The sequence below is a fragment of the Centrocercus urophasianus genome, unplaced genomic scaffold (assembly GCF_019232065.1).
Source record: "Centrocercus urophasianus isolate 14NV4802_14NV808 unplaced genomic scaffold, USGS_Curo_1.0 seq_31, whole genome shotgun sequence".
Lineage (NCBI taxonomy): Eukaryota > Metazoa > Chordata > Aves > Galliformes > Phasianidae > Centrocercus > Centrocercus urophasianus.
The window spans coordinates 6,322,314-6,394,097 of NW_024884878.1; the positions used below are offsets into that span (position 1 = coordinate 6,322,314).

Here is a 71,784-nt window from a genome sequence, read left to right on the forward strand (position 1 = left end):
GGTCACGGGGAGTAAAGGAGATGGAAATAGATTCTTTTCAATGGTGCCCTGAGACAGCATGAGATAGTGAACACAAAAAAACTCCAAACCTCCTACAGTTATCTAACTGTATGCAAAGCATTGTTAACAGTGAAGGTGGTCAAATCACAACAGGTTTCCCAGAAAGGTTGTGGTGTCTCCACTTCTGAAAGTACTCGAACCCAGCAGAAGAGGGTCCTGGGCAAGCTGCTCTAGTTGACCCTGCTTGAGGAGACTGGTCCCTCCCAAACTGAACTATGGCATGATTTTCTGAATTATCGACTCATGTTTCCTCAATTGAAAGGTACACTATGAACACCCTTTCTTCAAGTCTTCCATGACTTAATGCTGACTGCATAAACATAACTCTTTTCAACAGCAGCACCAGCAAGAAGGCTTGTAGGTCAGCACAGACAAGGATCAATTTCAAAGAAAAGTACTATGTAACTAAAATATTTGCATACACCTTGCAATACTTCTATTACTTCTGTATACTTCAATGTTTTTAAGTTCTTTCATATTCTCTTAGAAAAAGATTTCTGAAAGTCAAAGTAGCAAAGCCTAATTCGCAACAGATTTGTACCATAAGGGGTGGCTGCAAGCTCTAGGTTGAACTTTTTCCATTATTGGACAATTTTAAGAGCTCCAGTGTCTAATTGTTCTGGAGTTTAAATTGCTGAGACAGTCTACAAGACAGGAGGCAGCCTATGCAATAGCCTAAAACTACATTTGTTACACCTCAGTGGCCACTTCATATATGCTAATTAGGTAGCTTGTTACTGATGAATAAGAGGGCGCTGGCAAACTGCCAGTAAGTGAGGCCCCTCAGATTTATCCTCAAATTTTACGAGAGCTGTAAGAATAAAATTCCTAATTCATTTAGACAGAGAGCAACTGAGGAAATTCCTTTACTGAAGTCAGCTAAAGACCACATACTTCTTTTTCCTAAATATGAATGAAGGAGATTTAAATAAGAGAAAGCCACAAGACAGAACATCTTTTTGTAACAGCAAACATGCTTAGCAGTAATATGCTTATTTATTTGATTTTACTGAAAGGAAAGGGAGAAAGAAGTTATTTTAATGACATATCCAAGATTCTTCTTCGCTTTGGAGGTGCACTTTTCAGCATTAATGTTATTGAAAATTAGAACTTCAAAGACAAACGATTCCTACCAGAGTATGTTACCTTTATAATAAGGTATTTTATAAAGCAGTTTAAGAGTGCAGTTGCGTGAGTGGAACAAGTTGGTATGCACAGGGCAGACTTCCACCCTTGCCTTACATCTATATGTTCACCAATAACTTGTTCTTGCCTTTTATTTGCCCAGGATCGCAGCGATATCATTGTTAACAGAAACAGTTACAGTACACTGAGTTGGAAAGTGTACACCTGGAAATACTAACAAAGGCACACTACATGGTGTGAAATAACATTTCAGCAGATTTCATATACTGTATTAACTAGATTTGAGATGAAAAACCTGTTACACCATCTGAAGACGGGCAAGTAATTTTTTTTTTCTTTTCTTTTTTTTTTTTTGGTTTCCAAAGCTAATAGAAATGATGTTTTTCAACAGCAATTCTGATGGTTTATGAGGAATCTAAAATACATGGATGGGTAAAAGCTTACAGAGGCACAACAAGAAGGGAATGTTTTGTGGATTTTATTTTATTCTGCAGTCTTAGACCACAGCTTCACATACCACAGTTGTTCTGAAAGTGACCTACACACTTATCTTTGTTATCAGTACAAAATTACATATGAGCGCTTATATTTAACCATTTGCATTTGGAGCAACAGGTCTCATATCTACATATTGCACAGCCGTTCAGATGATCCTTAGGGAGGAGATTTCTGTTGAATTAATCTTTTTCAGTCTGAAATAAAGTTACACTCAAACACTGTTCAGTAAATTCATGAACACTTGACAAATTGATGAATGAATGAACCAGGAGCAGTAGTTCTGTAACACATGGGATGCTTTTTTTTCTTTTTTTCTTTTTTCTTTTTTCTTTTTTTCTTTAATTAGAACAGAGTGCATATTAGCATAAGTCAAGGCATTTGATTAGAACCGGAGGGTACAGCATGCCTCCAAGGCATGATGAGCCACTGCTGAGGAGGAGGCAGATCAGCACTAGCTGAAGAATGCTGCTCTTTGCAAATTGTCACAGTTTGTGCTAACAGAGGGCAGAGCAGGAGCTGGTATATTGCCACAGCTCCAGAAAGCCCCACGTTCCAGGAAACCATAACCTTAATGTCCTGCTCAACAGATCTGTGTTGTAGCTCTGGATAGAGCAGTTTTTCAGACCAAAGCCTTTAACCTACTTCACTTTCCTCTACCATACTCCCAAAGAACCACATGAAAGACTTCTGGAGATTCATATACTAAACCAGACATTGATTTCAGTGTCAAATACCTCAGCCTTCTTGGGGATTATTGTACTTTTCACCATAAGCTTCTCCCTATACAAGAAAGTGAGTGGGACATAACTGTCATTGGGGATGGCAGAAAGTCAAACTGCTAACCCGAAATTACTTCTGCCAGCTCTGCATTTTCCTGCAGAACACTGTGTGAGGCCAGCTCATTCACCAACATGCTTTGCTGGAGCACAGGTGTTGGTAGGAGGGCAAACAACTTTTATTCATTTTATTTATACTCAGGCAATTCCTAAACACATGCTACTGTTTACAGAATAAGCTGCAGCTTGTTTGCATGGAGGCGCTGACCCTAACAGCTATTGCAAAATAAGCAGATAGTCAACAGTCTCACAGGCAAAAAGCCTTACGCATAGCAAGCTTTAGTGCTTCAGCTATGTGGTCCAAAGCCAGAAAAAGGTTAATAAACTGTGATTATTTGCACAAGTGTTGAAGACTGGCCCTCAGCGTTCCCAATCCACCGTATTGTTGTATGTTAATGCAAGATGCTGCTTTGCATAGGTCATTTCTGCCTTGGAAGGCAAATGCGATAAATCAGATGAGGTTTTATTACATGTCGGCTCATAATTCTCACAATTTGTCCACACCGGCCCATCATTCTGTAGTGACAGCGTCAAAATTTGGTGCTAAGAGTCAATTCACAGCTTACAAACATACCTACAGGTGGCCTTAAATCAATATAAACGTGATGCTCAGGAACGAACAGCAAAATGAAAAACTGATAACCACCTTCAGTTACACGCGAAGTTAGGACGCAGCCCGCGGTAAGCGAATCCGAGAACTGAGGCACCGGCACTTCGTGCGAACACCCTCGGCCGGCGGTACCCCTTCAGAGGACGAACCGGGCATAGCCCACTGCCCGCCAGGCGCAGCACCTCACGCGGGCGCAGCACCTCACGCGGGCGCAGCACCCCGACCCGCACCCCGACCCGCCCGCCACAGCGCAGCCGGGCGCGGTGCAGCACGCAAATCACGGCCGGGGACGCCCCCAAGGTCGCGCAGGCGCGGGGCGGTGCCGTAACGGTCACAACCGCCCTCCGCCCCGCGGCAGGCGGGGCCTGCGCCTGGCAGAAAGGCGGGGGCAGGCCGGACCGCGCCGCGCTCCGTAGTGCGGCAGGCACGGTCGCTGCCGGGCCGGGGTGACGCGTCCCTCCGTTCCTCGTCCCTCCTCTCCTTTCGCGGCTCCGCAGCTGCCGCGCCTCGAGGATGGCGGTGCTGGCGCTGGCCCTGGAGGGACTCGCCATCTTCGGTCTGATCCTCTTTGTCGTGCTCTGGCTCATGCACTTCATGTCCATCATCTACACGTAAGCGCGCGGTTGCAGGGCTCGGGGCTCCGCCGTGCACCTGCGGGATGCGGCTGTGCGGGGAGGGCCGGGGCGCGCTGCGCTGCGGGAGGCGGCGTTCCGCCGTGCGTTGCCGCGGTGCTGCCGGCGCGGCGCGAAGCAGCCCGGTTAACAGCGCTGTGCGGGTCGCGGAGCGCGGGCTGCTTTTCTTTTCGGTGCACAACTCTGTGAAGGGATGACTTAATGCGAGGTGACAATACTAGTAAGAAAACAGCGTGCGCGCGTGTGTGTGCGTGTGTCAGGGGCTGCCTGAGGCACCGGCTGGTTGGGCGCTTTACCTTGCGCTGAGGGGTGTTCGCTCCAATGGCGGACACACAAAGCAGGTTTCTGTGTGCGCCCGCGGAGGGGCTGTCCGGGCTCTGTGGGAAGGGACTGGAACGTGCTCCTTTCTCCGGTAGGCCTTGGCTTTACTCTGTCGTCAATAGGAGGCCACTGTTGCACCACCATAGGTGTCAGAGAATACCCGGGTTTCTGTTTGCCTTCCTTTCTTGCTGTTGTATGCAGCAATAGGTACCTGTGATAAGTGCCTGCCCTTGTTGAAGACAGAGCTCCTCTTGCCTTCACACATGCTAGGCGTACCTCTGCTGTCCTTGGGTATGATTGTTCTGCTCTTCTTTTTCTCACAAAGAATCCCGTGAAATGTCTGATCATTTTTTCACACTGTGGTTGGGTTGCATCTGGGTCTTATATTTACTCAGGTGCCTAAATTTTTTTTCTTGAAAACGAGCATACAGGTTGTGCTGGGCATGAATAGCAGTGTTTCGGTACCATGTGTTGTAGGGCTGCCCTGGGAAGAGGCTGTGGGATACCAAAGGCACAGCTGGCTCTGGGCAGCTCTCAGGCAAACAGCCCCTTGTGTGCCAGAACTTCAGCTTCCCTGGTAAGTGCATGTGCTGCTTCTGCTGCTGATAAATATTTAAGAAAGAGTGGTGGCAGCTGTGAGGGACAGGAGGCCCAAATGGTGACATGGGAGAAGGCACGTGAGAGGATAAACAAGAGAGAATGAACAGAAGGCCATAGGGAAGGAGATGTTTTTGGCAGCTTGTGCTATACGCCCTAAGTACAGAGAGAGGGTGTGGAGCAGTGCAGGGACACCTCTAGATGGACTGAGGGTGTGCCGTGGGGAGCTGTGGCCAGCCCTGGTTGGGTGCGGACACCCTGAGCCTCTGCAATTCAGAGGGTTTGCAGCCGGTAGGTGAGTAACACCAAAGCAGGTGCACCTGCCAGAAGAATAGTTAAAGAGCTCCAAATATAAGTAAGGTGCGGCGGAAAATAATTATGCACTGATGTCCTACGTCATCTGAGTGTAAGATGCAGGGATACGAGGAGACTGGGGATGATCTTTATCTGTCTGAAGTAGAATGTGGGGAAGGGGGAAAAAAAAACTACCCTGGAAGTTTGGTTGCATTCTGCCTTACCTCAGTATCCAAATCAGCAACTTCCTGTTAACTGACAATAACTTCAAGTAGAATTGCTGAAATTGGGACTGTTGTCTCTTCCAGTAGCTGCTGGACAAGGCAGGCAGCAGGCACGCCTGGTGTAGCTTAAAACTGCTGTAAATGAAGTGGCAATGACATGTGAACAGAGCCGTAGGTTTTTGTTACTGAGAGTTTGTGGTGTGCCTGCGGTTTGCTTATAGGACAGCAGCGTGATAACAAGCTGGAAACTTGCCAGCGGGACAGATGATCCGTAAGAATGGAGGCAGACTCACTCCAGTTTGTGCTACCCCTAGAGGAGAATGTGCCTGCAGCAGGGTTCCTGAGACCAGCTCAGAAGATACAGAGATAGGAGCTGACCATCTCTGCCCATGAGGTGGGTCAGTAACATGGCTTTTTAGTGTTTGGTGCAGAAGGGTGGCCCTTGGTCAAGGCTGAACAGCTAGTAGCACTGAAGTAACCAAGCTACAAGCTGTGCCATGTTGCTGAGGCTGGGTGGAGGAGCTGCAGCAGTTATTGGATAGTTATATAGAAACAGGAGTGCTGCTCCCCAAAGGGTGACCACTCAGCTGTCCTTTACTTGTGCTGAAATTGGAGAAGTTCTGGGCACTTACAGCAGACATCCCAGGGAGGTATACTTGCAGTGCCTGTGGTGATGCTGGAGCTGCTAGGATGGATACAGCTGCTGGTGGATGTTTACAAGGGAAGGACCCCAAAAAACAATCATGACTAGTGCTGTGGCCTGGAAGTGCTGGTGGTTAAGCACAGTTACTCATGCCCCTCTGTTGTGTGTTGGATGTTTGTTACAGCATGCTGCACCCTTCCCAAGGTCACTGAGGTGTCAGGGGGTCTTCTCTGATACGTGGAAACTCCTTTTGATCACAGTGAAAGGATGTAACATGGCAATAGAATTCTGTCATGTTTACTGCATACTGAAAGCTACTTAAACTACGCCAACTACAGACAGCAAAGAAGAAAGATGAAACTAATTAGTCCTCCCATTTCTCATGTTGTGTGATAATGTTGGTTCAATGTTTGGTAAGTGATTGGACTAAGGACTGTTCTCAGCCTACTGCGTCTAGCAGCATTTAACTGGTGGGTTGCAGGGACTGAACTGTGCTGTTGGAATAAAACAATATTAAAACTTTTCCACAAAGCTTGCACCTTGTAATCCTCATCCTGTGGTTCTCTTTTGAAATTTTGGGTGTTTGATTTTAAAGTAATAATAGTGAGAACATGTGAATTAAGTAGATAGATGGGATTATACATGTTCGAGAAAGTAAACTTTTCTTGTTTTGAAACACTGTCAGCAATTGCAAGGTTAAAGAACATTTCAGTCGTGTTGGTTTGCATTATAATTGCTTTAAAAAGACGTAGGTTTTGGATATCTAAGTTTGAGAAATGCCAGTTCAGAAACTGTCTGCTGTGCATTCTCCTGTGTCGCATTTGCTAAAGCTTAATCTGCTTCTTTACACTTTTCTCCCCTACCACGTTTTCCCACTGTGAATGTTTTTGATTTATGAAAAATACAGTGTGTTTGGTAAATTTCACTTTCCTTCAAAATGAGCAGGTGGGTTAAACAAGGAGATTCAGACAGTCATACTGCTAAGTCAAAGGGCATTCTACAAATTGTCTGAAGTGCCTGATTTGAAACCAGTCTAAGTTTGTTGCTCTCTGTGTAATACCGAGTCAGTGAAGTAAAAGAAATTAACATAGGCCTAATGCATCTTTTTATTGCTAGTAATTAGGTAAAGGGCGGTTTGCATACATTTACTCTGTGTAATAAGGCAATGGTTTCTGACCTGTTTGTGTTGCTTTCCTTTATACCCTACACAAGTCTGTGAGCAAGGACCCTTGTGTGCATATAGCTGCTTGAATTGAATTTGAACATTGACTGATCCTGCAGGAGTTTAGTGTTGGATGTTGCTGGGTACACTAATTCTCAAACCATCTGAAGCTGTGTGATTGCATGGACAGCTAAAATGGACTTTCAGAACGAAAATAAAAGGGAAGGCAGTGTGAATGATGTGCAAATAAGGAAAGGATTTACAGCATTAGTCAGACTAAGGAGTAAGTTTTGATATTTTAGCATTCTGTTAATCTAAACTAATGTTAAACTAATAATTCCTAAATAACTTCTACTCTGAAGATATGCACAGAATGGAACAGATGCCTTCTTAAATCAGGGGGAAAAAGTAAACAACTAAAGCTGCTTTCTCAGGGCTAATGGCACTCTAATACATTGTGTTTCTGAACAACTGACTTTCAAATTCTATGGCAGTGGGTTTGCTGCTTTAACAGTATTTGAAAATAGATAGTTCTGGTTTAATAATGATAGGTGTTTTCTGAACATTCTATGTCCCTTCCTAAAATAAAGCTGGCAAACAAAGCCCACAGAAGCTAGAAAAAGCCTTACTTAAGTGTAATCTGATATGTTTACCTACTGAAGTCTTCTGACTTTAGTCTAAGAATGAAGGAAAGCCTGTGTTTTATACTTCTCTAGAAACTCAAATTGATTATTTCAGCTCGTATCCCACACAAGGGTGTACATAGCAAATACATTCTAGGTCTGAGGACAGAGGATAGGGTGTTGTAAGTTTGGGAAGTTGTGTTCTGCGTGGCATCTCTGAACTACATTGAAGTCTGCCAGTGTCAGAGAGTTCCTAATAAATGCTTGGTGAGTTTCTTAACGTGCTTGCAACTTCCTGCTGTGTTTTCCTGGTCCACAAAATGAGACTCTTGGAGTCGTGTTTCGGTTTTGAGTCTCCATTGTTCTTGTATCTGTTGCCAGTAACAATTGTAATTGCAGAGCTTTTTTTTCTTTTAAAGCGAGCCATAGCCAGCCAGTTGGTACTGATGTTGCTCATTGTCCTTGCTTGCTTCCCAGCTGTAAGTGGAAGGGTAGTGTCATACATGGAATTAATGACCATATCTCTGTTCCTAGTTTTTACAAATAATTTAAGTGTATGGACATTAAACAGTAGTCAATGAAAAATTAATTCTTTAATCGTTCTGCATCTAGATGTAATTAGACACAAATTACTGGCGTAATCCAAGACTTCCAGAAACTTACCAAAGAAAGAAAGCTCCTACATACAAGTGAAAACATATATAATACCATTAGCATAACGCGTAAGCATGCAAGGATGAAATTCAGTTTGCAAAGATTCAGAAAACTCAAGTTTACTGAAGAACTTATGCAACTTTGAAAAGCTTTCTAAAACATGGGTTCTAAACAGACACCAGCAAAGCTCTGTTTGACACCTGCTTTTTGAGTTGTTTTGATCTTTGGGGTAATAATATATTACTGTATAGCAGTTGTCACCTTTCCTTCTGAAGAAAAGGGTTTTTTTTTTGTCTGTGTTCTACTGTCTCAGTGCCTTCAGTTAGTCTGTCCCTTGCTGCTTGGTCTATGACTTGTGTCCAGTCTTACTCTGCTCTTCTCTGATATCTCTGCTTGTCTTTGATCTTGTTCTTCTGACTTTTTGCCTGTTGCTGTAGCTGTTTCTGTGTTTGGGCTGTCTTGTTTTTGCACTGCCGCTTTCTGGCAGTAGACTGACCAAATTTTCTGTTAAGGGCTGTAGTTACTCACTTTGCCATCTCGGGTGTGTGATTGCTTTGGTTTGTGAAATTGCTTCAGAGGCAGCTACCAAGGGAGGCAGTCTATGTGCTATCAAGTATTCTGGAGCATCAGTGAGCTAAGATGTAGATGAACTTCCATGGAGATGATTTCAATGCCTTTTTCTGAAGTTAGAGGTATCCTTCCCTCTTGATGACAATCAAAGCAGAGAACTGAGAAATGTGGTTGTACTGGAGCTTCTCCAGGAAATGGCTGAAAGACTTCTAGCAGATGCAGAATGCTCTGTCTGTTCTTGAGTTTGTTTTTCTTCATTCCTCGGTAAAGTCTTTACTGAACTTTTACTATCTAAGCTGAAATTTTTCATGCAAGTGAACAGTTTTTCCTGTTGCATAGCTGATGACAAACTTGATGTAAAACACTGAATTTAACATTGGGTTGTTATCTGTGATTTTATCTGTGTGGAAAAGGGAATAGAGCAAGCTTGCGACTTCTGCTAGGAATGTTTCAGCAATAATTTGTAGAGGATTAGAAACAAGCAAAAAAGGACTTGCATTTTTTGACTGCAAACTGGGATGCTAGAGGGGAATGAAAAGTTACCTGAGGCTTTTCTTTGATCTTGGTAACACTTCTGTCTTTCTGTTCTCTCAGCACCACCATCTCCTCTATCTCTGCATTGATGATGGACCCTACTTCATGCAGAATCCTGCAGATATTGACTGCAAGTACCACATCCTTATAAATTGTTGGATTGCTTTTTCTCAGTGAGTGACAGCATTGTGGCAGAGAGAAATTGAAGGGAGCAAAGCAAAGGTAGCAAGTCAAGTACAATTACTAGGGAGGAGTGGGAGAATCAAAAAGTATGGGCAAGCACAAATGTGTTGGATGCCAGAAAGCAAGCAGAAAACTTGGATGCCGAGTTGAGGGTCAGTTTTCAGCACAGAGTAGGAAGCTAGTGTTTTAGGCTGGAAATACCATTTGAAGGCTCTGTTCCAACCCTCTGCTCTAAGCAGGGCTAACCTAATGCTGATGGCTCTATGCACAGTGCATGGTTAGAGAAAACAATAGCTTCTTTTTGGGATAAAGCATGGGAACCACCAGGAATCTTCAGAACTGAGATGCAAAAAGTCAATGGTTTTTGACATCTTTATTAATGATTTATTCATGATACAGAGCTGGGAGGCTTGGCTGCCATACAGAGGAACCTGGACAGGCTGGAGAAGTGGGCTGACAGGAACCTCGTGAAGTCCAGCCAAGGAAAATGGCAAGGGATAGCTGCATGCATCTGCTCTGGCTGGGGACTGACCATTGGGAAAGCAGCTTTGCAGAAAAGGAGCTGGAGGTGCTGGAGGACAGCAGATTGACCCTGAGCAGTGATGCGCCTGTGGTAGCAAAGAAGGCTAACAGCATTCTGGGCTGCATTTCTGACCGGTTAAGAAACTTGATCCTTCCCCTCTACTCAATACCACTGAGTCTGTGTGCGGTGTGCAACGTACAGTTTTGGGCTGCTTTGATATGAGACATGGTGGAGTAAGTCTGGCTGAGAGCCAGAAGGATGCTGTCAGGGCTGTGCAGAATCTGATGTGCAAGGAGAGGCTGAGAGAGCTGGGACTGTACAGCCTGGATTAATCTTAGGGGGAATCTTATTAGTACATGTAAGTACCTGATCTGGAGAAGTTAAGAGTTAATTTTTGAGTTGTATGTAGTAAGACTGTGTTTGAATAACTTTTTGTGTTACAAGATTAACACTGAGGGAAAGCGAAACAGCTCAAAACCAGAAATCTGAGTGGTAATAATGTGAGAACAAAACATTTGTGTCGGAGGCAATGAGAAGGCTGGTTTTTGTTTTGTGTTTTCTTCTTTTCTTTTGTTGTGAGCCAGGAGGATAAGATACAGATGGCAAACATTGAGGGAGAGTGTGATATTACAGGCTCTTAACATGAGTAATTTGGTAGAGGCCCAGATTAAAAATGAGCTAGGATAAATCTAAAGGTAAAGAGTTGAGGATACCATTCTCAGATTGGACACGTTGTCTTGAGAGAGAATGGGAGATGGTGCAGTGAATGTGACAAGTAGGCTGTAAGAACAAACCATGCCTTCCTGATGAATAGCTTGTGCAGAAAGATGAAAGACTATAAGATTTGGAGCAGGTAAAGCAGAAGACTACACTGAAGGAAGCTCTTGAAGTGAAATAGATTGTGTTACTAGAAGTAGTGGAGATTTTCAAGCAAAGAGGCATTTCAGCCTTAAATGCTAGCTGCAGAGGAGGAAGCTGAGAAGTGAGATGAGGAAGAATGTGCTTTGTTTGTCTGCTTGTGTAATGGTTGAAGACTTCAATGAAGTTAAGAAGCTGAGGCTTTATGTAAACTAAATACTCCTGTAAACGTCTGGTTACTCTAGATTAGTGGAGATGTTTAGGTAGAGGGTGGTAGACAATGCTACGTGACTTTAGGAATGAATTTGTGGACTTTGTCAGAACTCGTATGTGGCATGCTAAGTATGTGACTAGTTTTACTGGTTTACTAAAGCACTCTTTAGTCCTCATATCATCCTTCCCTGGGAACTGCTGAAGTGTGCAAGGTCATTGGGATTTTAATTTTTTTAATTGAAAGAATTTTTTTTGTTTTGATGTACCTATCAATGTCTTGCATTCTACAAAGGGCTGTGGCTTAAAGGATTTTGTGTTTTAGAATAGATAAAAACCTGTAATTCTTGCTAGGTGAATAGTTTGCATTTCTGAAGTATATTGCAGTAGTTGATGAATGTCTACACTAGTTTGTTCCTTCTCATATTTGGCCTTGGTTAATTCGTACCTTGGGTCACAGTGAGGTTGTAGCACACGTAAAATGAGTTTTACACTATCTTCTGATCAGGTAGGATAAAATACCTCTGCAATTGTAGACGAAAGAAAACCAAAGTGGAGTATTGTACTATGTGAAAGGCTGAGACTGTCTTGGAAGTACTGCCTGTGACTTGTTGCTTTGAAACTGTGTTTCTCCAAGCAGTCTGACTACTTCACGCGTGATTCAAATGGACTGATCTTATTAAAACAGCCACATAACTAACAGCTCATCTGTGTTGCCAGTTTATTTTGGTAGTTGCTTTAGCCTTTATTCTAGACCAATGATCATTCCCCTCTTCAGAAATGCCTCCTTGAAAACCAAAGTCTGTTTTGTTGGTTGTTTTTTTTTCTGACCCCTTGATTAGGTTTGTCTCAGCATTATCAGCACTGTAATCCACAGAGAGGGCCCTGTTCAAGTGAATATAAACAGTAATTCTTATGGTGGCTGTGAGTATCCTTTAAGTGCTTGTTCTGAGATACTAGTTCAGTTTATCCGTTCAGTAATGAATTCTGAGGTGATTGTTGCTATGGTTTAATAATGATAGCATGCTACGCTTTATTTTAAAGCAGAAGAAATATTTCTCTGACTACACATCTTTCTCAATGTAAAGCATCCATGATACTGAGACAGTGTACAGAGCTGTTAGAGGAAAGCTTCCAAGCACTTTATTTTTTAGCCTAAAACAGCACATGTTTTTCTTGCATGGTTTGCTAGAATAAGGCTGTGGGTGAAGTGAAAAGCTTTCAGGCTATTCTTCACAGGGATATGCATTGTGAACTGTCAAATGTTAATAGCAGCAGCAGCATCTTGAAAGTGAGAAATCCTCCCTGTCTCCATCCTTACAGGCATGGGGAAACAGGCAGGATTTTCAGGCTGATGGAGTTTCTCAAAATTAAGATACTCATCCTTCCTTTTAAACAGTTTTAAAGGTGAGATGAAATGTGGATGTTCCATAAAAGACTATGCCTGCAGTGCTCTTGTGTAGACTGTATAGTAGTGAAGGAAGATAAATGTTTCTATTGAGCATCTATGTCCCCAGTGTTGTCTGTGCTTTGGCAGTTTTCAATTTATTATTTTTGAAGAGAGGAGATGAAATTTACCAAGGTGAATATTCTGGTTTGTATCTGCTGGAAAGAAAGCTTTTCTGAAACCTCTAATGTTGTGTTGAGTACAGAAGTTACTCCAGTACTTTCTTTGGAAGGTTTATATAGTTGCTTTCTTTTGCTTGTAATTGCTTCCTCGTGTTCTTTATTGGAAATTCTTCAAGGTCTCCTAAGAGACTTGCAGTGACACTGCTCTTACTGCCTTGCTGATTATTTGTATGGTCCAGACAAGGCATGTAGCTTTTGCTGGACCTCATCTGTGAAAACGAAGGAAAAAGGATTGACATGATATTTTTGTATTTGTTCATGTAGGTATTGAGCCATCAGTTTTTTTTCTTGCTGAAACTTTTAGGGAAAAGGGGCTGTGAAAGATTGTGCAACAGGGATCTATTCATGCAGTGGGAGCAGTAGGGAGCAGCTTGGGTCTGTAGGAAGCATGTGATCTAATATTTAGCAAATGAAGTTTTTGTTTAAACTTGTACCTTATGAAATGAGCAGTAAAGAGTTATGTTTTACCTACAGAATCGCGAAGTCAGAAAAGCAAACTGAATAACCATACATACAGATCTTCTTTGTATTAGAAGATTTCATCCTTAGCTTTGTGGGTTTGATTCTGCTGTAGTAGCTGACTGCTTTGGTTGCTTTATCAGGCCTGGAGTTGTTGCCATCCACTGGAGATGCTCTCATAAATAAAACGCAAATTGCATTGCATGCAGCTCTGAAATTGCATAAAACTCGTTGCAAGCAGCCTGCATCAAAAAATGTTTCTATTTCTATGTTCCACTGGCTCTTAATTTGCTGCTCAAAGGGATAACCTAAATCCCCTTCTACTCCTACACCTTTCTAAACATTTCTGCTTTTCTAATCTGCCTTCAGTGAGCATGTGGCTACATGGTGACTCAGACTCAGATTTTTTGTGGGATAGTTCTGTTTGATCAGCAGGCTGATCCAATTTATCTTGTGGCCCTGACTGCTTTATTACCACCAGTAGGCTGAAGGGTGTGGGAGAGCAGAAACAGGGCAAGAATTGCTGTTTTGATGGCAGCCTGCAGACAGTCTATAAGAGAATGCTCTGTGTTCATTTCAGTACTTACTGTGTTCCAGAAACGGCTGTGATGAAGACACAGTGCTGTGTTTTTGTTAAGCACATGCCAGAGTACACTTCACATGCACTGTACACTGACTACCCAGGATTTGGGCTGTAAAAGGATTCCCATTACTTCAGGTTTAACTGCAGTCTATTGTATGGGAGTTGAGTCTGTTTGTTTCCCTTTCATCTTGTGGGCATGGGGATAAGAAGGGGAATGGGGGAAGAACTTCTAAATTTTGAGAAAGGGGCAGTTTGCTAGAGATTTGAGGTTGATATCTGAAGTTTTGCTCATTTCTTTCTAGAAGATATGGCATTCATCTTTTTTTTTTTTTTTTTTTTTTTCTGAACATGGAGTTTAAAATCAAAGCCAGTGACACAAAATCCACCTGTGAGAAAACGCATTACGGATTGCTTATGCTGGATGCAGTGTGACTTTTGCTATAATGTGTCCAGCTGTTCAAAAAATACTTCTTAAAGCATTTCATTTGTGTTTGAAGCTTTAAAGTTAAACGAATTGCACTAAGTAAGATTTTTATTCTGCCTTGTGTGGTTGTATTTATCTCTACTAACTGAACTACTGCTTCCCATAATTGGAAATGCAGATTAATGTTTATTTTCTGAGAATATTTACCTTCTGGAAACCTAGAATTATCACAGTTCTACCTCAGTCCATTTTTTTTTCTTAAGTCCTTTACTTCTGCTTTGTGTGTGTGTGTGTGTGAATCATTTGACTCTAAGTATTGCATTTCATTCCCCTTTGGTGCACCTCTCCGTCATGGTATCAGTGTGCTATATGCAAGGACCTTTGCCCTTTCATCTGTGTGCTATGTGTAGTGCAGGAAGAAATTTGTATAGAATGTCAGCGGAATGTATTTGATTTGTCTTTTACCCACAGCTGGTATATGAGGGAGCACTAACCGACTGCAGCATGACCTCATCCTTGTGCACATTTCCAGAGGAAGTGGCTGGGCTCCCTGTACTGCTTTGTGCTGGCATGGATCCTCCTCTGACCTGTGGTGAGCGCGCTCATACTGCTCTCCCATGGGCAGCTTGGCTCTCTGGAAGCCTGCTGAAGTCAAGGGAGGAAGGAGCATGAGCTCGGTTTTTTTTTTTTTTTTTGCTGATCTCAGCAGGCTCCTTTCTGAACATGCTTTGAGCTTATTGCATCCTTCCTGAAGCAGCTCCAAAATTAATTTGGCAATCTAGCTTTTTTCCTTCCACTTCAGGATTAGTTTTCTGTTTAAGTGAGTCAAAATAGCTTACAGCAGGATTGTATGGGCATCCATACTGTCGCAGTGTCTTGTTTGGCTGGTGTTGACAGAAGCAAGGAGGTTAAGGAGTACCAAGGGATCTCTGCTGTTAATGATGCCCCAGGATTGTCTGCTCATCCTTTCAGCAAGTATAGTTGCTAAGTTAAATGGACAAAATGCTGATGCTACAACTGACATTACATTGTGGTGGTTTAAGTGTCTTGACTAGGTCATTGTGGGACCAGACAAATGGCAGCCCCACTGTAAGAAGAACAGCACATCCCAGAAATGGAGAAAAAGATGAGTGCCTCCAAGTAGCAGCCTACGCTTGAAATGATTCAGCTGTATGATGAAACCATGCTCTGGGCAGCAAAGGTTGAAAAAGGATCCAGGTGTTTAATTCTGCCTTAAAGAATAATTCTGGGCACTTGCTAGGAGACCTGTACTGGTCTGTTTTGCAGTTTCCAAAGCCATCTGAAATTGAGGAGGTCCCTAAAAGGAGTAGTGTAGTAGGCCTCTAAGTATGCAGTAGAACGTTGTGTTCATGAATCTGTGTAAAGCAGTATAAAAAGTACGTGATCATGCATTATTCTAGTTTAGATATGTCACTGCAACATCTTTTCATCAGTCTGTGCTAGCACACCCAAAGATGCTATTCCTCCTGCTGGTGTAGATGAGCACTGTATCAGAGCTGTTCAAGCAGACCCTTCCTACCCACCTTCGCTGGCATTCATTTTGAACATGTAGCTCCAAAGCCAACAGTTGTCTTGAATCAGTGACTAGGATAAATAAAATTTGGCTTTTATTTGTAAATAAGATTACAGTTCTGCATGCTCTGTATTTATAAAATACAACGTGGGTTTTTGGCTGCTGAACTGTAAAACTATAGTTGTACAGCCATTGCTGCTTCAAGGTGCTGGAACATGTTTGTTATTAGCATGGAAATGTCTATACACTAAGATTAAAACGGTTGGATTTTTATTTTGACCTTTCCTCGGCAGCTATTGTACTTAATTCTCCTTAATAGCTACAAGAACATTGTTCTTCGCCACAAGCTTGCAACAGATACTTTGAAATTACAAAGCAGCCCTAACAAGACTCTAAAAATTATTAGTCTTTGTAAAGCCAGGATTGCTGACCTTTCTGTGAATTTAAGAGTTACCTGCCCTACTTTCTCTGGACTTCTCTAATCTTTCTTTCAGTGGTATTTATTGCACTAATTGGAATGTTGTAGATTTTAATCTGTCCATAAAGATACCTGCTTTTGGAGATGTTTTAGTGCAAGGCATTTATACAAAGTAATGAAAATGTGGTGGTGATCTCACCTTCTTTCCCTTTCTGCTGCCAAAAGAAGCAGGACCATCTTCCTTCTCATTTCTCCTCTTTCAATCAGAGAGATGTTATTCTGTAGCAGATCCTGAACTCCACTAATCCCTGTGAAATGACTCAGTTGACCAAGAAAACTGACTGGAGGACGTGTGTAGGAATTTGAAATTACAGACAGAGAAAAGAGTCTCTTTCCAAAGTAATGAGCTGCTGGGGCATCTCAACTGCTTGTGCAACTACAGCCTCCAAGGGATGTCTTCAGTCCTTTCCGGGTCTTGTTAGTGCTGCTTTGTAATTTCAAAGTTTCTGTTGCAAACCTGTGGTGAAGAACAATGTTCTTGCAGCTATTAAGGAGAATTAAGTATAGTAGCTGCTGAGGAAAGGTTAAAATGAGTGAATAAAATGTTTTGTTTTTCAACTACTTTTAATAACCATTGTGACCCAGCAGTCTACTCCAGCAAGCTTTCTTCTATTTGCTGGAATACTCAAGTACCTGAATGGCAGGGGAGGCAAGGTTTAGTAGGCTAACTTGGTACGGATTGCCAAAGATTTATCATGTAGTAACACTGGGCATCATAACTCATTGAACTGAATTTCTGCCTTTTGAAGTATTTATACTTCTGAGAGAAGACATCTAAATTGTAAATAAGTTTCTATAGATTTTGCAGATGCTCCTTAGACAATATAGGAGAGTTGAATCGCAGCTCATGGCTCCATTACGTATCCTTCTGCTGCTCTTTCCCAACTAATTCCCAGCACCAGGCTGCTTAGATGGAATTTCAGTGCTTTGTCTCCTGATGATTGCAGGCTGATGTATTTAACACATGTCAGTGTGAAGTTGTTTGTAGATAACTTGGCTACTTTTCTTTCACACATGGGACCTGCAAGTGCCTTTAAATAGCACTTTAAATAGTTTTTATTGTTTCCTTGATGTAGTAGTGCTTTCTTGCAGCTTATTTCATTAGGCAGGGTTAGGGAAAAAACAATTGATTAAACAAGAATGTCTGAATAGTGTGGGTTAAGTTCAGTGCAAAATAATGCATAATATGAACCTTGAAGGTTCCAATTCTTTCACTCCTAACTGCCTTGCTTGCTCAGTGCTGGTGAAAACCACTACGATCACAACACCCATCTGAGAGAACTGAGCCACAGAACTGACAAGTTCCGATCAAAAATATTGCTTCACTATCTGCTATTTCATCCTACATTTACAATGTAGACCCTGCATGTTCCATAGAGTGTGACTTCACTTAGAATATATATATGTTAAAAATATTAATGTTAACTTAGCCTGATATTTTGACTTCCCTGTTAAATGTTAGCCCTGATGTTGCAACTTATTTCTCACAGTAGTTGCTGTTTCTCTGGTGAAGATAGATTTCCAGCTGTTACTCTTTTATTCTTGCTCAGGTTACACCAATCTGCAAGTAGCCTTTATCAGTGTAAAATGATGTGGCTTACTGTTTTCTCTTGCTTCGTGGGGTCTAACAGGGTGCTGTCTTACCTTAGTGTCATGATACGTGTAGCTCCCAAGATGGCATTTTAAGGTACCATGCTAGAGTCAGTCTTACCATGCTGAGGCATACTCTTTCAGGATTCTTGGTCTGAGATGCATTATAGCTGATTAGATCCTGATAATGCTACGTGCCTCATTTGCAAATTTTTTGTTAGGCATCCCTCACACCATGTCTATGCTCTTTCTTGCGTAATTCGATCACCTGCCTAATCCTACATGTCAGAATGGTTTGTAACACAATGCCTTGCGAGATTCTGCAGGTTTATCACTTGCTGCTTGTAATCTATCACAATCCTGCTGCACGTCTTCATCTGTGTTTCTTCATCTTCTCTTTCCATTCACTTTTTCCTTTTCTTCAAGGGTTTTCTCAATATACAAACCCTATTTGCACTGCTACAGCCCATTTAAAAATGATTATTTATTTGCATTGTCTACTTATTTTTCTGCTCCTCCCCTCTCCCCCACATTGTTCACAGTAGCATTATTCGTGCTTCCTTAACACCCTTGTTTCCTGCTGTGTTGATGTCCAAATTGGCGATGAGGTCTTTGTGATAGCTCTCAGAACTACTGAACAGTTTCTTCACTTTGGTCTGACTGCTCCTTGTCCATTAATTGTTTGTCAGGACTATTTTAGTTTACCTCTGGAGTGGCTTGGTTTTGATGGCAGTACGAGGACATCATCTTTGTGTCTTATGGTTATGCTGCTGCAAATAGTGCTGTGCTTCTGGTGTCCAGCTGCAAACCTCACTTGAAGAAGTGTGCTGGGGAGACAGATGAAATGGCACTTATGAGAGTGTCATTGTCTTATTTCAGCATTCAACAGAATGCTGTAGAGAACTACTGGAATCTCCTCTGTTAGTAGAGTAACTAGATCAGTAACTTTACTTTCTAAGGCACATTCTCAGTTGATCTTCATCCCTTCCTCGAAGATGTTGAACTATTTTTACTAATCCCTATTTTTCCCTTTGTGCTTTCAGCTTGCTTTAAGTTTTGCATGCATCAATGTAGGAAAAATAACCTTACCTTTTTATTTACAGGAGGCTGTTTTCTGATTATCCTGTTGCAATAACGATTGTAAACACTGTAAGAAGGCAGAAAAGTTTGCCCTACATAGTCTGAGGAAAGTGATACTTCCATTGTTTAAAATTGATCATATTTGGAATTTTATCTGAAGTATTTAAGAAGTTGAATAAGATTGAATTGAATTTATCTTATCTAATGCTATGCATTCTCTGACGTGCTGTCAACAGGTCTGAAAACAGCTGTTGATCCTACAACTGAAAGAAAATTTCTGATCACAATTTTAAATTTTGAATTTCTTATTTTTGACTGTATTTTAAATGGAGTTCTCTAGCATATTTTGTTTCATATACAGTTGTATGTTATGTCTTCTTGCAGGCGCCTCCACCTAAATAAGAAAGCCACAGATAAACAGCCGTATAGCAAGCTTCCTGGTGTTTCACTTTTAAAGCCGTTGAAAGGTGTGGATCCTAATCTGATCAACAACTTAGAAACCTTCTTTGAACTGGATTATCCCAAAGTATGTATACTATTTACAGTCTTTCCTTCTCTGCCTCTGAAAATCCAATCAGTGGTTTGTGCTAGAACTGCTCAACTTGATTGTATAGCGAATTGTTCTTCCTTCCACAGCAGATGCATGATTACGTGTTCTGTATGTTCCAGACAATATTTATTCCTCTTCAAAAAAACTGCTTATAAAGAAACATGACCAAGACTTGAAGACAGTGTACTCTTGATTTTACTAAGATTGGTTTAATCATTGCTCCAGTACTTTCTTGTTTATAGGAGTACAATCTTTAAAAGACCGTTGCCTTTTAAGAGACCAACACCCTTCATAATTCCTGTAACAGATTTTGTGAAAATAGCCTGAAACTTACTGGTGGTTCTTACTGATGTGCTCTGTAGCAAAATGTGGCTCAGTGAAGTACTGCCTCCAAGCCACTTAACCATATCCGGAAAACAAATAGTTAAGAAAAGCTTATGTTTGCTCTTGAATGCTGTTTGACTTTGTAATATGAGTGATAAGTAAGGTAAGTGATAAGTGTCAGATGCTGTCCTTGTGTTAAGGACCTTAAAGGGGAAAGACTTGTTGCGTCATTTACTTTGTGGTGTATGGTAGTGTGGAGAGGTGGAATACAGTCTATTCCTAACACATGTAGTTTGGGTTCAAACTCTTGATATAAAAACTTTTTGCTTCAGTTCTTCTCAGAATTGCTTTGGGCACTGCTGTTTCCTTTGTAAAAGGGCAAAAAGGATGGAAAAGGACGAAAGCACATGTGAACTCTGTAGTGGGTTTTCTTTGTGTATTCTATTTAGGAGTAACTTCAAAGCTCTGTCAGATAGGGTTAAAAAAAACAAAAAACAAAAAAACCAACCAAAACGCTTGCAGTTGACTACGAATTGGATTGTTCCTCTCTAGTAGTGTTTGAGGCCTTTCAAACTCGAGGCATGCAGATTTGAATCATTCTGACTCCACAGAAAGTACAATAAACATTAAGTATAAAAAAAAAAAAAGTTTAGGGCAACAAGATCTCAAAGTGTTTTATAGCTATAATGACCTATTTTGAAATTTGTCAGAAACGTCCCCATTTGTGTTACATTTAAATTAACCCAATTCTGGTCTTTGTACAGATAAATGTCTTTGTATTTCCTCTGCTCTATTCATGTATGTTGTTCTTTAGTTCATTATTGCATACAAAGGCTATTTAACATGAAATAAAGTTTTTCTGCTGAAATGTTGTCATGTCAGTTTTCTGTTACTCATTCAAAATTCTATTACTCATTGAAATTTTTCAGAATGGATATAGAGATGTTATTCCAACTGTGGATTGAAGATTTTTGTGAATTACTAGCAAAAAATAATTGTTTCACATAAGTGGATCAACAATAAAGCACTAATCTCTTCAGTTGTTAATTTCCATGACTCACAATGTAAGGGTCACTTCTGTAGTAGTTGGAAGATCTGAATACTTCTTTATTGGAACTTATGGAATTTATATGGAATTTACTTAAATTCCATTTTATTTATAAAAATGATTGGAATCAAACACTGCTCACTCTTCGGGCTAATTGGCTTTATGCTTGCACTTAGGTACGTAGCTGCTTTTGTCTGGTAGTCTGTAGTATTGGAGCAAGTCCTACAAGTACAATTAAGAAGTTATTAAGTTTCCACAATATTCTGAGTGAACTTGCTCTTGCTGGGTTTTTGTGTCACAGTGCCTTTTCTCCACTTGAAATGATGTATTTATTCAACTTATTTCATCCAGTACTGGATGACATTAGTTGTTCCTCATAAACAACATGAGAACTATCATTGAGCTTATAGGCAGACAGCCTTTGATGTTGAGAATAATTTTTTCTTGTATAGTTCCTGGAAAATGAAGTTCTGTTTTGCTCACCAACTGCAGCTTTTTATTTATTATTCCTGTATCAAATGGGATTAAATCATTCCTAATAAGGCTGCCTTGTTTCACTTTTTGCCTGTAAGGATGACTTTGAGGTATTTTGATCAGAAATTTACATTTTCTGAATTGTATTCTTAGAATTGGTGTGCTCTTGACTTGTAATGCTTCAAGATTTGATCAGGGAGATGGGAAGGCTATGTCAAGAAAGAAGTACTCAGGGAGTCCATTACTAATGAAGAAACAAATGCCTCTTTCAAAACTTGCAGTCTCGAGATGTGTAGTTGTGTGTGATTCTTAAAACGCTGCTTTTTCACCCAGTGTCTGTAGTTCATTTAGTAGCTGTGTAGGTTGACTGCTGAAACAGGTACAGTTTCTTCTTGCTAGGTTTTCTAACCTTTGTTCTGTAGAGGGGAAATATACATTCTGTGTTCCTGCACTTAGCTTTATTGTATGATGAAGTGTACCTTTATTGGTCTCAAAGGGCTGTCATCCTGCTGTGTTCTGCATTATGCATCTACAGAATGAAGAAATGGAAGCTGTAGTCAGGTGTACAGTAGTTTGTCTTAACATGATCTGGAGTTTTGTTAAAGAGATGAGAAGAATCTGGTTTGTGTCAGTTTCATTTTTAAGTCTCTTATTTGTTTTACTGTCCAAGTATTCAGAGTATTACAGACTGTTGGTAAAGATCAAATTCCAGCATAGTTCTGGCACACTGTGCTTTGGCTGAAAGGTGAGATCTATAATCCTAAAAGTACTTTGGGTTATATTCTGCCATGGAAGTGAACATTTTCACAGCTTGTAGCACCTTCCTTTAATATTTGATGTACTATAGTTTTATAGATTATAAACTTCAGATTCATATGTGAACAGAAATGGAAGCAGGGTTAGGGTGGAATGGAAGCAGGAGCAGAAACTTCAGCTTCTTTGTGTAATGTTCTGTTTTGTGTTCTTCCCAATAACAGGAAAATGACCATTCCTTGCTACAGTAGTTTACAGGGACATGGAATTGTTTTCTTTTTAGCAAGTTCTTGCTGGAGCATTAGGTGTTATTTAGCTGTGAAACAACCCCTTTTATTTTTAATGCTATAGCAGTGCTATTCATTTTTTCCAGTTTGCTATGCTGTGAAGCTTTATTCCCTAGGCTATAATTATATTAAATATGTGCATCTTTTTTTTTTTTTTTTTCCCCACTAGTATGAAGTACTACTCTGTGTACAAGATCATGATGATCCAGCTATTGATGTCTGCAAAAAGCTCCTTGGAAAATACCCAAATGTTGATGCTAGACTGTTTATAGGTAAGCAGTGCATCTCCAGCGTGGGACTTCAACTTATAAAAAGATTTTTAGGCTTTCAGCTCTTTAATAGTGTTCTGAAAGACATAGTTGTCTTGTTCTTCCAGTATACATTCTGTCACTTAATCCTGTATTTGAGCAGAGTATAGAACTAGATTTGTATTCGTAATTTGTGACCTCATTTTAAAAGCAAACAAAAACAACAAACTCTAGGAAAAATAATTATTCAACCTCTGCACCCTTTTTCTGCTAAGTCTGGAATTCAACAGTTTGAATCTTGTTTCTACACTAAATTAAATATGCAGGAAGTGACTTAAAGTTCTGGCTGTATTTGAGCTTGAGGTGTTAAAATAATCTGTTTTCATCAACTTAGAGACTGTAACTCTGTTTCTTACTACTTGTTTGTACAGAAGGAGGAAGGGGATAGGAAAGGATAATTAGAACTAGATGACATGTAATAAGCAGAATCATATCTGTTAGTAGCAAAAAGTTGTGTCACTGTATTCTGCTCCACTCCCCCTTTTGCTGAGGTTATCCTAGGGTGTAAAAATCAGAATCAGGACTCGAAAGAAAAAGCAGTAGGCAATATTTACTTCATAAAATATAGTAAAAAGCTTTGTAATTCTACTCTGTTATTAACCTACCATTTTGAGGAAGCATTTGAATAATTTTCCTTTTTAATTCTCTGCTAAACTGTAGTAAAATAAAATAAAAAAAAGAAATAAACGAATGTGTAAAATTCAAATCTTTTCATGAAGGTGGACTTGTAGAATTGAAAGGTAAACATGTACTGATTTTCCAGCTAGACTTTTTTTTTGCAGATAGATTAAAATATTAAAAAAAAAAAAAAAAAAAAAAAAAAGCCAACAAACAAATGAAGAAAAAACACGCACACAAAAAAAACCCGTTTTGAATATGATGCTTGCCTTTTTTTTTTTTTTTTTTAAGGTGGTAAGAAGGTTGGCATCAACCCCAAGATTAACAACTTAATGCCTGGCTATGAAGTTGCCAAATATGATCTAATATGGATTTGTGATAGTGGAATCAGAGGTACGTGTGTATTGTAATGTGCTGATAGTTTTTTTTGCCCTTACTCCATGTAGGTTAGCAGTTGTAAAAGATTATTTTAACTGAGAACAGAAACAGAAATGAAGTCTGGAGAATTCTTTTCACAGAATAAAAATTTTCAATCTTTAAGGGCATTGGTCTTGTTTTTGAAAATACTGTTCTTATTTATTTGCTGATCGTAAAATAGTAATAATGATTAAAATCATTTCTGACAGTTTATTTCCCTGAAGTCGCGTGTACCAAGCCTTACCTGCAGTTGACAGTAACATGAAAATCACAGCACTGTTATACAGTAGCCTTCTGCTAATGATGGAATTGCTCAATGAACTGTCATTTTCTTATTTCTTGCGTAGTTACACCGGACACTCTGACAGATATGGCCAACCAAATGACTGAGAAAGTAGGATTGGTCCATGGTCTTCCCTATGTTGCTGACAGACAAGGATTTGCTGCCACCCTGGAACAGGTCAGTGCAGTGTGTGTGTGTGTATGTATTTAATACATTGCTGACTAGAAGTTGTATAGTGCCTCTTGCATTTTCAAGTGAAAGGAGGTTTCTTTTATTTTTAGCAACAGTTACACTTTAGACTATCTAGGATAGCTTGTAAATGTTTGGAAATTCTACTACGTTGCTCTAGACATCAAATCTTGTTTGCTATACTGAGTGCAGGATGAAAATACAGGATTTTATTTTAATAATTACTGGCATCTTAGTAAAGAAAAGCTATGAGCTCTGACTTTAACTAGGAAAACAAAAATGACTGTAAGTTAGAGAAAAGTTTCTACTTTTTTTTACAGTACTACTAATACTTTTACAGTATTATCTTATTTATAAGCAGAACCTTTGGGAACAGGACCTAATCAAAGTGTATGTTCTATTTTCTCTTAATACTCTCTCAGCTTTCCATTTTCAGCTGAGATGAGCCCTGTACTGGAAGTACTCTTTTCTTACACGAATTTTTTACTTGAATCTATTTGGATCTGCTGTCTGTATCAGGAAGTTCTGTAGATCTATATTACAAGCACCACAGCTGTCTTAAGTCTGAACCTTGCTCTTCTGTAGGGCTATTTTATGTCTCCTAGTGCTTGTTTAGAAAGAGAAGGTGAAGAGTTGATTCCTGTACACCATCTTCATATTGCTTAATGTTATCTGTTGTGTTCTTCTCTTTCTCCATTCTCAGTAAGTTATTCTCAGTAGAATGAGGAGATTGAGTTTTGTCTGTTCCTCGTCTCTGAAGGCAAATATTTAATAATTTCTTTTTACTCTAAGCTGCCATAAATAAGGCATTTTGGTCCTATTCCAATAGTCAAAGACAAAACTGTGAGAAAACAGTGCGGAGAAATTCAGTAGAAAGAGTGTATCCTGAGTGAATTTTTTTTTTGAAACAAAGTCTGAATTGATTTTCTTAAAAGAAGAGAGCAAGAAGCTATAACACAACTCTTATTGCTGCTTGCTAAATAACATCTCAATTATTGCTTCTATGCTCCTGGAAGAACTTTTTGCTTCTAGTTCCAGTGTACAAGGTCACCATGCCTTCTGTTGAATAAGCTGATGTATTAGTAAGACTGTCAACAGGATGAGTAGCACTAAGATGCTAATGTTCAACCTTGGCAATCTTCTAGGAAACTGCTGGCTTTGTTACTGCACCTTGTATTTTTAAAACTTTTTCAGTGTGAAGTGTCTTGGCTATTTCATCCTGCTGGTACATTAAACAAAATTTCTTTGCTTCTTTACTGCTGTGTAGTAAGCTTCTGTAAAGTTGTATGCAGTGATCCAGCTAAGAGGAATGAGACATTATTTACAGCTAACAGACATACTGTATTATTTGAGTGATTAGTAGTTTTGGTTTTACTATGTGTGTAACCTGAGAACAGCCTAAATTAGAAACTTAGTATTGAATAAAATGTGGCATTTCAATATAAAAATTCAAGCTGTGTATTGAATCCCTAAAAAGAGTCCTTATCTATTAGATTTCTCAGATTTAGTGTTAAGTTAGACTTCTTACGTGGGTGGTAAAGAACTTGCAAATATAGGATCATTATTGGCTATGTTTACAATTCTTTCTCCTTGAAATACATACAGAGGAGAGAATTGTCAGTAGTAATGGCATAACTACATGTAAAGCTTAAATGCCTTATCTTGTTTTTTGCAGGTTTATTTTGGAACTTCACATCCAAGGTCATATATTTCAGCCAATTTAACTGGCTTTAAGTGTGTAACGGGAATGTCGTGCTTGATGAGGAAGGATGTGTTGGACCAAGCAGGGGGATTGATAGCTTTTGCACAATATATTGCTGAAGATTATTTTATGGCCAAAGCTATAGCTGACCGGTAAGACCACTGAAGCAAGCTTTTGTTTGAAATAAGGTTTGTAACTGTTTTCACGTGTTACGTGCTATATATGTAGGCAGTCAGGTCAATTTCATGTATGTGCACCAAGCGTGCTTATGACATGTGCTTTCTTCTGTCAATCCTTGAAGAGATATACTCAAGCCCACATCAGTTGTTTTTTGTTTCAGAGAATTTAGGTATATTGTTCAGGAAATATTTACTATCTTCCTTGGTAAAAGCATTCTTAATTTTTTTGCTCTTATGCATTGTAATAATATAGCATATATACTAAAGAAAATATCAAAGCTTAATAAAATTCTTGAAATGTTTGTTCTGTAGCTGTTCTTTGCATTTCTTATTTGTATGCTATTAATAAAACACATTTATTTTTCAGAGGGTGGAAATTTGCAATGGCCACACAAGTTGCAATGCAAAACTCTGGTTCATATTCTATTTCTCAGTTTCAATCCAGAATGATCAGGTAAAATTTTAATTCTTACTTCCTCTCCCTTCCATTCCTGTCACTTGTTTCTGATGAGGTTAACCTGAAAATGGAGTGAATACTTCTCTCAAATTAATTTGTTAATAATGTCGGGAATGCTATAGTTTCGGTACATGTCTAAAGGTGCTGACTTTGCAAGGAAGTGAGACTCATGCATGAGTAGTTTTTTTTTTTTGTTTTGTTTTTAAGACTAAAAACCTAAAAAGAAAAAATGCAACAAAAAAAACCTGGTTACCTTTTAAATGTTTTACATAGTGTTTTTGAAAGGGTGATTTTCTTTTTTGCTGTTAAATTTGGAAGTGTAAGTTAAACAAGATTGATGGCTCATCACCTGGTGAGTTAGGGGAAGAAATCATAAGAAATTACATGTAGTCTGAATTGTTTTGTTTGTTTTTCCTAGATGGGCCAAACTGAGAATTAATATGTTACCTGCCACAATAATATGTGAGCCAATTTCAGAGTGCTTTGTTGCCAGTCTGGTTATTGGTTGGGCAGCTCATCATGTGTTCAGATGGGATATAATGGTGTTTTTTATGTGTCACTGCTTGGCGTGGTTTATATTTGACTACATTCAACTAAGAGGTGTTCAGGTATGTCATGTTTCTTCTCAGAGGTTATGAAAGCTGCTAATGTCAACTCCTTGAGCAAACAGATAAATGTGGTTACAGTGACAAGATACTTGATAGCATCGAGGAAGTGCTAGGTCAAATCCTTTTAACTCTGCCTACCTGCTAACTTCACTTAAAGTACCATGAAAGGTGTGCTTGGTTGTGATCTTATTTTCTTTGTGCACTTACTTCTAACTAGGCTCCTCAAGTTGACTTCTGTCTCCCTTTCACATTTTTGCATTTGTGTTTCCAGTCTGCTATATTTATGCATGTCCAGAACTCTAAGCTTTTTTTTTTTTTTTTAAAAAAGTACAAGAGTAGCAGCTCTGGGATTTTAGTTATTTTTTTATCTTCATTTTTTTCTTCTCTCTTTTGTATCTTGAAGCTTATGTGTACAGTTTATGTACACTTAAACATACTTATTCTGTATTTTAATACTGGATATAATCTAATTTCAAAAATAAAACCTCCTTGTCACTGGAAGAAGGGAGTCTTCGTTTTTGAAACTTTCTATATTGAAAGATAGCACAAATCAGAAAAATATGTGCTTTTCTGATGCTGTAGTTCTTCAGGCTAGTCTGTCTACTGTGACTACCCTATTCTACCTAAATCTGGTCCACAGTTACTTATGTGTACAAATTATGAACTAATTCTCATCATACTGAAAAACATTCTCTTTGTATTTTAAGAATTCCTAGAAGGAAAGGCTTGTTCTGCCAATCAGGTAGAGCACTGGTTTAAGTTGTTTCTCTGATTACTGTAGTTACTGCATGATATGTACATGGTGCAGTAAAAACTTTGTACCTGTTCTTCTTCTGAAGCCTCTTCAGTTTGCAGCTCTGCATATAGCTAGTAACTCTCAAAGGAACAGTAAATTCAGAAGGGCTGTCTGTAAACGTTTTTTAATCTCTTTTTCCTATGCAATTAGCCAAAAGCTTGGTTCTTCTAATTTCACTCTCTTGAGAATGTGTGGTAACCTACTCTCCAGGTGCTGCTATTCTGAGATCTGTGGCATAAACCTTTTGCCTGCTTTCAGCACAATTTTACAAAGCTTCAAAAGAAAATAAATTGAAATTGTGACTCTTTGTCTTTTGCTTTGCATACAAGTCACTTCTTGAACCTTCTGGGTCATTCTACCAAGTATCTCATGTTTAATATGGGTAGTCATATCTTCAATGAGAAAAACTACTTGGTTTCTAAATAATAGAATATGCTCTTGATAATATCAAACTGTTAGATAATATCTCACTAAGCGTTAGAACAGATTTGTCTGTAATACCAATCTTCCACATTACTTCAAAACTCCTTTGGAATGGTTAGTATGCTTAAATATTTGTTTTTGTATTCCTAGGGTGGTGCTTTATGTTTTTCTAAACTTGATTATGCAGTCGCTTGGTTCATCAGAGAATCCATGACAATTTATATTTTCCTGTCTGCTTTGTGGGACCCTACTATTAGCTGGAGGACAGGACGCTACAGATTACGTTGCGGAGGCACTGCAGAAGAAATCCTTGATGTATAGCCACAGCTTTGCAACTGTGACTGTCAAAAAGAGAAAGGGGGATCGAAAGTATTATAAATTGTTTATAAAAAATACTTCTAAGAAAATCTACCTTCAGTAGTTTTATTACTTGTATGTTTTGGTATCTGTTCTTTAATTTATTTTTTGCATGGCACTTGCGTATCTGTGAAAATACATCTGTAGTCTTGGCCAAATGGTATTTTGCTCCTATGTACAAATAGAAATGGAAAGAATTGGTTCTGATACGTATCTGCTATATGAATATTCTGCAGTAAACTCTTTTTTTTTTTTTTTTTTTTTTTTTAAAAAAAAAAGTATCCTTCTGGATATGAATGGCTTCTTACTCCATGGTATGCTGGCCTAGTAAAGCCAGCGGTCACATAGTTATTGTCCAGCTGGATTGCACAAGGCTATACCTAGTAATATCATAGAAAAAAGTACATTGATCTCTATCGTATCCCATTAAATTGAGCTAGTAACAGGACCTTGGGAAAGAAGCTCTTAAATGCTTTTATGCCTACCTCTTGTAGTTGCTGCAGAACAAAATGAACGGAAAGTAAAAATGCTTAGCAAAAACAAATCAAAATAAAGCTGGAGTCCTGTGTTTATATGTATATATGAAATACTTTAGTTGTTGCAATGAACCAAAAGTGGACTGAGTTTGATAGGGTGAGGTGAAAGGCATTACTGGTCAGTCACATATTGTGAGCATCTTTTGGCCAACTCTAATCTGGTTCTGTCTTGAACCTTGTTAAGCACTGTGCTGTAACTAGCCTAGCTGGCCCCCTTCATTGTTTCCATCCTTTTTAAGGGGTGTTTGGCTTTTTTGTGTGTGTGATTGCTTTGACTGGGGGGTGGGGGTGTATGTGTGGGACTCAGAAAAGGACAGAAGGGAGCAGAAATACATTTCAGAAACATTTCACACAAGCTATTTTCTTAAAGCAATGTATTAAGAATGTAATTTCATGATGCAGGTATTTAAAATCTTTTAAAAGTGAACATATGTATGCACAGTAGTCAAAAGTAAGTATTCAATTGCAGTAAATATTGTGAATATATTAAAGGTTTGGGTGAAGTTGCTGTTACTAAAATTGTAATCTTAATTTTAAACATCAAACGAAGTCTACTCTTGGCTTTTTGCCGTCTACTGTTAGTCTAGCCTTTAAATTGGACTTTGTATTCCAGTTGTATGACTAAAAGGACTAGATTATAATGCATGCCGTGTTTTCTGACCCTGTCCCTGTAGCTTGGTTTCCAACCTTATTGTGAGACTTTCCAATTTGTGGTGAACTGGACTTGTTTTCTTTAAACATCTTTAAAAAAAAAAAAAAGCAAGCAAAAAAAAACCAGCAAAGCTAGAGAGGGATGTTGCATAAGCCTTTTGTTTTGATAATTGTATTTATGCTGCTTTACTTCAGGTGGAATGGAATATTGTCACGATAAATGTGAGCTGCTGATGACAAGGCTCTTGCCAACAAAGCAGCTCTAAAAGTTGAATTACGTGTAGCATATTAGCAATAATGATATGTATTTATAAAAATGGACACTTACCTTACTGAGCCAATCCCTTAGCTGTCATATGCTACACACTAGCATTGTGTGTGTACATATTAAACATACTGTGGGCCAAAATGCTTCATCCATCTTAATGTTTCTTTTGCCTTATGATAACATGGAACTTTTTAATGGGCATTTCTGTATGAACAAAGGCTTTTGATTGCGTGCTTCATTCTTTTCATGTGAATCAGGAATAAGTTTTTCCTGAGGAGAGTTGTGCACTGAAAGCTAGTCTAGTTGTGACCCACGAAAACATAGTTTTTAAGAGTTTTTACATAATTGAATTGTGCTGACAATGTTTATATCTTTGTTTTATGAAGTTTAATGCCATTCATTGCACTGCTGAAGTGAAGCATAGCTTGCAACTTAGCTTTATGCTGATTTCTATGCAGGCAGTGGAACAGAAAACCAAAAAAAGGCTGAAAAGACTTCATTTACAAGATGTTAAGTGGGGATAATTGTTTAACCGGGTGCTTTTGTATTAGCAGAACCATCTTTGTTCAAGAAAAATGAAACTTCACTTGAGCAAATAGTTTTGTTTGGGGTATTGTCTGGTTGATTGAAATTGAAACCAACACTGTCAAATGTTGAAGATGCTACAACAAAACTTCCAAAACTAAAAATGGCTGATGTAAAGTTGTGTTGTTCTACAGGTATGTAGAATATACCATGTTTATTTAAAGTCATTGTTTTTCTTTTATTTAAAAATAAATTTTGAATATAATGTTTGGAATACAGTTTTTGGCCTTTTCTTTAAAGTGGTTGCCTTTGATTTTAAAGTGCTTATGGCAGCTTTGGATTTGATTTCTGAATCATCTGCACTGAACTAAATGAGTGTGCTGCCTTTAGATTTTTCTTTGTACCTGTGCGATCTCTTGTGAATTAACTCGTGTGTGCCTAAAGCTTTTGAGCTATCCTTATTCTAAAAAAACAACTTGATCATGTGAAATTCACACCTGATCAGATTCCTGTCTGTTGAAACAAATCAGCCTAGATTAAGATTTAATAGATAGGTTTCTTTGCTCTAAAATCTGTAGGAGTTGAGTAGTGTTTTCACTTTGATTTGAGGTACTGCCACTGAGAAAAGTGTTCCTACTCTGCCATCTGGCTTGTCTTTCTCTTGTCTCTTCCTTGATACTTTCTCCAACAGAAGTTTTTATGCAAATTTTGGCAAAAGACCACGTGTGCAACAGAGCTGCTGGATCCTGGGGGGAATGGTTGAATCGACCACCACTGCAATCACTTGAAAACTGCCTACTGAAACATGAATATTCCTGAATGTATTTTGTGCTCGTTACAGCTGCAGACAGAGATCACATTTCTTAAATCTTGTTTCTGAGTCCTTCTAGTGTTTTTTTTTTTTCCTGTTCAATAACACTTTGAATGTATTCCATGCTTTCAAACGAGACGTTTCCCACTTGAATTCCTTCTGTTGCTGTTCTTCTGTCTTGTGATACATACACTACTTCACTTCCTGTTTTGTGAGCTGGAGCAGTTGATGCCTGCGTCTAGCTAGCTGCTTTCATGCACTGCTTCTGAAAGCTGTTTTATTCGTCGTAAAATTCATCTTACTCCTCACACAATTATTTTCCGATCCTCTGCTTTCAGGTATGCCTGTGCCTAAGGCGTTCTTGGGTTACTCCAGTCTCCCGAGGCACAGAAGTGTTACATGGCAATAAACTTACAGTGGTGCAAAGTGACTTGAGCTTAAGTAAATACTCTCTAGTCTCAGCCAAGAAATGAGGGCACTTAGGGAAGAGGATGGCAATGTGTGGAATAACAGTTTCAAACTGAACCCAGCTTTTTGGATCTGAGGATGTCTCAGTGCAAGTTCTTGTAGACTCTCACGGTAAAGTGAGACAAATTGTATATGTAAGAGTAAATGTGTAAGCTTAATGTGTTTTCTGAGCCCTTGATTAAAAACTAAGCTCAGTTACAGAACTGCTTAATGACAGTAAATGTTGCACGTTTAGGCAAGGAGGCAGCTTCTCCTCAAAAGATTATTTCTACATTTGTTGTACGTGAATGTTGGCTTTGTAGGAGGCAGGTGTGATCTCAGTGTTGTGTAACTGCTGTAACTGGGATGTGTTCTCCAGGAGGAGCTGACAAAAAACCTTGTCCAAACTCCAATGATTTTTTGCATTTCCTGGAGGCCTTGAGTGCTTCTAAGTTTGGGCTCTTCTACACTGCACTAAAACTTCCCTTGCCAGCCCTCAGCACAGGAAACTGAAAAGAAAGTGAAAAGTCCTTTAGTTCAGTTTCCCGTCTTCTGCTTTCACTGCCTGCTTGCTTGCTTCTCAGGGTTGGACCCTTCCAGTAAAGCAGCAACAGGGCTGCAGGCTGTCAGTCACTGCCACGTGTGTTACAATTCTGGTTACATGTTTCATGTGGAAAGTTACTGTTGTGGCTACATTGCAAATCGTTGCTACAAATGTTTGTGTAGCTGTTCCTGACAGCTGGCTCTTAGAAATCCCACCTGTCTTCAGATTCAAACCCGTCCATCTTGTGAACCATAGGGGTTTGTCAGCATTCAGCTATAACCTCTTGCAAGGTTGCTTCCCATGTGTTTCCTTTCCAAAAGCAGATTAGAGGCTCCAGTGTTTTTCTAGCTGTGCTGAAGCCCTGCAGTCTATATATAGAAAGCAGCTTGCCTAATTGTAGGCTGTTCAATGGAAAAGATGTTTGTGATGCTGACTTTTGTGCCGAAGTTAAAATCTACTTATCCTTGCAAACTGAGAGACAAGAGGTGGGAGAAAAGAATATTTCTAGACTTCTCCAGCATGGCTTTTGTAATACTATATTACTAAAATCCTCATGGGATCAAGAGTGGGCTGCTGCTTACGTATGGTTGGTGCTTCTGGGGAGAAGCATTCGTCATTTTGCTCTTGGCTCTGAGTATTTTTGCCTAAACATTGCTGTGACTGCAGAGGGTCAGTGAAAAGCTGCAAACCAGGCAGCCTGCTGCAGAGTTCCATCGGTTGCTGCTTGTTTCTATGCCTTTCCTCCACACACACAGTCGCAGCCCTCCTCTGTTGCTGACAGGAAGGAAGGGCCTCAGCCAAGCCCATGTGCCAGCTGGAATTAATGCCACTTTGCATGCAGCCAACTTGTGGGTGAATGGGAGAGGTCAGGCTTCTGCTCGTGTGGCTGTGCAGGAAGCCAGTGAGCTCACTGGAAGCATGAAACAGGAGCTGTCAGAAGAAATCTCATCGCCAGGCTTTGACAAGAAGAGAGTTATTGTTCTTGACTTGAGTTTTACATCCTCTGGGCCTGTTAAAGTTGGGTCTGCTGACAGGACTGCAGTGTGCTCAATGAGTCCTGAGCTTTGCAAGCCTTCCCTTCCCCCTGCCTTGTCGTACTGTGAGTAACTTCTACTCTTCTAAGGCTTGCATGTTGCCTGATATTTGTTCATATTCAGCAGTAACTTGCTCCTGATAGCAATGTCTGCTTCCTTTCCCTTGTCCCATAATGTGGCTGGAGGCACTGAGGCAGGAGCAGACCCATACAGTTCCTCTGTGAAACACAGTAACATTTAGCAGTGATCCAGCCCTGTGGAAATGAGATAATGTGGAGAAACTATGAAGGCACTTTGTGGTTTCTTTTAAGTATTGATCATCTGTTTATATATGTTTGTACATATATATGCTCTTATATATACGTAAATTTACGAGATGAAGGAGCACTGTAAAACAAACAAACAAAAAAAAACAACAACACAAAAACAACAACAAAAAACCCCACAACCGAACAAAAAAAAAACCCAAAAAACAAAAAAAATTTTCCAGAAGCCTTGAAGTTGTGTAAACACACAAAACCTGATTCTGTGGGCAGGTGAGACAAATAACCTTTTATCTAATTAAAAAGTCAGTGGATTAAAATTGAGTAATCCTGAACTCTGAGCCTTGAATCCAGTTCCATTTGGTCTCTAAAACTGGTTCCAGCACAATGCCATCCTTTTATTTTTACTCTTATTTTTAACCAAGGTTTTCTTCTGTCCTTTGGGTCTGTGACTCCCTGCTGAGGCAGAATCCAGGCTACTTTCTCTGTTGGCCGTGCCCCAAATTCTGAGCAAAGCAAGGCACATAGTTTGCCTCCTGCCTCCTTTCTGTTCAGCTTTGCTGGCTAATGCTCTCCCCTTCTGGGAGAACTGTTGTCTCTGAAGGTGTTTATAGAAAGGACACAGATGTGGAAGAAGGAGAAAAAGCAATATGAAGTTCATTGCAGTTTTCTCTTTAAGTTCACCTTAATAATGGTGAGTGACAGATTACAGGCAGATCTAGGTGGTTTCCCAATGTGTTGTGTAATGGGGAAGAATATCAGAGAAGTGAGATGTTAGAAATGTGTTTCAAGTTTCTTGTTTAGAAGCTGAGACCTCTGAAATGTTCAAGGCATCTCAGCTAAGCCAGTTCCCCCTTGAATTATGTGAGGCTTTCAGCAGGACCTGCCTTACAGCTGTGTCGTGTGGCTGGAGGCCTGGAGCTGGCAGGGCTGCTGCTTACCCTGCAGCTGAGCAGCCAGACGTCTCTGGGTTGTGGATAGCACAAGGGGGAGGCAATTTTAAAGTAAAAGGAAAGAGGTTTAGGTGAGATGTCAAAAAGAAATCCTTCACTTGGAGGGCAGTGAGGCCTGATACAGACTGCCCGAAACTATGGGTGCTCATCCCTGAAGGCATTCAAAGCCTGGTTGTATGGTGCCCCGTTCTCACCTGAACTGCTGGGTGGCAGAGGATCCCATTTGGCTGAAACAGGCAGGGGGCAGATGTTAGAGGGTTGTCCTCTGTGAGTGCGATCTGTCTAATCCCTATTGTATGAACTAGGAAGCTTTTTTACTTTCATGTACCAGAACAGCACAATCTTAAAACACTGGCATTAATTCTGGCATCCTCCTGCAATCACAGCATTTATGCAGTGCTCTGTAGCACGTGGTCGAGGATGACTGCATCTGAATATAAAGTGTGTTGTCTGCATGCAGCCTGACACAAACAATGATCTCATCACAGCACGTCAGCAGTGTGCTGGCCCTGATAGCAGTGAGCAGGCACTGGTAGTTTTCTAAGGACGGCCCATGGGCAGCCAGAATGTGACTGCATGGTATCTCTGTGCTTTGCTTTTGTAAACAGCAGGTAATGACCAGAAAGATGATTTCATTTTACTTGAAGCCATCACAGAAATGAGTGCAAGAGGTGAAATTTGGCATTTCCAGCCCTCTGTTCTGTGGTTAATGGAGAAGCTGGTGCATTTCTGCCTCAGGCAGTTTGTTGCTGTTGAACAGTAGGCTATGAACATTTGCTATTAATGTGTAAAATAACAAGACCAAGACCCAGGTGAAGAAAGATTCCACTCACACTTGAGATGATGGCTGCTTTAAGCACACTTTGAGCTGCACAGCCCAAGCCCAACAGCAGAGCTGTGCCTGACATCTGCCTACTGTGTTGTTTGAAGTGCCTGCAGTTTTTCCAGGAGAAATTGTCCTTCAGTTAACCATGGTGTGGATGCTGAAAGCTGGTTGGCAAAATCACAGAGGCCAATTTGCTCCTCCACAAAGTTAAACCATTTTATACTGCCTTAGAAGAATTTCCTGGTGTTTCCTCGAACATAAACACAGATTACATCCTAAAGAAATCTATTTCACAGACTAAAAGAGGCCTTTTGGCTAATTCCTTTCCTCCACCTCCAGGACCCCGTAGCTTTCATCTCTAAAAGCAGTTGTGGAATCAGTCAATCTAACACCCGCAGTGTCTCACTGCTGTTTCTGCCCCCTTCCCTTGTCAGTGTGGCTGTAAATTGCTTCGAGCTTCTTGTTCCCTGGAAGGATAATGGTGTCATCACAAATAGGCTGGATGCATTTCCTCACTTGTTTTTCGCTGCTGGCTGTATCTGAAGGAACCTACCCACTATTATCACATTGCTCTTCAGCATTGCTTCCCTTCTTTCACCTGCTTTGTGCTGCGGCCCTTTCTGGTGCTCTCTGCATCTCTGACAGCTTTGTTCCACTGTGTCTCTGTAATCAGTGGATTAATGATCACCTTCTCCACACTCTTAGCTGTGGATGAGTGTCAGAGGGTGCTGAAGGGCACACTCGAGCCCTGGCTGGTGAATGCTATCTCCGTGTACTGCAGTGTGTGCTTTTTGACATAGCTGATGCTTGGCAGTCCCCTGCTGGGCTCTGGCTCCTGCCAAGGCAGTAATAGAGAGGAAAAAAAAGAAGAAAAGCGTCTGTTTTTCGCCTTTGTCCAGAAGCGTGTAGGTTGTTTGACAAGTCACACCATGGTGCTCCTGTGCCAGACATCAGTCCTTGGCGCCCATCGCCTAAGTCTGGTTCCTTGGAACTTTTTTCCATATTTATTTGAAAGAGTGATTTTTAGGTAACAAAAGATCATTACTGCCCATTGGATTTGATTGGACTTAGTCAATTCCATTTTCTTTAGTTTTCTGTTTACTCACTTAAAGGATCCTTACACTTGTTTTCCTGAATAGTTTGAAGGATTTTTATGATTGGCTTGCTTCGTGTGGCTACTCTGTGTATTCTTTAGAAGTATTCCACAGATATCCAGAAGCCCATGGGTAATAAATCACAGTCCAAGAAAACTTTGTGCGATGTAATTCCACTTTCCATCAGAGAAGGTCTCTGCTGCCTTGAGGACCCTCTGTATATCCCTGAGAATCAGATTCCTCAGTGGAAGACAAACCCTGCTGCTGCAAGCAGCACCAGATAGCCTGCTGCATGCAGCTCTGCAGCAAAGGGTGCTCCTGCTCTCTTGCCCATGGAAGAGTAGATGTGCATGCTGTTGTTGGGGGTTGGATGTCAGTCTCAGACTTAAGGAGCAGCTGAGGTTGGAAGGGGCCTCTGGAGGCCTTGTCCCAACATTTGTCCATCCAGGAACATCCTAAGTAGGTTGCTCAGGATCACATCTGGGTGGTTTATGAGCATCTCTGAGGATGGAAGCTCTGCAACCTCGCTGGGCAACCTGTGCCTATACTTAGTCACCCTCGCGGTGGAAAAGTTTTTTATGTTGTGCCTGTTTCCTCTTGTACTGTCCTTGGGTACCAATGAAAAGGGAGTGTCTCCATCTTCTTCACTCACATGAGGTATTGAAGTCCATGGATAAGATCTGCTTCAGCCCATTTCTCCAGCCTGTCTGTGCATCAGCACCCTGTGGAAGAGGAGTGGGTAGGGCAGAGTGACAACATTTCAGGTCTCTCATTAAAAAAAAAAAAAACAAACAGAAATCATTTGTAATAAATGTGTTTGAGTCCTCTTGATGGCAAACCTCAGTGATACAAACCAAGTCATCTTACTGGCTCTGTCTAAAACTCTGCAGTTCTGATTTGCACAGAATAGGAGCAGGACTGATCTCCACTGTGCTTCTTTAACCTGTGTGCCCTACATCTGCTGAACTTGGCCAGCAGCTCTCTGAAGCATGTGAATGTTTGGCCTTTTCCATGTTGATTAACGCACTGTAGGCACAGCTGGCTGCAAGAGTAGCAGTGTTTTCTGATACAGAGGTCAATGACTATGCAAATTCTCCTTTTAGCACCAGATGTGAAGAAGCAGAAGGACACTCACCTTGGCTTTCACACAGTGTCTGGCTCTTGATCACTGCTGGAGGGTCTGACCAGTGTTACATTTCTTAAGGCTTTCACTTCCTGTTGGTGAGAACTGGCACTGAAGATGCCCTAGGCGCTGTCAGGCTGCCCACAGGCTTCTGCCAGCCTGCACCTCAGACAAATAGCAAAGTCATCTCAGCACTGCTGTGCAGGGCTGCCAGGTCCCCATGTCTGCATTCCCTGGTAATGAGCAGAGAGGTGCATGCAGTCAGAGAACAGCATTTAGGCTCCTCTCTGAGCATTCGCACTGCAGGTCTGAAATGGTTCTGCCTCAGCACAGATGAGGTAAAAAAGCTTTCTGTTGCTCTGAACCAAAAGCAAATTGTATTCCTCTGGGGCTGAAGAGCAAACGATGCAAATGGATTGCTGACTGTACTCATTGGCTGCGACTTCGGGCATCCACTGCTCACTCCTGTAGCTGGGTGTGAGAAGAAAATTGGTGGATTTGCCACACTCCCTGCTGCATCTGTCTGGGCATGGGTTCTGAGTGGGCTCATTGCACGTGGGTAAGACTTGTCTTTTTGGGGTGAGGGAATTGAGACAGTGTGCTCTGCATCAAGCACGCCTCCTTGCCCAGTACCCCCCATTCCCACTGCTGCCCCTTCTTTCACCTCTGGGCTCTGCCAACTAAGCATCATTAACCACCAGAACCTTGTATTTATGTGCAATATACTCACTTTGAAGCAAAATACATTGATTTTCTTGACTCTTGCTTGTTTGCTTGTTTGTTTGTTTTTTAGGTGGATGTATTTTATGCAATTTTATTTACACACAGGACATGCTTGTTTGTGTGTGTGTTTCTGCATGTAACTAGGAACAAAAGAAAATGTGCTGCTATAAACCTTCCCTTTATACTTTACTAAATATATAACATGGCTATTTGAAAAGATTTTAAAAGACTGTGATTTGCACACTTGCCTGACTACTGCCTATGTTTACAATCCTGTTTGGCAGAAGCCCTATTGTTCCAAAGCAGAATTCTTTCTTCAGGGTACCAGATGCTGCAGGAACACAAGCATGCTGAGATTTTGGCCTTGAATCTGTTCACAGGGAGGGAGGGAGATGGGATGCCCTGCTCTGGAGAAGCCGCACTTCTTCTCTTGCATGCTCTGGGGCTGGGCTCCTCACTGTCCTTGCTTATTGCTGGCCAAAAGAGAGGGGGAACATATGCAATACTGAGTTTGCAGCCTTCTGTCCTGCACCTCCTTGTGCTGTCTGCTGATGGGACGATGCAGAAGACAGAGGATGAGCTCACGCTGTGTCTTGTTTGAATGGTTTTGTTGACACTCACCAGCAGTGCTATTGTAAACTAACCTTTTTTTTTTTTTACTTTATTTTTTTTGCCCTAAAATTGTTGCTTTCTAACCAGTACCTTTACTAAGACTGGCACTTCCCACGTCTTTCTGTTCCCTAGATCTAGGTCATGGTGTGTGCAGGTCAGGTTTGCTCCTTCTAGCCGTGGTGTCTGCCAGGGAGTGAGAAGGAGGCTTTGGTCCCTCCATCAAGAGAAGTGGCAATAAAATCAGATGGATCTTCTGGGCATGGTCACAGACAGAAGCACCAGGCTGTGAGGCAGCCTGCTGAGCTGTCAACTTGCCACAGTGAGGACCAATGGGTAACACTCTCAGGGTTTGAATCTTGGGTGGTCATATGTGGAGCCAGGAGCTGACCTCAACGATCCCTGTGGGACCCTGCCAGACTGGGGTGTTCTGTGGTTCTGTGTCCTGTAAGGCAGGCACCAGGTAACAATGGGAGCAGAGTTTTCCATCCGAATTTGAAAAAGGCTGTATTGGTTTCCATCAGCTACCAGCTGTCTTTGCTCTTGAAGGTCTCCTCAGCAGGAGGAGCAGCACCAACACACAGCTGGACACTAACAGCAGTGCAAGCAGACTGTGCCAGGGCTGGGGCTGCAGTGCCTGCCTGCAGACCTGATGCTGCTGCTGTTTTGGGGAAATGTGTGAACACCCCACATCCCCTGCACAGATGCCTCTCCGTGCATGCACTGTTCATTTCCACCAAAGAAACAGCTGTGCTCAGCATTTAGCATTTAGCAGCTCCTGCTGGCTTGGGGCTACCCTGGCAATGGTATGTTGGGTGGCTAGGGGGAAATGGGCTGCTAACCAGCCCTGGAGGTACATCTGGGCTCCAGCTGAGGCGGCCCCTTTCTTGGAATCTTGGAATGCCTTACACAAGATCTTTTACTAACACACACAAAGGAGATGGAAAAAGCTGCAGAATCCTAAAACTACCTGAAATCAGATCCATCAAAGCATTTTGGCCTACCCAAAGGAAACTGATGTCTGACTGTGACCCGTGACAAGCCTGAGGAGTGGCACTTAACTGCTTGGTGCTGTAGAGGAGCATTCAGGAAAAACATCCTGAGGAAAAGCCATTGCTCAAACACACATCTTCTCAGAGAGTCCCTCAGTGAGCCATATGCTGTAGATTTTGTGCAGTGTTTACTGTCAGGAAAGCCTGTGCACGCTGCAGGCAGGATGCTTGCTGCAGGCAGGATGCTTGCTGCAGTCTCTGCTGGGCTGTACACGGTTGCAGGCACCACTGCATGGAGGACACTCACTGTTAGTGCAGTGTTACTGCTTTTATCTGCATGCCGAAGCTCCGCTGGGGTTTTGCTGGTTTCTGAGAGGGGAAATGCCTCTGCCTCTCTGTGGTTTTTTCTTCCCAGCAATCGCAAGCAGCAGCATCTGGTTGTCATCTGGTCTGGTCCTTGCACACGTCCAGCACGATCTGTGGGGAGATCAGCAGCTCATCAGTGTTTCAGAACACCCACGGCTGCCTCCCATGCTGGGTCTCAGGGTCCAGCTCAGCAGCTGAGTTCTCCAGAAGTTGTTAATAGCATGGACTGTTTCTCTCTGGCTTTTCATGTTACCTCTCCTTCCCATGTCATTATGTTTATTCTGAATTGTAAGAACATTTCAGGCCAGGCTTAGCAACAGAATATTCAGGAGGGAATATAGTCTCTGTGTAAGGCTAAGCCTTGTTTTCTATAAATGCCTGTGAAGGTATTTAATGTTAGATACTCTAAGAACAGGTAAGGCACTATTCATGTAAAATGTGAGTCTAAAAAGAGCTTAATCTTTTTTTAGTTCTTCCAAGCATCTATCTCTTGGACGTACATACTCCCCCACACCAATGTATACGTGTGTGTAGGAGCCCATGACGCAGGCAAATGTTTGGTGTGTGATGGCAAGACTCTATGCAAAGCACCAGCAAGGATGTTAGCACAGGTTTTAGTTAGACTTTCTTTTCTTTCTTGGAGGGACTTGAGGAGCAGCCTCAGCCTGGGGGCTGCCCAATAAGACAGGCACTGCACAAGTTATCTTCCCACCTACTTAAAAAAGAGAAATTCTCTGCACGGGAGGTGCAGGAGAGTCTCCTGCAGTGTAATCTGCATTGCTGTTACTTGAAAACAGCAGGAGAGAGGGGAGGAAACAAATGCTGAAAGCTGACCTTGTTTTTCTTAGAGCATCTCGCACAGCTATGGTGCATCTATTTGGACACAACACTGAGCACTGATTTCCTCCTCTTTTAGATTCCTTTCCGCTTCCTCTTTCCACTCTCCTTGATCCTCACAGAGGTGCTTCCTCTTCCAGGGTGAGAGAGGGAGCAGCTCAGGGATGATTTATTCCCACTGCCCAGTACCACAGGAGTGTGAGACCTCTGCTCATGTGCCTCTGTGCCACCCCTGTCGTGGGACTCTGACCACTCTAGCATACCAGGTCAGGTGAGAAATGGGCACTGCTGGACTCCCACCCATGCCCCCACCTGCCATGGGGCTCCATCCAGCTTTATCTCTAGTTTGTGACTCAGACACCTTATTCTTCTTCAGAGTGTGAAGGAAAGAATTAGGAAAGACGAAAACTGATAGCTTTCAACACAGACTTGTACTCAAAGGCATAACTCCACTTGCTCCTTGCTGAAGATGCTGATAAATGTACAGAAGAAAGAGACTACTTTACTTGACAAGGCAAGTTCTGTGCGAGGAGGTTCATCCTGGGCAGAAGATGACTGGAAACTACAGCATCATTTTTTCTCCTGGGAAGCACTTGCCCCACCACTGGGACCGGGGCAATGTCTTGGTCTTTCCTCTATAGAAGTTGGAGTAAAGCTGAAGAACAAATGCAAATGTGTGTTGTATTTGCTTGCCTGACATTCTGAAATGCAGAAGTTATGTGGGGTGGAGGAAGCTGTGGCCTATTACACAAGAGAAGTAGTTTGATGGGAGTCTGAGAGGTGACTTGCTGCTTTCTGCAGCTACCTGAAAGAAAATTGCAGTGAGGAGCTGTCAAAGTCTTGTCTCAGGTGGCAAATGACAGAACGTGAGGAAATTGCACCACGAGAGGTTTAGATTGGATATCAGGAAGAGTTTCTTCATGAGGAGGGTCATCAAGCATTGGAATGGGATGCCCAGGGAAGTGATGAAGTCCCCATCCCTGGAAGTATTCAAGGAATGGGTGGACAGGACACCAAGGAGAGTGGTTGAGTGCTGGGATTCAGTAGGTCAGGCTGATGTTTGGGTTTGATGAACACAAAGGTAGAGCCCAGATGACACTGTGATTTTGAGAGTCTTGCTGCTGAGCCAGGCCTTTCCAGCAGTCGGCACAGGGCAAACTGTGACAGCCAGTGTCTGAGAGGAGAAAAAAGGGGTTTTCTTCCCTACACTGTAGATGCAAACAAGCTTCTGCAGCTGACGGAATCCCTGCTTTCATGGTGAGCAGTGGCACTGACACAGCTCCAGCAGCTGCAGGCCACTCGTATAGCTTATCATAGGACACACCTGCTGAGACATAGCCAATTTTGTACTTACCAGCTCGGTCTCAATTCACTTTACTGGCACCTATTGTTCCCCTTACAGCCTCCCACTTCCCCAGGATGTGGGACAGGGCTCCCAAGGCAGTGGTGCTGGTTGTTCCTAGAGCACCTGTCCCAAACCTCTTGAGGTATGTGATAGAAGTTCTTAGGAGAGCAGGACCCATCAGGTTTAGACCTTGTCTATTCCAGCCAACTCTGATATTGTTTGGGAGGAGATGAGAAGCTGAATGCTCTGAATTCAATGTAAACCAAGGTTTGTGCTCATTTTGAGTCCACGTGGATTCAAGGAAGCTTTATATCTGTTTCACTATCTCAGTTTGGAAGATTTGCACTGATATGGTTACATGATTTTCAAGTTACATCTTTTCTTAATCTACATCAATCTGGAATAGCAACAGGGCTTAGATCTTCTGTGATGAGAATCCCAAGAGTCCTTCCTCCAAAGGAACTTCACACTGCTGCTGAGATCTGGCCAAATGAGACACTAGGCTGTGGGCAGTGCAGTACTGTCAGAGAGAGAAATCTGAAGACATTCCATCTTTCAGTGTTAGCACAGCCTCAATTTGCAATTTTGCCTTTCGAAGTAGTCCCAAAGTTCACTGGATGGCTGCTAATTTGCTAATATTGTGCACACAAACCTCATTCGGCTTGTTTGAGGGAATGCTGGCCCTGAGTGCCTTGCATTGCCCTGAAAGGGTCAGAAATATGTCTACAGATTGTAGAGAAATTGTCAGGTGTTGGTAATTACTCAAGAACAACCATTTTATGCATACAAAATGACTTCATTTTCACTGTGTTATTTCACAGCCCCTCTCATTCACACTGGACGGTCTTGCATGAGGGAAAAAAAATAAATGAAGCTCATATTGAAGTCCGTGTAGTCTTCCTGCTGAGCCATATCTCACACGTACCATCATACTGGTTGGAGGCCACCGAGGGCAGGACCAGCAAAGCCAAGGCTGGTGAGGCTTGTGGGTGGCAGTCAGTAAGGCAAGGAGAGGGCAGAACAGCTGTTCTGGCTTGGGATCATGTCCTTGTGATGCTGGCAGGCTGCCTGCATGGCACTGGGTGGTGGTGCTTTGGCAAGGCTCATGCCAGCAACCCACTGAAGCTTTAGGCTTAGAAGAACAGCTTCACTTATCACTTGTTGGGTCACAGCAAATACACTGAGAAGTCATCATCAGATCTTAGACCTGCACTGACATGCAGTCATACATACACATGTCTGTATATATGCACATATATACATGAATTTTAGTTCAGGGAACACAAGAATACACCCAGCCACTAAATCAGACAGTGTCTGATTTAATGGTTGGGAGCCATGCCTGTGATAGGGTAGTTGGAACTCGATGGTCTTTGAGGTCCCTTTGAGCCCAAGCTGTTCTGTGATTCCCTGGTCTCTTGTTAGCTGGAGTCTCTGATTTGAGGGTTAACTTGTGTCTTGGTCAGAGAAGGGCAAGAACACTCAGCCATCTCCTTTCTTCAATGTGCAAGGTGGAAATGAGATGGGAAGTAGCTCAAGGGGTGGAAAATTAGCACTTGCTAATGAGAGCATAATGAAAACCAAATTTATTTATTTCATTTCTCTAACAACTTCCTATTACTGGACTTAACCCTGCTGTACACAACACCTGTGATGCTAGGGTCCATTCCACCAATACTCTGGATTACTGAGTTGTGTTTTTGTTGAGTTTATATCTCTGCAGTACTCTGCTTTCCTTTATTTTTTCTGTTTTAGAGTTTCAAGGTGCTCTGTCCTCTAGTAGTAAGGAAATGTGATCGCTGGGTCTGTTACTATTCAGAGGGAATTAGAACTGGACAGTGAGTTGAACACGTGTGCAGAGAAAATGTGAAAGGGGGAAAGTTGGTTCACAAGGAGGGAAAAAGGGAAAAAAAGGTTGAAACAGGTTGGGTGGATCGGAAGGTTCAGTGGTAAAGGTGGAGCAATTAGATGTACTTTGATGGGTTGATAGCTGGACAAGATGATCTTAGTGGTCTTTCCAACCTTAATGATTCTATGATTCTATGATGGTCAGTGTAGTTGAAGTTCACTGGCTGGGTAGCCAGGGAGGTTCTAGGGTTTGTATTTTAGTACAAGAAAGATGTACTTGCTCTACATATCCATTGTTTCAGATCCATTGGCTGATGGCCTTAAAACTCAAAGTGGGTGTTGATTAGGTCTTTTCCAACCTTGATGGCTCTATGAATCATCATGTGCCTGCAACAGGAGAGATGACAGAACAGTCGTATCATAAGGAATAAAGCACAGGCTTTCCTTATTACTATTGCCCAACACCGAGATTTATGCACTTTGTAATTTAACTAAACTTATCTCTACCTTTAAGATTCTGCTTTCTGATGTGGTTGAGCAATGGCAGCAGTTGCTCTCTGGTAGTTTTTACTTCTGGTGCCGCCTCCATTACTTGCTGATGTGACCCTGGCAGTGAGTGTCACCAGAAGCTTTTCCAGCTCTGGAGATGCTCTCGTCAGCACAGGCTTTGCTCTTGGTGAGGCAGGGGTATTTGTCTCTGTTGTGCACTCTGAGGCTCATCTCCATCACTCACCTCACAACAAGTCTTGGTGTTTTTGTCTCTCTCTCCCTCACAGCATGCACCTGGGGTGTCAGGCAGCTGTAACTCCTGGCTGGAGAGGGGTTTCTCTGTGGCAGTGCCATCAATTCCTTCCACATCCCCGAAGCAGGCTAAGATCTTTGAAAACCTTTTTACCTGTGGTAGAGAAGGCTGGACCAGAATTATGTCTTCTGCTGGGTGTGCCAGGCTCTGCTCACCTGTTAGGACAAGTTCATCTCTCCCACAGCATTCTGAGTGTGCTGCAGTCTCTGCCTGAGTCCCATATGGCTCCCTTCCTATTTAGACATGGGATGTGCCATAATGTGATTTACCCATGCAGTTTGATAGTTACGTTGGATAATGTAGTGAAAGACCAAAGGTCTACACAATTCTGGAAATTGTGTCTATTTAGAGGCATGTTTGATGCAGGAGTCCCATGGAGAAGAAAGTATTTTTCAGACTGTATGTAGCTACAGTGAGAAATCTTTTTCACTTTGTCTCTCAACAACACCAATATTATAACACTGTGTAATAATAATAATAATAGTAATAATAATAATTTAACCACTACAGTTTACACAAACCTTCATAGCTTATCCACTTCCTTAAGATTACCTCTTCCACATGTTTTCTGGAACCTCTTATGATTCCAGCCTGTCAGACTGAAAGCTCTGAGATCCATCCATCCATCCATCCATCCATCCATCCATCCATCCATCCCTCCATCCATCCATCTGTCCATCCACCTTTTCTGTCTACCATCTGTTTCCGTCCTTTTACTTCATTCCCTAACCATGGGGAGATGGTGAAAAAGATATTTCCACTGTTACTGTTTTTAAAGAAAGCTAGGATTAGTATCCCAATAAGGAAGAAAGCTATATGCAAGTAAATTTTATTTGCTTGAATATTTTCATATAGAAAAGGTATCTCAAGAATGAGAGATTATTTTCAATTTCAAACCTCTTTGTGCTTTCCTTTCCTCTTTTTTTTTTTTTTCATGGTGAAAAATTGAAGCATACAGAAAACAATAGTGTATCTGGTGGTGAAATCCTTTCTTCTGCTGATCAGGTGCTTCTCATAAGAAACCTATCCTTTCCTTTTTCTCCCTTAGTTTGCTGCCATACATGTGGCTCTGCCATACAGCTGCAAAATTCAATATTATTCACACTGAGGTGCAAGGTTTAGGCCTTATCTTCTATTCGTTTCCTATTCAGGCATTGCTACAGTGCAGAGGAAAATCACAAGTTTCTTTTTTATCTGGTGCCCAATGGGAAGTGAGACTAATTTCCACCAAGCAGTCTTATCCTTTCCCTTACCATTCATGGACTTTTGAACTTTGTTATGGCCCCATATTCATAGCACTGCACTGAGTGACAAATTACTGGCAATAAATGGAAACCTGAGAGTGCTGATCTGGCTTTCTGGGGACCCTGAACCCCTGGCCTTGTGGAAGAGAGCCCTTTGCACCACACTGTGCGTGTGATAGGGGAGTGCAGGTGAAATCAGAAGCAGAAGATGGAACGTCACACGAGGTACCAGCCAGGGGGTCACATCCATCAGAGACTCGTCCCCCAGAGAGATGTTGTCAGCACTAGTGACAGGACCAACCTCCTATGGGTGACAGGGACTCATTGCCCATACATGACAGCTGCCAGCATCTGCCCACCTGGCCAGCAGCTGGTGGAGACCAGGAACAAAGGACATGGTTTCCTTGAAAGCTGTCAGCAAGCAGATCCTCACCCCATGCAGATGCAGGCATCCGCACTTATTATCTAGCAATGACCTGAGAAAGGTCCCTGCATCTCAGGTGGTGTGCTGTATGCATGGGCACCTCCTGGGTGGTGGTCTGCATACAAAGGGACAAAATTGTCTACCTGTAATAAAGAAGAAAACCATTAGAGCACCATGCTGGGAGTGACAAGTGGCAGTAAATATTGCACAGGCAGGTTTGCTGAAATCTATACAGGGAGGGCTTTTTAGTAGAAATCAAAATGCACAAAAAAATATCTTTGTGTTTCCTGAATACGGACTCCCATGCATCCTGTGGGTCACGATTCCAGACTCTGTAAAGTTGGAAGGGGGAATGTCATTCTGAAGAGTCGTAAGGCAAATGGAGGAAACCCTTAGAAAGCTCTCAAGAATAAATTATTGATAAACACAGCAAAAGACCATCAGCAGACTAAACCACTGGAATTTTCCCTCACTAATTGTCACACCCAGCTCTCAAAAACAGAAATGCTCCTCTATCAGATAGCACTTTTCCCCTAACTTCTCTTCCTCTCCTCAGCCTCCAGGTAGATCTGACCTGTCCAAAAGATGGACTTGGATCACAACAGAAAATGCTGCAGTTGAGCTGTTCTCAAAATACACACAGACCATCAATTTTGGATACCTGGAAGAGGACACTGAGCTAACCTAGATGTGAGAGAAAGACTCAGGCTGCAGCAATCGTTTGATAATAGGTGGCCTTGTTGGGCTATTTGGATCTCAGGCATCTCCTGCAAGTGTTGTCTGACACACTTCTTCCTGCACAGTGTTATTTGCTTTTTCCAGGGTTTCCAAGGCCTCAGAGACACTCTGGGTGGGACCTTGCAGTTCTCTGCATAAATTTTCATTCTTCTCTTCTGCCTCTCCAGCACTCCACCATCCCATTGTTTTCTTTCTTTTCCACTTTGGTACCAACCAAAGCATACTGCATTCTACTGGTCTCCTTTTTCCACTGCTCATCTTCTATATTATCCCACTAGCTTGATGCATTTTGGAGGCAGGATACATCTTTGCCTTGTGGTACCCCAGGGCTTTGTGACTGCACTTTGTTCCCCATTTAACAGCTCTTTCATTACCAAGGTAATACTTTCGCTAATAAGAATGGCTGTGCAAAGAGCGTGGGAAGCATGGCCCTGGACCCTGCACAAGCCATCAACACAGAGTGGACCCCCAGCTGCCTCCAAGACCAGTGCGAGAATGAAAGAAGTTAATTGCCAGCATTTATGGGAAATTGCTGAGCACAAGCCCAGCTGTCGTAAATGTCAAGAGTATGCACTCTCAGCCTGTGATAAGAACAATACTGTGTAATGTTCTTTCATTGTTGGCCAAGCTAATAATGCATTATCTCCCTTTTCCATCAGCTAAATGCATGCACACAGCTACTGTCCTGCTGCGCGTTCCACCTGGCCTCCAGATCAAACCACGCTCTGTGGAGAGCTGTGCCACAGGCCATGCCTGCCTCTGCTGGGGATTGCAGCAGGAAGCCCCGAAAACAGGGATGAAGGAAAAGCCTTGTGCTAGTCTAGAAATAACTTACTAGCACTACTTACAGGCAGAGTACAAGAAGAAAACTCCTCTTCGTGATGGCTCTCAGTGTCTTACCTGGTAAAAGTGTGTGTAGTGCAGAAAGAGGCGATGCAAAATCCCCAGTCTGTGGCAGACAGCACATACCTGAGAGCTGAAAGTGGGGCTTTTGGTATCTCTGTAAGCATTTTAAAACTGTTTGAAACACTGCAGAGAGCACAGTTTGAGTTCCCAATGGGCAACAGATAGATCTGCAGCTCCAATATAACCGTGGCTTTCATTTGCTGCTATGGTAGATCCTTTTCTGGACAGCCATGTCCCTACTGCTGGAACTGATGTAAACCAGCAGATACACAATTACTCCTGACACATTGCAGGGGAGCCCTGTCTGCCCAAAGGCTTACCTGACTCAGAGCAACTGGCCTCATGAAAACAGGAACTGTGGCAATTTAACAGCATCCTTTCCTCCTTGCTGTGCTGTTTTTCTCAGCCTCAGCACTCTGTGTACTTCTGGACACTGTTCTCACCAGAGGAGACAGCTGGTGCTCATGCTGGCTCAGCGCCTCTGATATGAGCAGCCTTGGCTCTGCAGAGGGATATCACTATCCATGATCAGACTGTGATGTGGCTGCAGCCCAAGAAACACTGCACTTAGGTCCAGCCACTGAACTGCCAAAGTCAGGCTGGCAGCTTGTGGATCTCTCCAGGAGCAGCAGCGCTGAGAAACGAGGGCTGTTGCTGGCAACAGAGATCAAAGAGAATTACTGATCTTCAGTGCTGTAGTCCTAGGACATCTTCTTTCCCACTCTTGGTGTTCAACTGTCAGCTGCAGGATGCTATGCAGCAGTGCCACCTGGGAGCACCTGCAGTGTACTGAAGGTAGATGTTACCAGGCTTTGTCACACATCATCACCTTCCTCCCTACTGGGACTTCAATAACTGTCCTTACAAGGTCTGGGTTTTGGAGCATGAAGTTGTTGGGCCCTTCTTTGTTCTGCTAGTGGCAGGACTCCCTGTGTGCCTGCAGGATGTCTGCCACCTCTCCTGCAAGAAAAAGGGATAATTTTGCAGCTGGGATAAGAAAGAGCAATGACACTGGTATTTTTGTCCAAGCAAGGAGATTTCCCATCTGTCCTCCTCCTCATTGTCCTTCTTTCGTGCTTGATTGTCATTGCTCTTTCATCACTTCCTTGTTAGGACTCAGCAGATTCTCTTCCAAAGCCACCACTGGCAGCACAATGTGTTTATCTTGTAACCCCGTTCTTTCCATCCTGTCAGCAGGTGTTTTTGCAGATATTCTGACAGCAAGGTGCCCCTCTTTCCAAAAAGCCCTGGGAAACCAGCACCTCAACAGGCTGAAAGCCCCACATCTTCTGGTCCAGCCACCCTTACCCTCCTCTGGCAGCACTGAAGCATCAAAGCTCACCTAATTGCCTCCCTTCATTTTCCTCCAAACACTGCCTTAACACTTCCCAGCCTGAGGGTGCCTTTTGGGTCCACCACAGACTGCTTCTCTTGGGCTCCTTGCTCAGGCTGGAGGTGTAAATGGGCAGAGAACAGTCTCTGAGACAGGGACTTTAGCCAACAGGAACTTTACTGTTGGCATTACGCATCAGGTGGTGCCAAGAACACAGTAGGTTTCAGCAGTCACCATTTAGAAAAACAAACACTGTGATCTTTAGCCTTTTTGTGGGAACGTTGTTACTTCAAACCCAGGAGACTAGAAGGAGACAAGGAAACGAATGTCTTCAGAACAGCATAGCCCACCTTTGATTCAGAGTGTTGGGAAAAGCAAAAAGGAAAAAGAAAGATGGTTTTGATAGAGATTTGTTGGGCCAGGAGAACCATCCCAGCCTGGATTCTGATCTTCACATTTTTAACAGCTTCCATCAACCTCAGGACAAGTCTCTGGGGGTGTATTCCACCCATGTGGTGACTGCAGCAGTAGTGAGGGGGACTCAGAAGTTTTGATCAGTTCCTCTGTGACCAATGCATTGGATTGCGGTCATTTTCACCTGGCAGATTCCTGCTGGTAGAGAAAAATGGCAAAAGGGAGAGGCAGAGGAAGGAGAACAGCTCAGTAATAAGCTTTGCCTTTCCTAAATCCTGTAAACAGTAACTCTGCATCCTCCTCCTTCTCAGGTGTCAACAGTAAGTCATGCTTTGGATTCAGGGAGGGGTTGCTCACGTTAACTGTGACATTTTGAGAAACCTCATGCAATTTGTTCAGAAAATCATCACTTTCATAAGTGTTCCTCCTCGTTGTTCAATGTATTTTAAAAAACCACTAATGTCATGTCTACAGTGGACACCAAAAGAATAGCTAAGGCATAGGAGAACCATCAGGCCCTCTATTTATCAGCCTGGGTGCCGCACCATTAATCTTCCTTGACATTTCACAGAAATGCCAGCTCTTGGCCCTCTCTGTGTAGCACTAAGAGTTTGCACAGCCACTTCCTCCCTTAAAGCATGTTTTAAAGAAGTAGGTAAAGTAGAAGTGGTTGCCCCAAAGATGTGGTCTGGGGCTTGCTGTGGCAGGGAGCAGCACCTCAGTTTCATCAGATAAGCTGTGTTCACCTGTTCACTGCTTCTGTGAGTAGTGTTCTCTTGAGAAACTTTGGGGCTGAAATGTCACCAGTTCACTTGTATGGAAACTGAGCATCCCTTCACCTGTATTTATCAGCATATTTATCAAAAAACACAGCAAAATGGACAAGTGTGTCTCCCACCAACAACATGTGTTTTTAGTGAGGATTTCAGTGAATGTATATTTAGGATTTGAGGGAAAAAAAAAATTGCAAACCAGAGCAGCTGATGTGGTGTGAGTGTGTGAGGTGCAAGCTGAGACTTTGGATCCAGCACTTCGCAGGAGCCTGCTGGGTTGTCAGGGAGGACATCAAGTGCCTTTGCAGAAAAACATCAAAAGAAAAAGAAATAACATTAATAGAGTCGTAGAATCAGGATTGTTTCAATTTGAAGGGACCCTTAAAGGTCAGCTAGCCCTCTGCCATAAATAGGTACATTTATAGGCTGCTCAGAGCCCCTTCTAGCCTGACCTTGAGTGTCTCCAAGGACAGGGCATCCACCAACTCTCTGGGCAATCTGTGCCAGAGCCTCACTGCCCTTAGTGTAAAAAAACCTTCTTCCTTATATCCAGAGTACATAAGGATGTAAGGTTGCTGTTCAACTATATTTATTTAAAACAACAAACACTATGACATGATAATAGTTAGCCTTCAAACGCATGAGGAGCTTTGCTTAAATCTCCATGACCACATGCATTAAATCTCCATTGTCCACAAAACCTGCCTGGGTGTGGGAGGAAACACACCAGGGTGGTGGCTTTACCCAACTGGCAGTGTTGCGTCCTCAGGATGACAGTGTCCCCTGCGTCCCCAGCACGGCCCAGGTCACAGCCTGTCCCTGTGCTGCACCCACAATTGTTTGCATTATTGCTGTGATTCACAGCAGGCAGGTGCTGCACCAGGAGCTCTGGGCATGGCTCAAAGGGAAACGTTGCTGATGTCCCCTCTTTGCTTGGTGAGGGATCAGTTCCTAATGTCACCAGAAAGCCCTCGGTGTGCTGAGCATCACCCTGCTCTGCAGAGCACACAGCTTTCATCACTGTCTGTCTATTTCTGATGTTCCTACCTATACGGCTTTTTCGACTTCCTGTTTATGAGGCATGCAATGCAAAATAGATTTTAAAACCAAAGGATTGAGATTTTACTAGTTCAAGAAACATTATCATGTTTACAGGAAAGACCTGATCTTTCCAAACAGCTTAGTTGTTTTTCACTAAGGCACCCTTTCTTGGCTCAGATCCAACCTATTAAGATAATGAGATTTCTTAAATTGTGAAAGACAGAAAAAGAAAAAAAAAGAAACTGCCTGTGGGAGATGGAGAGGAAGTGGCTAAATGGCTTGTGAAACACTTCCCCTCCTCCTCACCTTTCTCTGTTTGTACTTACTCCCTTTCCTTTTCTCCTACACACACCCTTCACAAACATGTGTCTGGGAATAAGCCCTGGAGGTTTCTCGTTCTGTTGCATTTGAAGGCTGTGCCACGTGCAGACGCAGTTGGAGAGTCTGAATCAACTTGAATTCAGCACTTCTGCTTTCAGCTGCCACATGCAAATGCAGGGGAACAACAGCCCAGGCTCCACAGCCCAGCAGAGTCCCCGTCTGCACACCCAGCCTTGGGCTGCTCCACGAATCCAACTGCACAGCCACGAGCCATGCCATGCTTACACATGCCAGTAAGCAGGATTTGTCCTGGGACTTTGACTCTCAGTTACTATGCCATTTGCCAGGGTGTTTTCTGGGGGCTGAAAGCCTGTGTTTGCAACAGCCACAACTTGGCATGGAATGCTTTGAACATGTGCTTGCTACAGTTTTCTGCTCACAGATGTGCTTCTCTTGTTTGTTTTCTCCCCCAGCTGCCTTGTCCCATTGATTTGTTACCAGCTTCCTGTTTATCCAAATGCTTTCCAAGGGGCGAGCGTGCAGGAGGCATCCTGCCTGCCCTCTTCCTGCCATGAGTGCAGGGGCACGTGGGGATGGATCACCTAGGGGCTCACAGCCACTGGCAAGCAGTTCACTATGTTTTCTTGCTGTTTCAACCTCAAAGCTGCTACTGGTGCATTTCTCAGAAGTAAACCCAACATTTTAAAACCCATCCATGATGATGATAAAGCTGTGTGTCCTCTGGACATGACTAGGAGCAGCTGCAAGGGAATGAAGGGGAAGGACAGCAGCCAGCCAAATGCAGCAAAGGACCAGAAGCATCAGGAATACCACTGGCAGGTTATATTCATCTTACTGACTGTGAGAGTGAGATGATGTGCCTGCCCTCAGACACTGCAATTATGGTTAATTTTCTCTGGCTTACAAATATTTGGGTGTTTCTTGTTTTGAAGCCTACAGAGGACTACTGCATTAGCATGCCATTGTCTTTGTGAACCCCTTGAATCTGAGCTGGTATTATAAATTTTAGAAATAGCAATCAGTGTATGGGGGAAGAGGGAAACTACTTTTCTCCATATTGAATCATGGAATCATAGAACTGTTTGAGTTGGAAGGGACCTTTAAAGGCCATCTAGTCCAACTCCCTTGCAATAAACAGGGACACTTACTACTCCATCAGGTTCTCAGAGCCCCTTCTAGCCTGACCTTGAGTGTCTCCAAGGACAGGGCATCCATCACCTCTCTGGGCAACCTGTGCCACTGCCTCACTATCAGCAGCTGAAAAAATAGCAGCAGAGGAAGGCAAAAGCAAGGTGCTTCAGGAGCGTATGCCTATGGCTCCCATGGGCCTGCACTGCAAGAGAGAGGATTGTACTGGGATGTCTGAGTACTGGAAGGCAGTGAACAGCTCAGGGGACCTGCAGTGGCTCCTGCTTTTTATCCAACGGTTTTGAGATGCAGATTGCGTTGCAAGAGCCCAAAATCAGAGTGCAGGCTAGTCTTCAATCCTGCCCAGATCATTTAGCTGCTCCAAAAATTTTCACCACAGAGAGAGCAACAAGTGGCAAATGGCAACAATTAACCTCACTGTCCCAATGTCCCAGGCAGCCTTCTGCCATGTCATAGAATAAGCATAACATGAAACTCACCTGGTGATTGCCAGGGACGAACTGGATGAAGAAATCCCCATCTAATTCGGGGAACATGAAGGAGAAATGTTGTTCGCAGGCTTGTGGGGCAGAAGTGAACCCAGCAGCCCAGCTCCATTTGAGTCCAGGCCATACAAAAATTATTTGTGTGACATCAGACTGCACAAGGAAGGATGAGAGAACCCTCCAGAGTCACAGCAAAATTGGTTTGTGCAAAGACAGCCAAAGGAGAAGCATTGCAGCTGTATTATGAGGGCCTCCCAGCCTGAATTCCTCTGTGATTCTTGAAAGGCCTTCTCCCGAGGAAGTCTATGCACTGGAACATGCTACAGAAAGACCACAGTGCATTTATTTTTTCACTGTGCAGTCTAGAGAGCCAGCAGTGTGCAGACTGGAAGGCAAATGGGAGCAGTGTGCATATCCCAGCTTTCTCATTTGTTTTCTGGAAATTCATCCAACACCAATGGACAGCTCTTTGTTTTACTGGGAAAACATGGACTGTTTGCCTCTGCCCCTACTGACCAAGGCCAACCATCACATCCACAGAAGTGATGGAACAAGACCAACTTTCAATAGAACATGACATAGCCAGCTGTGATGCCTGGCATCAGGCAGCAGTGGACAATGGCAATGGCCAGCGACCTCCAACCAATCCCATCAACCTCAGCAGAGAAGTTTAGTGAGCCCTACCTAGCAAGGTTTGTTCTTTTTCTATGGTAGCATGACTGTTGCTCCTGCTTCACAGCAGCATGGCTGATGTTAGTAGGGACTTCTGAGTCTGTCTGCTCCAACCCCTGCTCTAGCAGGGACACCCAGAGCTGGGTGCCCAGCAAGCCATCCAGGCTGCCTTTGGAGATCTCCAAGGAGGAGACTCCACAGCATCAGGGCATCCTGTGCCAGGGCTCGGGAACCAAAGTGGCACAGAAGTGCCTCCTGGTGTTCAGCAGGAGCCTTCTGTGTTCCACTGCCTGCTCCCTCTGGTCCTGGTGCTGGGCTATTTCCCATGTCCAACACTACAGGGGCTCTGCTGCTACCAGTAGCATTACTTCCAATCCTTAAACTAGAAGCTCAGCCAAAGCTGCTATTTTTAAACAGAATTTTAACTTTCTGTGGAGGCTACTCTTAGCTCTTTCTGTCTCTCTTGTGCAACTGTCTCAGTGCTTGGGATTGGTTGCTTTGACATGAGAAGTACAAGCAGGTGTGAAGGACTTCACAGCTTGAACCACAGCTGCAGGAATCAGTTTCCATTGCTTTGCTGGCAGGTTTTATGATGTCCTGCTCTGCATGCCAACTGCCATCTCATGTGAGTTGCTTTCACATCACCTCTGCTCTCACCTGCAAAGTCATGCTGCCCACAGGTCTTTGACGGAGATTTGATGTGAGAGCCAGAGACTGAAAGTGCTTCCTGCTCCCCAAGGCCTCCCTTGTGGTCTGTGAGCACAGTAGGCAGCCAGCACTGATGCCCTGTGGGGCTATGTTGTATCAGCCAGCCTAAAAAAGAGATAACCTTCCTGAAGCTCCATCCATCAGCATGGCTTATAACTCTGGGGGAATTCCATGCTGGCCCCTGCCCCTCCAGAACCCCAGGAAGTGCTTGCCTGGGGCAGGAAGAGGGTTCAAGAACTGGACAGGGAGTGTTTCTCTTCCTGCCAGATTAAACACGGCACCTTGGTTGACCCTGACTTGTATTTCTTTGTGCTCTGTGACTATTTTCCATGCTGTTCATCAGCTATAAAACAGATAAATAGTACAGCAACTGTCTGTGTGAGCCACAGACTTGGTCAAAATGATGTATAGGCTGTGTACCGCAGAGCTATCACTAGCCAGGGTTCTTTGGTTCAAAGATCTCACATCCTAAGCATGATGAGTGATGGGTGATATTATCGCACCAAAGCTATTCAGTGTCAGTATTGCAGGGACTACATGGCCTGGCCAACACGAGAGCCATAGACTGACCACAGGCAAGTGCCTTGACAAGCCAGAAGTGCTCCTGGGACTCATGTCCCCACGTAAGATCTCCTCAGCATAACACTGCCATTTGCAAGCTGGTGAGCATGCTGATAGCTTGCAGCAGAGTTTCCATTGCCTTCATTATGGTTGCTGTGTCAAAGCCATAAGTGAGGCACAGCCACCCACTTGTAGGCTGCACACAAACCACAGAATTCTGCAGCGTGGGGGTACCTAAGGATCTTAACAAGGTAATTAGCAGGACTCTCAAGCTGAAGAGTTTCTGATTTGGGTTGAGAGACAGGAAGCAAATGGAAAAACAAAATTATGTCTGTCCCTCTTGAAAGAGCAGAGAACACATTTTTTCCCCCCATCTTAATCTCCCCTCCAAAATGGCTACAGCTAGCAGTTCCTCAAAATGGCAGCAGGTACAGACAGTAAAACCAAGCAGCTCCCCAGCTAGTATCCTGCAAATAGCAACATTTCTTTGCAAAAGAAAAGGCACGTTGGAACTTGGACTTGTATGTACATTTGTATATTTCTTTTGCATAAAGCCAAAGGCATAATGCTTGCATGCTGACAGAAAGATGAATATTGAAGTGCTTGTACATTCTGTTTTCTTAGTGAATTGCTGGTCCTGAGAACATTTGTAATTCGTCACCTTTTGGTTGTGTACTGGACCAGACTTTTCAAAAAGGAAATCGCTTTCTAAATGTCATTAAAAGAACACTTGAACAATTCAAGGGATTGATTCATTTCAGCTTACGATGTTGGCATTTTGTACTCTCAATATATGTTAAAGTGACCCCAACAGCCAGAACAAAAATTTAACAAAAAGAAAATTCCAGCTAGCTGTGCAGGGATAAGTGGAAATAATCAGCAATCAGAAGGAAAGCTGGAGCAATTTGTGCTCTTGGGCTCCATGTACAGAGAGCACAGCCAAGGCTGTTTGTGCACAAGCTCTGCCCTTTCCACCTGCAGAAGACCTCCATCACAAGGGGAAAACAAGGGTCTTCTGCTGAAGATGTAAAGTCTGGGACCTCAGGCTGGGTAGCCCAGCAGGTATTTCCTTATGTGGGCTAGGGAAAAAGTCCTATCCAATTGGAAATGTCATCATTATACATAATGTCTAATTTCAGGTGGGAGTTAAGGAAAGGAAAAAAGGATTTTGTTAAAATGTAAACAGATCTCAACTTCTATATATCATTTTGACTATGAAATACTGATTTGAATGCATGCAATTTCTCTTTTTTCCCTGATCACTATTTCTGTACCTTAAGATAGTTGTCAGTTTGGCTGGATTTCATGTTATGTAGAGCCTGTTTTGCTCAGATTCAGTGCACACTTGATGCTGCAGCTCCTAGTGGCTGCAATTACAGATGAAGGCAAACAAAAACAATGATTTCAGCAGCAACCTAAACACAACAGTGAGCAGACAAGCTTGGGATGCATGGCACAGATGGCATAGGGGACTGTGGCCATGACAAGCAAAGCCTCTTTGCAGCTCAGGTGGAAGCAGTGATCCAGCAGCCACCTTTGAGGTGCTCTCTTTTGTGGCTTCCTCCCAACCTCCTGGGGGTAGCTGCAGCATCATCTGCTGGGTTCCTGCAGTCATAGGAACATGAGCCTGGAAAGAACTTCTATTGAATAAAACTACATTGAGCAGAAATACAACCCTGGAAGTCACTTGAAGGACTTTAATCTAAACACACCCAAGAAGGGAAGGAGGTTTCTCAGTAGCTTATGTAGTTCTAGGCAGTATTTATCTGCCCTGCCCTTGCAGAAAGCATTTTTCCACTTGCCAGGTCAGATCACACTTGTAGCAGGTGAGGCTGACTGCCTGCCAAACTTCTGGCAGGACATGAGGACTGATCTGTGCCCTCATATATTCCTGAAAAAACAAGCAAAGATGATGTCTGCTGTCTCCTTCCTCAGTAAGTGTTTTCACTGCCACTAGAACATGTCTAAAGTTTATGTACAATTTTCATTGCTTCCTGCCTCATATCTGCATGTCACTGCAGCTGGACATCTCAGTGCTGAAGTGAAGATGGCCTTCCTTGACTGGGACTTATACCATCAGTCCCACAACGCTCTTTACCTACTTCCAGTAGTATCACCTTGCTTATATCTCTGACATTTAGTGCTTTATTTCTGCACATTTCTCCTGTGCCGCTCTCTGACTCTGCTCATCCAGATAACATGCAGTTTTGCTGCTTCTTCTGATCCAGCCAACTGTGGCTGTGGCCTAAGCTCAGCCATTGGTGTCATGTGCCCAGATGAAGACAAGCTGCTCAGTCAGTGATTACATTGACCTTTTTGCAGCCCAGCTTTTTCTCCATTTTCAAGTCCCTGCAAGACCCTCCCTTTCTTTTTCATTCTCATCCCCCTTAGATGGATGCCCAGTGTCCCCAGAAGGGTTTAAACAGCCAGGAACAGCCCTCTATTTGCCTCTGCTCATGACATTGGAGGTTAGAGAATGGATGACAAAGGTCAAACAGGCTTGTGGAGATGGCTAGAGTCTATAGGAAGGAATACATCTGAACTGTACCAAGCAGTGGTCAGACTCACCTAAAGAAGAGCACCGCATCCCTTGGAAAACAAGTAAAAGTGGGGGAAATGTGGGAGAAGAAGAAACAGCAGCCACATTTGATGCTTTCCTATGACAAAGGACCAGAAGGGATTGGTCTCCTGGGTACACTGGCTCCAGAGGCACATCTCAGAAGGGTTGGCCTGATGCTGAAGAGGCCCAAACACAAATAGCTCATGCTCAGGGGCCCTGTGGGAAGCTCTGGGGTAGACAAGCTGCCCCCAATGCCTAGGACATGGTGCTCCCATGGAGTGCAAACATCTTCCAGAAAGCCTGTTCCCTCCCTGAACTCGGCTATATTTAGGCTTGCATTGTCACACTGATTGTGTTTCTCTTTTTGGTTGTGCAGCTTCTGGGAAAAATAACCGAATACATCTATTGGGTGAGAAGCCAAAGGCTATTTCACTACATACATTTCTTCATTATGTAATTAACAACAAGGCAGAGAAGAAAGGAGAGTCACACATGGATAACTGACAGGCCAGGGAGGTCAGTACTTCTGGGCAAGGAGACAGGCTGAGGTCACAGTGTGAGTTCTTGCCCTTTCCATGAAAATAAGCACTTTATTAGGGTCCTTCTCTGCATTTTCCCAGCTCAACTATGATTTCAGCCTGTGTTAGCTGGCTGTCACAGCACTCATAGGATAGTATAGCCACTAGACAGAGCCATGAGAAAAGCCAGGTTTCATAGATTGGGCTTACTAATTGCTCTGAAGCGAGGGACATGTCCACCAGCTGCATTCTGGTTTCAGTTATGTGGGCCTTTCAGAAATCAAATGTAGGAAACAGAGGAAAATAACAACATAATTGGAACTGTCCTAGGCTGCACATTAAGTTGCAGCAAGGCTGTTCACAAACCATGCGCAGTGCTGCAAAGGGAAGGATGATGAGTGTGGGGACAGGTACAGAGGAGTCCATGGCCACTGCTCAGCACCTCTCACTGACATGAGCTGGCATGGGGACCCCATGGTGGGGACAGAAATGTGATAGACTCACAGGATTCATCATTGGTGAAGGCCCTATCTGCACTGACAATACATGCTGGCACTTGTGCGTGTTACCACTGCAGTGAGCATGTTCTTAGTCTTTCTCCTTCAGCCCGTGCTCCCTTGCCTTTTCTTGATAGAGACACCTGCAGGGTGCTTTTGCAATATGTACTGTCATGAGCAACTTGATAAAAATCAGTGCCCAAAGCAAAAAATCATTCAAAATCTGTTGACTGTCTAATGGTTTACTAGTTCTCCAAAGGTCCAGTGTGGTAGTGAAGGAAGTGCAGACCATCCCAAGTCCCATGAAGGCACCAGATCCTGCCTGCATGTTCTCTACGGGGTAGGAAAGCTCTTGAAATTGCTGTGGGGCACAAAGAGTGCATTCTTCTCACAACTTCAAAATGTTACATTCATAAAGTTAAAGAAATGAAAACAAAAGGGAAGAAGCACTTGTCTAATAAAAGTAAAATCTGTTATTCCAACAAAAAGAAACTGCATGTTTCTAAAGAGCCATCCCCACTTTCCCCACAGGCAGTCTTGCCAGGGAAGTGATTTGATTTCTGCTTGGTGAGCGCCCCAGGGGAACACAAAGCCAGGACCCAAGGGCGGCCGTTTCCTGAAGTGTTGTCAGAGCATAGGAGCTCTGGCCATTGGAGCTGGACTCATGGGATGAAGGTGAGAGAACGAAGCATCGGATAGTTGACCTCTTATTAGGGAGAACTTCTGCAGTGCAGCTGTACTTGGAGGTGTACTTGTACATCTGCCATCTGCAACAGGGATGATGGTGCTGGCTGTGTAGGGGAGGTGGGAAGCCCCTCTTCTCTCTTGCTAGGAAAATTGCCAGTGTCTGGTATTTAAAGAAACGGGGCATTGACACTTCACTCTCATTTAATTAAAGCAGAAAGGTCTTGAGTCAGAGTTTCCCTCTGAGAATGAATTTACTTCTGAGAATGAATTGCAACTACTGACCCACTTAGCAAACACAGTGTGGGCATGAGTAAAAGCCTTGCCATTTGAGAACTGAAACTGAATTAGGTGGTAAGGCTAGAAACTACTCAGAATGTTAACTGCTTTCCCTTTTGTCCACATGAAGGCTTTGGCCCTAGCACGGCAGTGAAAGCAGAATGACCTGCAGGTGTGAGTTCAGTCTTCACTTAGTTGACTGCAAGATCCTGTTTTCACTGGAACCAAGAGCAGAGTTCACCTTAATGCAAGAAAAGATTATTTTTGTGGACAGTTCCAATTGCTCATCATTATCATCACCTTCAATATTATTATTTATGACCTATTTATGAAGACCAGGCCTTTCCACACCAAACAGTCCCTACATGTTCTGCTCTGTGTGTCCCTGGATTGTGTGGAGCAGCGAGCTATGGATGGATATGGCACCATCACCACCAGATCTGCAGAAATGGGCAGTACTTCTTTATGGGTGGTCTCCTGTAGGCATTTTGCTGGTCAAATACCCTTTCTGCTGCAGATGCAGTGACTTCACATAAATAGAAAAATGTGATGCTGTGCCATCAGGGCTCAGATATTCCTGACCTGGCTCTTCTACACAGAAACCACAGGTATAGCATCTTGCCCAGGCGTGGAGTATCTGTTCGGATGGGATCTTGAGTAATTTAGCATAAAATACACCTGTAAGGTCTCCCACACCAAGCAATTCACTGCAGCACTACTGATCAGTCGGAACAGGCTGCCTTTTTGGAGGAAACATGCCTTAGGTAAAATCTGTTCACAGGGCAAACCACTTACACTGCAAGAGGCATTTCTTCTGCAGTTCTCCACATCTGGACCTCCCACTAGGAGACAGCTGAATGTCTGAAATTCTTTGGGAACCAGAAAGGAATAAACAATATGTATTATTTAACACACTGAAAATAGAATCAAAGAAAGTAGGTCTTGAATATTGCTCTGCTTGCATATTTTTTCACTTAACGCAGTTTAGTTCTTCATAAAACTGCTCATATTGGTCTGAAAAAAAGGTCATATGCCTCGCACAGATAGGATAATGGTTGCATTGGTCAAATCTGGTAAATGCACAAGAAGTTCACAAGCAATGGTTGCTCGATCTGTTCCAAGTGTAATTTTTTGCACCAAGCATGAGCAATGTTAATCTGCAAAGAAGTATTATATATTTCCTAGGGAATTAATATCAAATGCAAAAGCACTGCCCACTGAAGATAACTGCTGTCACTGGTATGTAAGCAGTAGGGTTAGAGTTAGGATTATGGTTACGGTTATTTTTGCTAGCTATGTCCAGACACCAAGGGTTGACAAGACCTCGAGTACTGTGTCCAGTTTTGGGCCCCTCACTGCAAGAAAGATATTGAGGCCCTGGAACGTGTTCAAAGGAGGGCAACAAAGCTGGTGAGGGGTCTGGAGCACAGGCCATATGAGGAGAGGCTGAAGGAGCTGGGAATGTTCAGCCTGGAGAAGAGGAGGCTCAGGGGAGACCTCATTGCTCTCTATAACTTCCTGAAGGGAGGTTGCAGTGAGCTGGGGGTCGGCCTCTTCTCTCGTGTCATCAGTGATAGGACCAGGGGGAATGGCTTCAAGCTACGGCAGGGGAGATTCAGGCTGGACATGAGGAAGCATTACTTTTCAGAAAGGGTGGTCAGGCACTGGAATGGATGCCCAGGGAGGTGGTGGAGTCACCGAACCTGGGGGTGTTCAAGGAAAGGCTGGATGTTGTGTTGAGGGACATGGTTTAGTGGGAGCTATTGGGAATAGGTGAACGGTTGGACTGGGTGATCTTTTAGGTCTTTTCCAACCTTGGTGATTCTATGATTCTATGATTCTATGATTCTAAGACCATATGCAAAACACAAATGTATTGATCAGTTTAGAAAACAAGGTGGAGATAGGGCTGGGGGTAACCCGGAGCACAAGTACAAAAATCCAAGTTTTTGTTTATGTCTTCTATAAGCATCCTTGCTGCTTACAGACAGAAAACACCACAGCTTAGCTGGTGGGTGGATCTTTGGTAAGAAAGGGTAACAGAGGAAAAGGTAAAGATGAGGAGACAAGTGAAAAAAAAATCCATATTCCTCCTTTTCTGCATTGTAGAACACCCTGGAAGGATTGCTGGTATGTGTGCTTTACCTGTGTGTGCCCTTGGAGACACACCAGTGTCCTCATTCAGTTCAGCAAGAGCTTGCAGACCTCAGCACTCTGGCCCAGGTTACTCTGCTGCTCCTCATTATGCTTGTGGCAATTATAACAAGGGAACAACAGTGCTGTGACTGAGTGCAAGGGAAGGCATTCCACATTCAGCAACAATTGGATAAGAAACAACGGGAATTCATCCAGAGAAATGTGGAGCCAGAGAAACTTGCAGAAATCTGACCTGGGGTGGAAAAAAATAAGAAAATATCCTGTGGGAAGATTTGGTTTATTTACAAATACTAATAAGCTTTTTTGGGAAAGGGGGGTTTTTTTTTATCCCTTGGTTTTTTAACATAAAATAAAAATTGGGGTGGTTTTTTTTTTTTTTTTTTTTTGGAAAGGGATATCAGTGTGCTTTTGGTTCTCCCTCCAGAGATGTTTGCAGTCTCACAACTAAAACCTACCTCTGAAGATCTGCATCAATGGAAGCAGAGCAAATCTTTGCAGCCCAAGGCATTGTTTTCACCCCCATGCCTCACATGTGCAGAGTGTGCCTGCTTACCCTCAGGCAGACATTCATCTAGTTCAAGATGGGATGACTGGCCAATGCTGATACCTTGAAGTCTTCAAATCCTTGTGTACAAACAGAGATTAATGACATTTCCTCCCCTCTCCAGCAACCCAGCAATGCACTCTGACAGTGGCATCAACTGAGATGAAGAGCATCACTTTCCAGGAAACTACATGTTCTGCTGTCCTTGAAACAGGGCAGTTTCACAGTGGGTAGATCCTTTGGTAATTTCCAGCAAAATTTCAGCAAAACTTCAGAAAACATACATTGCTAATCACAAGAATGCACTATAAGGAGATGTGTAATCTGGTCAGGTGATATCAAGCAGTGAATGGAATGATGTTGTGGCTGGGGTTTATAAGACAGTGACATCTATTCTTTCTGCCAGTTAATATGTGGCCATCTTCAGACTGCCGTAATTGCCCTTTGTCCTTCTGGCAAACTTACTTGCCACTGTGCAGAAGGTGTCCTAGGTTGTCTGACAGTCAGTGGCAGCCAGGCCCAGTGCAAAGCAGGAGAGATGGCAACTTGCAGGACAAGAATTCTTCCCCACAGGCTGTCAGGGGCATGACTTTCAAGGATGAGTACAGGGGCACTGGAGGTGTACTTGAAGAACTTAGAGATGGAAGAAAAGAAAACATCTATCAACCTAACACCATCTCATTCTTCATACAATGAACTTGAATGTGGACCACACTACAGAGTCTCTGGCTATGATAAAGAAAGGAAATGATCTCAAGTTCTGCCAGGAGAGGTTCAAATTGGATGTTTTGAAGAATTTCTTCATGGAAAATATGGGCAAGTACTGGAATGGGTTGCCCAAGGAAGTTATGAGACTCCATCCCTGGTGTTCTTTAGTAGGTGTGTAGTATTGTACTAAGAGACGTGGCTTAGTGCTGGGACTCAGTAGGTCAGGCCAATGGCTGAGCTTCATGATCTTGATGATTCTATAAAAGCATGTCAGGCTCAACCATCACTTACTTATCTTGCATCTGACAGTGACCCCGGGCAACAGAATCACTATGATGTTTCTTCAAAGATCCACCAAAAGTCATCTTATGACAAAGGCAGATGTGTCAAGACTAGGAAATAAAATACTTGGTGGTTACAAAAGAGCTATTATAGCAAAGCTTGAACCCAAAATGTTTGAGTCTGGGAAACAGCTCAGGGGAAGGATAGCATAACTTCTTGTAGCAGAACTACTGCTGCTTCCTAGATACCCATTTATGGCTCTCTAGACAACCATTTATGGACCCAAATGGAGATAGGAAACCACAGTGTTGGGACCAAAGTCCACACTAATGATTTTGGACAGCTTCAAGCACTGAAATGCAAAGCATCACTGTGGCAGTGACTTCATTGTCTCTCTGTTGCTGACTGATGCAGAAAGCAGAATGGATCTACAAACCTGATCCTGCTGCAGAGCAATTTGCTTATGTGAGGTTAAGTCAGCCAGTTGCAGAGGAAAGAACAGCTTCCTGGTATTTGATCCTAAAGCCACATGTCTGGAACCACTTCGGCATCTCTTAGCAAGAGAACAAGCTTAGCATCTTCCCTACATGCCAAAAATGTGTATCTGAGAGGGGAAGGCTCTCTTCTAAAGCAGATGTTTTGTGGCAGTGGAATTTTCCCATGGAAAGCAAAATGAAAAATCAGACAGTATATCAGCAGGATAATCATGCTATCCTACTTCAGTGGGAGGCTGCTCAGGTTCAGATCACAGTAAGAAAAACAGGAACAGAAAAGCTGCCAGGAGCACAGGATGCTATAATGTCTGTACCTAGTACCATATACCCTTTAGGGTAGATTTTCTAGAGAGTATAATGCAAGAGCGTATTGCGAATCTGCTGCATAAGACTAAAAACCCTTGGCAATCCTCTGTGGTGAGGAGTTTGTCATGCCAGATTGTCAGCTTGATCTCAGCATGCCACTGCATGCTGAGGGAGGGCAATGGCTCTGCCACCACTTTTTCTTCTACGGATGGACTTCCATTTCCGTCCCAAAGACCCTATAGACTCACCATGGTCAACTCACCATAATGGTGGTGAGATATCCTTTCCCAAGACCAAATAACATGGCTGAAAGAGAATAAGAAATCTGACTTTCTCACATGCTTGCTTGATCTCCCTTCTTTCTGGAGGCTGGATTTTACGAGGATTTGAATCAAGACCAGTTCTGCAGGTGTCTCTTTAAAAGCTTATGAATTTGGTATCCTTCTAAGAAGTCCAAACCCTGGAATGGGTGGAAAGGCTTTCTTCTGGAAGGAGAAACTATGCCTGTTTTCTTATCCAGAAGTGCTGGAAGGAGGACCAAAGAACCACAATGTTCAGACCTGCTACTGATGTACCCGCCAAGGGATATGTGGAGGTCTGAACTAACATGGAGCTGGATCTTTACCCAAGGTTTGCTGATGCTTTCTGAAGCACACATAAAGACACCTTTTCAGCCCATTCTTTTGCTTGCTGGCTGTGCCAAAAGGAAAAAAGGGATTGTCCCCAGATCCCACATGTCCCCTTGAAGAAGCATCATGCACCATGAAGAAACTTGAGTGTGACTAGTCTGGAGGGACTGGTCTGTCAGTGCAAACAGCCTCCACTGAGATACCTGCCCATCTCTAAGTTCTTCAAGATGGAAAATCAAGACTGATGGCCAAAGTCTGAAAGGCAAGCATCTCCTCCCAGCTGCCCTCACTGTAGGGAAAATATTTTTTGTGATGGAAGAAATGCAAAGAACAGTTGAATCTGACAGAAAGACTGGAGATGAACAGAAGGAACTGGGCTGAAAACAATTTTCTTTTAGTTATTTTTGTCCAAAAGGAGCCAGGGCATAGAGCTGAGAGCAGTCTGCAGTTGAAGCAGGAGCAGAAGTCTATCCATTCACAAGAAGCCAGTCTATCTTCTGAATGTGCTTGAATCTCTCCTTAACCGTCATTGACTCTTTTTCACACTACAGCAGAAAGGCCAACCCCATAAAAAGTGAACAAATGAACCAACTGAAAGAAAGCTAAAAAATGTCAGGGGAGCTTGATGAAGGGCCGTTTGTAAGGTACAAGAGAAAGAGCAGAAGATGTCTAAGAGCCTCTTGAAACTAGAGAGATTGCACTGTTTGTAGCAATACTTGCCTTCCACTGAGAGCAGACAATAAAATCTCTTTGGCTGCAGGTGAGGCTTACTTGCTGGGTTACCAGTGTGGTGTGAAGGCAAGGAAGAGGCAGAAAGGAGGAGTGAGCTGCATGTCTACACCCATCCAGCACAGCCAGGCCCACAGAAATTTTGAATCCTGAAAGCATATGTTTGTTGCTTTGGGAGGGTGGCAGCCCCCTGGAACACCAGAAAGTTTAGATAAAAAAGCCCAGGTTTAGGGAGAGATGTTCAAGCTCAGACTTTCTGAAATGAGCCCTTATCATCAGGCCTACCTGCACCAAGCCAGTCACCAAAATGGCATGCTCATCTCCACATCACCAGGACACGGAAGGAGATGGCAGCTAAGGATGGAGGGGGAGAGGAACAGTGAATCCATTCCCCTAGGAAACAGCAAGTATATTTTCCAGTTTCAACATTCATTACAAAGACTTCTCAAGTTTGTGTAAATCATGCTAATTCATACTGCTATCTTGCTGCAGTCAATCAGATACCTGATGCCCTTTTGCATAACAGCAGCATGCTGGAAGTGTTTTAAAAAAAGCAACACCAAAGCTAGGCAAATACATACTTTTTGTTCACTGCTCTGAAATCATCAAATATATGTTGATATACACTAGGAGAACTAATTGTGTAAAAGGCTTGTCTTTAGGAGACTTGTTCCCCTACCTACACTATTGCTCAGGCTGCTGTGGAAAGACCAAGAATCGCAGGATCATAGAGTTTGGAAGGGACCACTGGAGATTTTCCAGTCCAACCTCTGCTAAAGCAGATTCCCTACAAAGTTTGCACAGTAAATCATCCAGGCAGTTTTTGAATATCTCCAGAGAAGACTGTTTGGGTACCCTGCTCCAGTGCTCTGCCATTCCCACAGCAAAAAAGTTCTTCCTTGTTTCACTATGGAACTTCCAGATATGAGAACTCATGTAAATGTGCAGCCAGCCTTGGCACAGAAGAAGGCCTTTATTATACCTACTTTTTTCATTAGCCTAAGAGAACAATCAATAATAACCATATCCAATGTCTCCATGTTCTTCCATCATAACCAAACACATTCAGAGATAATTCATGCTCTGAAGAGAAGCACTGTTTTCTTTGTTTCTTCCTTAAAGCATAGATGCTGCTAGGTCATTGTCAATGGTTCTAGTCACATCTTCTCCTGCCTTATTTCAAGTGAATAATTTTTTATCTTCTAGTCCCTCTGTTTTTACAAGTTTATGAGGTTCATTCCTGAAACATGGCAGTATGGCAGTGTAAGGGAAAGCTTGTTTTTTTAATTTCCCTTGAAGTTTACAGAAATTCTTCTCTGATCAAAATAACAAAATATGCCCTTTCCGTTGCCTACGATGGAGACCAGCATGTGATCAGTGCAGAAATAATCTTATCAGGCAGCCATTGTACTTCACACAACTTCCATCAAAGAGGGACAGCTGGGATTTATTTTTAAACTTAAAAATGATCATGAGAGAGAAGTGCTTTGGGAGGACTTAGTCATGGTTCACAATGATAATCTTTGTTAATGAAGTTCCAAGAAGGCTTCTATACAGAAGCAGCAAATAATGAGGAGAAGAAATGTTTACAAGCCCAAGGGGAGTTCATTAGTGAAGAAACTCACAGATTTGCTGAAGGAGTCATCCTGCAGGATCTGAAAAGTTATGTTTATACCAGAGACACAGTTAAGATGTAAGACTGGCAGCAAATGTAAGGCAGGAGCTCAGCTCTTCAGCAGGCTGCTGTTTGTGCTTGTGAACTTCTTGTGGTCCCCATGGGTCTCCCTTTTCCAAACGCAAAGTAAGGAGAAAAAAGGTAGCCTCCTGTTTAAAGCTGTCTGTAACTAGGAAATCTCTGCAATGTAGCAATATCACACAGGGTTGTGCCTAGGGAGCTAAGATCTTCGTTTTGATATGACTAGGACCTGACCATAATCCTTATCACAGAATCATAGAACTATGTGAGATGAAGAAATCTTTAACAGTCATCTAGTCCAAGTCCACTGCAACGAACAGGGATACCTACAGTAAGATCAGGTGCTCAGAACCCAATCCAGCCTGACCCTAAATGTCTCCAAGGATGATATCCACCATTTCTCTGGGCAACCTGTGCCTCAGCACCCTTACCATATCCTTATCTTGGTCTCTCTGGATGGTTTTTATGCTTCAGGCTTGTTGACCACACCACACAGCTTGGTGTCATCCATTTACTTGCTGAGAGCGCACTCAACCCCATTGTCAGTGTCGGTGATGAAGAACTACAAGCCAGTCAATTCCACTTCTATGCCTGGCAAGATCATGGAGCAGATCCTCCTGGAGATCCTACAAAGGCACGTGGAAAATAAAGATGATTGATTGGTAGTAACCAACATGGCTTCACCAAGGGACAAGTCATGCCTGACAAACCTGGTGGCCTTTTATGATAGAATTACAGCATCAATGGATGAAGAAAGTGCAACAAATGTTACTATACTGGGACTTGTGATTAATGGACCTCTTGCTGGATAAGGAATTGATTGGATGGTTGCACTCAGAGAGTTGCAGTCAATGGCTCAGGGTCCAAGTGGAGACCAATGATGACTGGCATTCCTCAAATAGTGCTGGGGCTGTTGTTATTTAAAATCTTTGTAGGCAACATGGGCACCGGGATTGAGTGCATGCTCAGGAATTTTGCAGATGACACCAAGTTGAGTGGTGCAGTTGACATGCTAGAGGGAAGGGCTGCTATCCAGAGGGACCTGGACAGGCCCGAGAGGTGGGCCCATGCTAACCTGATGAAGTTCAACATGGCCACGTGCAAGGCCCTGCACCTGGGTCAGGGCAGTCCCAAGCACAGATACAGCTCGAGTGGAGAATGGCTTGAGAGCAGCCCTGAGCAGAAGGATTTGGCTGATGAAAGATATGAACTTGCAACATGCACTTGCAGCCCAGAAGACCAATCAAATCTTGAGATGAATCAAGAGAAGCATGACCAGCAGATCAAGGGAGGTGATTCTGTCCCTCTACTCTGCTCTCGTGAAATCCCATCTGATGTACTGCAACCAATTCTCAGAAGAAGGACATGAAGCTGTTGGAGTGGGTCCAGAAGAGGGCCACAAAGATCAGAGGGCTGGAGCAGCTCCCCTGTGAGGCTGAGAGAACTGGAATTCTTCAGCCTGGAGAAGAGAAGGTTCCAAGGAGACGTTATAGTGTCCTTTCAGTACCTGAAGGGGCTCACAGGAAGTCTGGGGAAGGATTTTTTAGAAATGCATGTAGTGACAGGATGAGGGGAAATGGCTTTAAACTGGAAGAGGGTCAATTTGGACTAGTATTAGGAAGAAATTCTCTACTGTGAGGGTGGTGAGACACTGCAACAGGTTGCCCAGTGAGGTTGCAGATGCCCCCTCCCTGGAAGCATTCAAGGCCAGGCTGGATGGGGCTGTGAGCAACCTGGTCTGGAGGGAGGTGTCCCTGCCTACAGCAGAGAGGGTTGGAACTAGGTGATCTCAAATGCCCCTTCTGAGCCAAAACACTCTATGATTCTCTGATTCTCTGATTCATATCCTGGATTAACAACAGATGGAATGTCCTCTTTGAGGGGCACAGTTTATTAGGGACAGCACACAGCAGAAATGAAGCATATCAGTTCTAGGCTGCTCAAGTCCAACTGTGTGCTTGCAGGTTTGTCTGCAGTCAGAAGAACACTCATGGAAAAAAGTGCAAGATACAACTTTTTGGTGTTGTCTCTGTTTCTGGCTGTGAGAAAGACTTCAAGTTTCCTACATATCCTGGGCTGTATGGCACTGGCAGAAGAGGTCAGAGAGAGGTGGACTGCCTTTGCTCACAGCAAGGAACAGCTTTGCCTTTTTTTGGAGGCACTTACTTTACCTTTCTGAAAGCAGAGTACTAAATAAGAGTGCAAGCAGAGAGATGCTTCTACCCAAGGTGGTGTGAAGTTGTTAGCTGCACTTTCAGTTGAATTTCCATGACCACCTTCAAGAGTTTTATAGCTGCAAGCAGAGCTTTGAGGCAACAATGAAGGAAGGAGGTTGATGTTAGTGATTATTTCCTTCACTCCAAAACCTAAAGGAAGATTACAGAGGAAGATTTAAGTAAAAGGGACAGAAGATACCTGTAAAATGTCACAATAAAGGACATTTTTGTGAAGAACAAAACAATTCACTGTGAGGAGGGCATGCATAGGAAACAATGCTGAGAGAGGAGTATAATTTCCCTTGGAAAAGATTTCAAAATGGAATGAATAATGCCCTCATCAATCTGACCTAGCACTAAAGCTGGCACAGCTTTACACAGGAAGCTGGACCAGACATTTCCAGCAATTTCTTTCCATTCAGACTGTTTTTTTTGTTTGTTTGTTTGTTTGTTTCCCCCTCAAATTCTGAATAGCTGAAATAATTCCTCTCACAAGATCTCTCAGACAGCAAGGTAGGCCTGCTAGGAATGCTGATTTTAAACTGGAAATGTCCGCTAGCAGAAGATACATTTGTTTATGAGCAGGAAGAAAATTTCCCCAAATTCCCCAAATTCCTGGGGACTTTTCCACAATGCATGCAAACTCAGCATACTCTAGTGGTCTTCACATTATTGTGTCTAGATGTCTGGATTCTTGGAGCTCCACATTCCTCTTCCCCCCACCCCCATCCCCCAGATTTCTGAAGAAGTATCTTAGTCTCAATTGTTAGTACACCAATGACACTTGCTGCCTTGAGGCTTGGGATGCTCTGGAGAGAAGGCCCTGGGTCCCTGAGATGAGCAGGGTCAGAAAGGCTTGAGTGAAGGGAAAAATCTTTCCCCCAGAAGGATGATCTGTGGATGTGCTGGCCTGATCTTACAGCTTCCAAGCACCTGCTTGATGATCCCAGATCAATCCCATCTGATCTCACATCTGACCCTGTACCTAGCAGGAAATACTCCCAGGGCTCCTTCCCCTCTCTCTTTTTTGTTTTCCTTTGTTTTCCTGGTATGTCTCCAGAAAAGAACATTATAAAGATACAGAAGATATTTAAGCTTTATCTTGAGGCTGGGGGTAGACTTTTATCCTTTTCAAAACCTTGTTCTTACCAGTGCTTTGTCAGGTACTTGCAATGAACTACGAACTGAGAAAACAAACTGGATGCAGTGCATCCACAATGCAGTGTCCTTCTCCATTCGTGCTTGGGTTTGCTTTTGGTTGTCACTGTCATAATACAGTGCTGCTGGTTCTCTGGATACCTGGAAGCTTCTGGAAGAGATATACATATTGAATTCCCTCCCTATCCAAGAAGTGAGCAAGAAGTTCCACA

The 71,784-nt window shown here is 42.8% G+C and overlaps 1 protein-coding gene across 2 annotated transcripts; it reads left to right on the forward strand.

The window, feature by feature from the left end:
- The first annotated feature begins 3,598 nt into the window (after positions 1 to 3,598).
- On the forward strand, positions 3,599 to 30,982 carry UGCG (UDP-glucose ceramide glucosyltransferase). 2 transcript variants are annotated; one of them, XM_042829498.1, is made up of 9 exons: positions 3,599 to 3,761; positions 19,340 to 19,481; positions 22,561 to 22,663; positions 23,609 to 23,710; positions 24,082 to 24,194; positions 25,882 to 26,060; positions 26,455 to 26,541; positions 26,963 to 27,152; positions 28,522 to 30,982. In XM_042829498.1, exons 1-9 carry the CDS (start codon positions 3,664 to 3,666, stop codon positions 28,690 to 28,692), a joined length of 1,185 nt encoding a protein of 394 aa, XP_042685432.1. In that variant the 5' UTR covers positions 3,599 to 3,663; the 3' UTR covers positions 28,693 to 30,982. The 2 variants fall into 2 exon arrangements, with proteins under 2 accessions (XP_042685432.1, XP_042685433.1); XM_042829499.1 differs by lacking the exon at positions 3,599 to 3,761 and adding an exon at positions 10,184 to 10,468.
- The last annotated feature ends 40,802 nt before the right edge of the window (positions 30,983 to 71,784 follow it).

Excerpts from the sequence above, each read along its gene's own strand:
- UGCG (XM_042829498.1), top strand. The coding sequence starts at position 3,664 with ATGGCGGTGCTGGCGCTGGCCCTGGAGGGACTCGCCATCTTCGGTCTG. Across the intron at positions 19,482-22,560 it reads TTGAACTGGATTATCCCAAA|TATGAAGTACTACTCTGTGT; the intron begins GTATGTATACTA and ends TTTCCCCACTAG. Across the intron at positions 27,153-28,521 it reads TTCAACTAAGAGGTGTTCAG|GGTGGTGCTTTATGTTTTTC; the intron begins GTATGTCATGTT and ends TTGTATTCCTAG.